The sequence below is a fragment of the Phalacrocorax aristotelis genome, chromosome 5, assembly GCF_949628215.1.
Source record: "Phalacrocorax aristotelis chromosome 5, bGulAri2.1, whole genome shotgun sequence".
In the NCBI taxonomy this organism is placed as follows: Eukaryota; Metazoa; Chordata; class Aves; order Suliformes; family Phalacrocoracidae; genus Phalacrocorax; species Phalacrocorax aristotelis.
The window spans coordinates 68689597-68759779 of NC_134280.1; the positions used below are offsets into that span (position 1 = coordinate 68689597).

General features: G+C 41.7%; 2 protein-coding genes across 6 annotated transcripts in view; both read left to right on the forward strand.

Annotated features, from left to right (window-relative positions):
- Nucleotides 1-6950: 6950 nt before the first annotated feature.
- Nucleotides 6951-43286, forward strand: CAPRIN1 (cell cycle associated protein 1). Of its 4 annotated transcripts, XM_075095021.1 has the most exons (19): nucleotides 6993-7165; nucleotides 7473-7663; nucleotides 16609-16671; nucleotides 18476-18562; nucleotides 21014-21252; nucleotides 21363-21445; nucleotides 23407-23544; nucleotides 24903-24955; nucleotides 25042-25128; nucleotides 30142-30297; nucleotides 31091-31199; nucleotides 31680-31741; nucleotides 33680-33790; nucleotides 34345-34494; nucleotides 34691-34841; nucleotides 38021-38215; nucleotides 39405-39505; nucleotides 40412-40475; nucleotides 42021-43286. In XM_075095021.1, exons 2-19 carry the CDS (start codon nucleotides 7475-7477, stop codon nucleotides 42083-42085), a joined length of 2103 nt encoding a protein of 700 aa, XP_074951122.1. In that variant the 5' UTR covers nucleotides 6993-7165; nucleotides 7473-7474; the 3' UTR covers nucleotides 42086-43286. The 4 variants fall into 4 exon arrangements, with proteins under 4 accessions (XP_074951124.1, XP_074951125.1, XP_074951123.1 ...); XM_075095023.1 differs by lacking the exon at nucleotides 33680-33790 and having other exon boundaries at nucleotides 6951-7165; XM_075095022.1 differs by lacking the exon at nucleotides 25042-25128 and having other exon boundaries at nucleotides 6991-7165.
- A 6418-nt stretch (nucleotides 43287-49704) lies between these two features.
- The window catches only part of NAT10 (N-acetyltransferase 10), a 26114-nt gene continuing 5635 nt past the window's right edge, over nucleotides 49705-70183 (forward strand). For both annotated transcript variants that reach the window (XM_075095031.1, XM_075095030.1), the window contains exons 1-24: nucleotides 49705-49949; nucleotides 51222-51313; nucleotides 51971-52142; nucleotides 52326-52448; nucleotides 53212-53273; nucleotides 54125-54239; nucleotides 55586-55693; nucleotides 56566-56699; nucleotides 57070-57163; nucleotides 58339-58437; nucleotides 59000-59136; nucleotides 59658-59782; nucleotides 60086-60236; nucleotides 60689-60785; nucleotides 61565-61681; nucleotides 63775-63876; nucleotides 63984-64058; nucleotides 64634-64750; nucleotides 64931-65064; nucleotides 66615-66663; nucleotides 67299-67392; nucleotides 67487-67597; nucleotides 68697-68869; nucleotides 69895-70014. In XM_075095031.1, the coding sequence (XP_074951132.1) occupies nucleotides 49842-49949; nucleotides 51222-51313; nucleotides 51971-52142; nucleotides 52326-52448; nucleotides 53212-53273; nucleotides 54125-54239; nucleotides 55586-55693; nucleotides 56566-56699; nucleotides 57070-57163; nucleotides 58339-58437; nucleotides 59000-59136; nucleotides 59658-59782; nucleotides 60086-60236; nucleotides 60689-60785; nucleotides 61565-61681; nucleotides 63775-63876; nucleotides 63984-64058; nucleotides 64634-64750; nucleotides 64931-65064; nucleotides 66615-66663; nucleotides 67299-67392; nucleotides 67487-67597; nucleotides 68697-68869; nucleotides 69895-70014 (2709 nt within the window). In that variant the 5' untranslated portion in view covers nucleotides 49705-49841. The remainder of the gene's footprint in view (nucleotides 49950-51221; nucleotides 51314-51970; nucleotides 52143-52325; nucleotides 52449-53211; nucleotides 53274-54124; nucleotides 54240-55585; nucleotides 55694-56565; nucleotides 56700-57069; nucleotides 57164-58338; nucleotides 58438-58999; nucleotides 59137-59657; nucleotides 59783-60085; nucleotides 60237-60688; nucleotides 60786-61564; nucleotides 61682-63774; nucleotides 63877-63983; nucleotides 64059-64633; nucleotides 64751-64930; nucleotides 65065-66614; nucleotides 66664-67298; nucleotides 67393-67486; nucleotides 67598-68696; nucleotides 68870-69894; nucleotides 70015-70183) is intronic.

The window sequence follows — 70183 nt, forward strand, 5'->3', positions numbered from 1 at the left end:
AATATGTCAAAACCAAACTATGTCCAACTATTTAATTTCCTTCCATGAAGAATATCACATGGACGGAGGAGAAGCAGATGATATATTCTGACTTTAATAAGGCTTCTAATACTTTCTCACACAACTCATAAGCAAGCTAAGAAAACATGACCTAAATGAAACTACTGTAAAGTGGGTGCAAAGCTAGTCTACTCAAAGAGTAATTGCCAGCGATTCCCTGCCAAAATGCAAGGTGGTATGAAGCAAGGTATTGCTGGTATTTGTCCATGTGTCCCTGCTAGTCAATATTTTCATTATGACTTAGACGGTAGACCAGAGGGTATGATCGCTGTGAAAAAAAAAAAGTCAAATACTTTGGAGACAAAATGTGAAATGGTCAGAAAAAGAGATGAAACTTAATGTGGACGAGTCCACTTAGGCAGCAATAGCAACTGCATAAACTCATGCTGGGGGATAATATATTTCTGCAAAGAAAGATCTGGAGGTGATCATGAATTATAAGCTGAACCTCAGTGTACAGAGGGTTTTGTTGCAGAAAAAGCAAACTTCATACCTGGGTGCATGCAACCTGTGAGAGACATAATGTAACTCTATCACCATACCATCAATTATAAGGACTTGGCTGAAGTAAAGTTTCCAGGTTTAAGCACTACATGTGAAGGTACGTACAGACCAGCTGGAGACAGCATTGAGGGAAAGAGCAAGCAAGAACAGAGGTCGAACAAGCTTCAGCTCTATGGAAAGGTTGAAAGAAGTGGGGTTGCCTGACCTAGCAAAGAACACTGTGAAGAAATACAGCTATGTTCCCATATTGTGTTAGAAAGACACCTTAGAAGAGAAAGAAAAAACTCTAGTATTTGTGTCCAGAATATTTAGGATGACGAGTAGCAGCGTCAGCACTGGAGTAACAGAGATTCAGATTAACTGCAAAGCCAATTTTCTATCAGTAAGAATCATGAAGCATTAAAAGAACCTGCCTGGGAGGCTGACGTTAGCAGTCCATCCTGGGACTAAACTGCAACCTGTGTCCAGCATGTCCTATATTAGCATTATGGATTCCTTAAAATACCCAGTCATCCTTCACCTTCAAGTTACTTTCAAATTTACTCCTCCTCTATTTTTCTTATGAATGTGATATGCAGGAAGATTTTGATGTGCCAGTTGGAGAGCATGAGGTTTGATTAGCAATCTTCAGGTTCACTTGGAAACTATGTGTCATGACCATGGATAGATTATTAATATCTTCAGAAAAAACATTGTTTTTCTAATGACTATGCACGACCAAATCAGCTGAAGAGTTGAAGAGCTTTGGCACATAATACTGGGGGCTAAGTGGGCAGGCGGTAGCTGGATCTGGCCATTTGACTGTGAAGAACCATTTGGACTCCTCCATCCATGCATTCATGGAAATAAAGATAAAATGTTGGTATTAGACACATCACAAGCCCCATGCTACCCACTCCATCTACAGTAAAATTTGGCCTCCCTCAGGGAGCAGCTGGCCCTTGCTGCTCCCTGACAGTATCTTTGCCCTCCAACTGTTGATTTTTATGATACTCTTCAGCACTGGATTTAATATCCTTCCAGTAGCGCCATTTAATCTCCACTGTTATAGAGAATAGCTTTTTGAAACAAAAAGGATTTTTTTTTTGAGGTGATTACAAGTTTTGGATAACACCACTCTAGATGTTCTCCAGAAGTAGAGGCCTAAGATTCTTAGACTGTGATAAGCCTAAGTTTGACTTACAGCCTTGCGATACTCTCATTTAAACTGGTGTGACATAGTAACGTGGCTGACAGGTGCAAAAAACCCCCCCAAAACTGAATAGAAAAATGACTGTTTAGGAGGATGCTTTGGTTGGAGCTGCAGCATTTGTCTTAATGCTACCCCATATCTTCCATAACAGTAAGGAAGTAAATACAAAATTACTTGATATAATTTACAGATACAAAAAGATGACCGAAAGAGTAAATTAGAGGGAGGACAGGCATAGCACAGTCTGGATAGTGTGCTAAGCGGGGCCCATTCATTAGCTAATTCATGCAAATATAAAGCCCCAAGCGGTTCTGAGCTGCTTTTCAGTGTTGAGACTTCTTTGCTCTGTATGACCAGCCTACTCCCTTCCTAAGTTGGGACTTGGTACATGAAAATGAATGCTTGATCTACTTTGCATACAGTTTATGTAGCAAAGTAGTGTCCCAACTTGCTTATTTACTTCTGTAAGCTAAAGACTTTTGGGAACAATTGCTTCATGAAAGGGCCAAGTGTGACATCAGTACAAACAGAAATGTGTTTTGTAATGATTCCCCATCAATGACTATGTAGGGAAGTCTATCATTTAGTGGCATTCAATCCATTCTTTTCTGTATTGCATTGGAATTATGCTAGTTTTGACTAAACATACCATTAGGCATGATTTAATCTCCTTTGAACCGAAATACCATGTGAATTTTTTCTTGATCCTGCTGCTAACACATCGATGTTTAACATTTGTGATAAAAAAACTTGTAATTAATTTTATTCAGACAAAAACATATACTGAGCTTTCAATCCTTATTCAGAGAGGTTTATTGTGTCTGGGTTTAATTTTATTGTGAAAGTTAGCCAGCCTGTGGATTTAGATAGAATGGGAATTTCTCTCCTCTGAGCAAATTCCTTTGGGAAAAGGGAACCTAACTAAAGGGAACGTTCTAAAACTGACTGATAAGCAGGAGGAACCACAGCTTTTGGAATCTGCAGCGTAGGGCCCTCTTAAGACAGTAAAACTGAGTGAAAGTTCAGATTCTCCCAGGCTCCTGTTCCCAGACAGGACTCCTGCTCTGGGTTGGTATTGCTGCAGGTACAGTTCTTCTCTCCAAAGTAAGTTCACAACCTCAAAGGCAAATAAAAGATATTGTTGTCTCCTCTTCATTACTCTAGTTTAAATGTTGCTATTTTATAAGTTAAAGTATTTTGGTTTGTTTCTTTTTCTAACCATAATCCTTGTATCCTGGGAACTGGAAATAGAGGTTGGTACTCCTCATTTTCTGTGCACCACCAGTGGAATGGGATCTGCTTTTCAACTGAAGCTATGGTTACCTCTGTCCCTCTTCTTACTGTCATGTTCTCGGTGGCATTTGAAGCCTCATAACATTCAATAAGATCAGTTGGGGAAGTGATTGATTAATAGATCTGTGACAATGTGCAAGAAGGGAAATTTCATTTTAGTCTTATGGATCCTACCAAAAAAAGAACCCAACCCAACACAGAACAAATAGAAGTTATTCATTATATTATTTCATTATATTTTTTAGAATAATTCTGAGTATGAAAAGGGAGCAAATGAGGCAATTAAGGAGAGGACACTGCACACCGTGGGTCAGAGGTCCTGGTTTGGGGAAGCAGAGAGCATATCCGCAGGGTGGGAAAGCTGGCGAGGCGTAAGACCAATTGCTGTTTCGGAGAAGTGGGTAACACAGGGCTGGGGTACCAGGCTTGGGGAGGCAGGAGCACGTCTCCACTTGTCTGCTTCAATTGCCTGCGTAGGAATGGTCAGAACAAGGCAGAGCTGCAGGGAGACACAGCTCGTCCTTGAAGCTCGCAAGGAACCAACACGAGGCCTCACTCTTGCGTAGAAGTAGCTGTCAGGGCACTGGTGAAAAGCAATCTTCTTTCTCTCTCTCTCTCTCTCTTTCTTTCTTTCTTTCTTTCTCTCTTTCTCACTTTCTTTCTCACTTTCTCTCTCTTGTTCTCTCTATTGTTCTCTTTCTCTTTTCCTCCCTCCCTCCCTCCCTCCCTCCCTCCCTCCCTCCCTTCCTTCCTTCCTTCCTTCCTTCCTTCCTTCCTTCCTTCCTTCCTTCCTTCCTTCCTTCCTTCCTTCCTTCCTTCCTTCCTTCCTTCCTTCCTTCCTTCCTTCCTTCCTTCCTTCCTTCCTTCCTTCCTTCCTTCCTTCCTTCCTTCCTTCCTTCCTTCCTCCCTCCCTCCCTCCCTCCCTCCCTCTTGCTTGCTTTCTCTCTTTCTTGCTTTCTTTCTTTTTTACGTGGAGACAGAACAACAGGGCAGGCGACCAGTGATACTTCCCTGTAGGATTTTCCCCAGAGGGCGTGGCAAGGCTTGGCTTGGTCAAAAGTCCAGGAGCAACTGGGCAAAAGAAGGAAATCTGAAATGAGAAGGGTTGGGAAGGCGTGTCGGGGTACAGAAGTGATATAAAGGAGGGTCAGAAAAACCCGGCCGGGGGCAGGACTTCAGTGAGGCTCTGTGTCCCCACAACAGTTGAGCCCTGATCACACCAATAAGCTTAAGACTTTCTTCCCCTAGAGATATTGTAGGAGTTGAGATTGTCTGTGCAGTAGTTTGTTTGTGTAAAAGTTATTTTTGAGTGAATGTTGGAAGTACGGAAGTTTTACTTCTGAAGTTGACACAGGCTAGGGAAGCACGCGTACTTCAGCTGTTCCCAGGCTGCTCCAAGAGACCGAAGGGTCTGGAGATATGGTATGGAGCCCACGCAGAGCGACTGCAGTGCAGTACTGACAGGGAATTATGCTGTAATACACCAGTATTTTTGTAATACTTAAGATATTTTTGGTACAAAGTTGCCGTGTTACAGTGAGAATCTGTTAAATGAATTTAGTAAGGCTTATCCCATGCTAAATTAACAAGTCTTTTTTTTAAAGTGTAATATGAAAGTCCTCCTTTTTGCAGTCCCTGGGTATGGTAAGTACTTAACGCTTTGCTTAGAGTTCCTTATCCTTTAGCATGTAAGCCTAGCAGTAGTCTCAACTCCATCTTCGGCTAACCAAAAAGGCATCCAGTGTAATTATGAAGAGCTTTGATGCAGTAATTGTCACGTAATTATTGCTCATGTAATGTCATGTAATAACTGCTCTCAGGAGCAGTATTTTTAACTCCCACGAAGAACAAATATCTCATGTTGGGGGACAAGATGGGGCCTTTATTCTGGTCCAACATGTATTCTTAATTTACTGTCACCAATTCTCCCATCAGCTCTGTTTTTCCTTTTATTGCAGATTTTTTTTTTAGTTCCTCAACAATACAGGTTTTGAGTACAAACTACATTAGGATCCTTTGAATTGGCTGAAAAACTCGCCTGAGCTGTTGAGTGCCCAGAGCTTATGCAGAATTGCAATGGCAATGTAAGAAAAAGAAGAAATGAATAGGAATGGATAAAAATCCTATATTATTTTAAAGCATTACATTTTGTGGTCAAAAAGCCTCAATGTGCTTCACCTGTTCACAAAGAAACTGCATTTAAGTTGGGAAAAAGATGATTTCAACCCCTGTGTGAGGGGCTCGGAGAAGTAAGTGCATAAAAATTAAATATTGTAAATATAATGGTATTAAGAAAATCTTGGCAAATAGTGAAAAGAAATGGACTTTCAATATTTGGAGATATTTCTTTCATACTTCATTTATTCAACGGAAATAACTGGGTTGAGTGATTTATTACACTTGTCTTATAACCTGTTATGCAAAAAGAGGTGATTTGGAAAGCAAATAATCTGATCTGAAATGACAAGGTATTGAGCTGGTAGGGAAAATGCAGGCAGACACGAAAAGTAGAAGCATAAGAAGCAATATTTACAGGTGGACTGAAGAAAAAAAAATCTGACCGTTCAAAATTAACTTCTATAGCATGAGATCGAAGCAAGCCGTTTCTTGCTGGATTATCAACTTGAATTAACCCACGAGAGGCAAGAATCAGAATGGAAACAAGGGCAAGGACTGTGTGATTTTGTGCAGGGATCTGATGAGGAAGAGTAATGAGACACCTCTGTTTTGGTGGTGGAGACCATTAGGTTGGCCCAGTTGTTTAAGAAACAGCACTTTTCTTGTGTTAACATAATTGGTTGTGTGGATCCGTGACTAAACAGATCAAAGGAAAAATCAGCTTTAAAAAACAATGGTACAAATATGAACTTAAACTGGCATTAAAATAAAAAACTCCATGTCAGATTTGCAGTTACTAGGAACTGCATTTTCAGGGCCTCATATTTCCAGTCTTCCACCCATTAATTCCAGGAAGACAAGTGAATAAATACTAAAACGCTTTCCAGTGTTATTTAGCTCCCCAGCATGCTGAAGGCAGTGGTGTTTGATTTTCAAGCTGTACGTCACTAAGAAAGCATAGCATTCATTCAAAAATTGCCTTTATTTCACAGAAAACCCGATGCTATTTCTGTATAATGTCTTTGAATTAATATTGAATAATTATTGTCAGCATAGAAGTAAAGGTTCAGCAAGTGCTAGCGAGACATGGTGCAGCTTTGGGTCACAGAGACATGTAAAACTAGAATCAAGCGTATAATGTAGCGTTCAGGGATGGTGTTTGGAGAGAGATGCAGGTACGTCTAACGCAAATACCCATATGAGAGACAAATGAGGCAACTGTTTCCAGTGACTAAAATAAGGTTATTAAAACCCAGTTACACCTGTGGCACGCCGCTCTCCGGAGCCCTCCCACAGCTTTAGGGACGTGCCTTAAAGGCATGAATATGCAGACAACGTGTTTTGGAATTAAAGGCCGGGAACAGCGTCCCTCCCGGGAAGGCGGGCGCCACTCGGGGCAGACACCCCGCCACCTCAGAGCCATCGCCTCAGCTGGGCCGGGCCCGGCAGCGCCCTCACGGCGGGCGGGGGGACGCAAGCTGCCCAACGCCGCCGGTTGTTCCACAGGCGGCACAGCCCGGGGAGGAGGGGGGGGGGGGTCCAGTCCCACCCTCTCACAGCGGGTCCCGGCTCGGGGAGGCGGGCACTGAGGAACAGCCACAGCCACCGCCACCGAACGAGTCCCCAGGGCACGCCGCCCCGCCTGCCTATTGTGTCTGCCGCTTAGGCGCCCGCCGCGCGCCTGAAGGACCCGCCAAAACCGAATCGAGGGCGCCGCTGCTGGGAAGCGCCTCCTCCACCCGGCTAAGGCCGAGCGGGTTCAGGCGTTCTCCGCGGGCACTCCGGAGCGGCGAGGACCCCGCGCCGCTCGCTCCCGCGCCGCCCTTGCCTTACGCGCTGGCGTGCGCGGCCCCGCTCTCTCCCCGCGTAGCGCGGTGCGGCGGTCGCAAGAGCGGTGGGGCCGGAGGCGGCTGAGGCGGCCATTCCTAGAGCGAGAGCGCGGCGCACTGAGTTTCCACCCCCCGCCCCCGTTATTCCCCCGGGTGACTCACGCGCAGGGTGAGGCGGGTGGCGAGACCCTCCGGACACCGGCGCGGGGGGAGGTGGGGAACGACCGTTGGCTCCGGTGGAGCGGCGCGAGGCAGACCGGTCACGTGGACGGCCCGCCGCGCGCGCCCGCCTCGAGTCCATTCGTTGAGTTGGGCGCGCGCCGGCAGGTGCGGCTGGGCGGGCGCGCGCGCGCGGCCTGGGCGTGGGGAAGCGGCCGCATGCGCGCGCGCCCGCCCGCCCTCCCGCGTGTCCGGCGGCCCGCTCCCCCGTAACGCGCCCTCGCTCTCTCCTGTCTGTCTCTCTCTCTCTCACACAGAGATGCCCTCGGCTACCAACAGCACTATGGCGAGCAACAGCGGGAAGGCGGGCCCGGGCGGCGAGGCTGCCCCGGCAGCGGCGGCCGCCCCGCAAGCATCGGGCGGCAGCATCACCTCGGTGCAAACCGAGGCCATGAAGCAGATCCTGGGAGTGATCGACAAAAAACTGCGCAACCTGGAGAAGAAAAAGGTGCTCTCCTGTGTGTCCATCCCCTCCCCCCCCCCCCCGGCCGCGGGCTGAGCGCCCAACCCCGCTCCCCTGCCCCCAGGGTCGCCCGCGGTCGCCCCCCGCCCCTCACCCCGGCAGGGCCCCGCTTTCTGGCGAGCCTGGCTCCGGCCGAAGGGAGGTTGAGCCGCCCCATTCTATTTCCCTTCCTCTGCCTTGTGCCGGCCAGGCGGCGGCCGGTCCTCCTGAGCCGTGCCCTGCTGCTCCCTGGCCGAGGGAACCCGCGGCCTGCGCGGGTTGTTCCCGCCGTCGCCCCCAGGGGCCGCCCGCTGGAAGGTTCCAGAAGGGCGAGCGCCTCTTTCCCGGCCTTTCCCCCTTACCCTTTCGGGGGTCCCCCGGCCCCCTTCTGCCGGCCGCCCCCTCCCGCCGCCCCGTATCGCCCCCCGGAGCCAGCCGGCCTCGTGTGCCCCCCCCGCGTGTGGCAGCGGAGGGGTCGCGGCCGCCGCCCCCCTCCAGCCCCGCCGCGGACACCCCCCTCGCTGCCGGCCAGACCCCCGCGGCGGCGCGGCTCCCTTCCCCCTCCCTTCCGCCTTTTGTTTCCCTCGGCGGGGCCTTGCCCAGCCTTCCCGCTGGGAACGGCCGCCCGTTTCCCTCCTTTCCCCGCCACCACCTCGTCCCTTCTTGCCCCCGGCTGCCGCCGCGGGAGCGCTCCCCCCTTCCCCGCCCCGGAGAGGCGAGCTGCGGGCAGAGACTGCGGCGTGGCGGGCTCCCCTCAGAGCCCGGGCACATGGAAGCCGGAGCTAACATGGCGGCGGCGGAGGCAGCCCCAGCCTCTCCCACGGAACTGCATTGTGCTGCTCGGCTGCACAAAGCCGGGGGCCGCCGGCCACCCCACCCAGGGATTTTTCATCTCTCGTTTTTCATCGCTCACCCCTTTGGGAGTCTTAGGTCAGCTGGAAGCGGCCTTTAAGGAGTTATTTTTAGAAATAGCAGCTACTAAATCCATGGTCCTTGAATGGTCGGGTTGTGACAGAAGAGAAAAAAGGGTGTCGTGGTTACTTATGGTTTGTGGCACCCACTCGGTGCTCAGTGTTGCTAGATTAAATGAGCTTCAGAGGGCTTTGCAACCTGCAGAGCGTGAGGCATCCATCAGAAAAATACTGACCTACGTGTGGCCTAAAGACTTGCTTCAAAACACTACATTACCAAGCTAAAATTAGGGAATACTAAAAAATAATTTTATGTCTGTATTGAAGCTAAAATCTGGTTTTGCTCTTAAAAGTAAATAAGCACAATTACTCTCCTATTAATTTCTAACCAGCACTTAAGATCGTAGTATAGTAGTCTATATTTGTGGAAGGTGAAAGTACTAGCAGTAAATTAGTCTGTACAGGTGAGTTGCAAATGAAACAAGCTGTGCTTTGCCTGTAAATACGTGCAAAGTGTGGTTTCCCACTTAAAATGGGTGTTGAATTTTCCTGTTTTTCAAAAACAAAGCAACAAAAAGGAGCAAACTGGGAGCTTTTAGATAGGTTTTAGAATCAGCGGATCTTTTTTTGATCCTTGTCCGAATGCTCTTGTGTACAGATAGGACAAGATATCTGTCTTAAATCTGTAATTAATACATATGAATGTGGGTGCACATAAGAACACTGGTCCTCGAGAAAGAACGCAGATCTTTCTGTACGCCTCCAGTGGTTTCAACAAAATAGAATGGTTTGAAACAGTTGTTGTAACGTACAGAGAAATCCTCTAAAAATATTTTTCTGTGATGTTCCAAATGAGTATTTTAAAAACTAAAATTAGGTGAACATTCTGCTGATCTAGTCTGCAGTTTGAAGTAATAAAGAGGAGAAGCCCACTCTTAGTGGTGTGTGGGTCAGTTTTCCTTTTTAGTAGCATTTTCATTTACCTTTAAAACTAAGTAATTTACACCTAATTTACACTTGGCTTAGCCATTCCATTCTATGTGAATGGACTTTTGGTCAACTTTCATAGTATCTTAAATGAGGCTGTATGGGAGGCTATTATTCCAGCTGAAGAGAGTGAAAATCGGTGATACTGGTCTCTTGAGGACCTTAGTGTTTTGGTTTTGGGGGGTTTTTTGTGTCTCTGTGGCTGCTGTTGCAACTTTTTATAACTATGATGTCATAGCATGTGAATACAGGGGACGAAGTCTCTTTTTTTCTGGAAACGGCTTCTGTTGAAAGATCTGCCGCTAAAATTACTTAGAGCAGCTCTTTTTGGGGTACTAGGTGCTAGGCAGTGTGGAGTTAAAGAAAAGGCTTTTCTTGAAAAAAGGAAAGCTAGGTGTGCTCTCACACCGATTGAATTAAAGTTCAAAGATCTCTGTAAGTCTTAACAGGCTGAAGAAGTTCTGAAACTTACTGAAGTAGGACTCTCATATAAACAGTATATAACTTGAGATATTGTTCTTGGTGTGTTAGAGCACAGTTACTGATTTGTGGGCTTGAGCCTCTCCCTTGGTGGGGAATCAACAGCTCTGTAGTAAATCAGCATTCTTTAATGAAGAGAACATTGTGTGCTTAGGGTCCTGACAGCAAAGCTTATTGTACACACAGGCATCAGTATTTTTGTTACTTTTGAAGTTTACTTAAGTACACAAATTAATTGATTTTTCTTTATTTTGAGTCTTTCAATTAGATTTTTTTTTTAACCATCCAGAAAGTATGGAGACATGAGTGAGTGAAAAATAGGTAAATCTCACTGAAAACTTCTACTTAGTTGACCATTTAATCCTTTCTTTGTCAGCAGCTGATAACGAAGGCCAGTAGAGATGATTCTGAGAGCTTTGTATGTGAGAACGAATATGAAATATACTTGACTTAGACACATGCTTTTGAAGGATGAAAAATAACTGCTCTGTAAGAGGTACCGTCTTAGCTTTTAAATGGTATGTGCAGCTTTTGGTTGAGGAAAGGTCACTCTTCATGAAGAATAGGAATGTTGAAGTAAATTGTTTACTGTCACATTTCCTTCTAAACTCTGAGGATAAAATGTGACCATGAAAATACAGTACACAATTTCAAATCATAGTATTTCTAACTTAGTTGTGTACTATTTTGACTGTTTCTGTATAAACGCGAAATACTAGATTATTCATTGTGCTTCAGTTTTGTCTTCCTAAAAGTGACCTCATTATTTGAAAGAATGAGTATTGCTTGTGTTAACAGGGACTGGGATAAACTGAACTGCTGTTCATAAATGTATGGGAAACCATGGCCTGAAAACATCTGTTCTCTCTTTATATTTGGAAATGATAGGAATGCTATCCTGTTTCCTTCCTCTGTTCTTAGATGACTGGATATTTGTGTGTGCATGGGAGGGGGTAATCGAAGGGGCATTTTCTCTACAAGACACGAAGCTTTAGTGTATGCTGACAAGCTTAATGTACTTACTTACTTAATGTAAAAGTTTCATGAACTGTACGTTTTTGTTAGAGGTTAGAATCCTACTAGCTCTCCCACTTCCCTAGGAGAAAATACTTCAGTAAGACCTGATTTTTATTATTCTCCCTGCCTTTCCTGCTTTTTGTTTCCTAGAGGGAAAAACCTTGCAAAATTAAGCTGAGATCAAGCTTGTGTCTTGATACAATGACAAGTGAAAGAAACAAAGTTACTTTTGCTTTCAGCTTGTGTAATATAGCATAAGCTGTGTAAAAGTGGTTTCCAAAACCAAATGATCTGTAAGAGGGACAAAACCTCATTTGCGAACACATGGTTTAAGGTATCGGCAGGCGATCACAAAGATTATTATTCTTGGGCAACTGTAAATATGAAGTAACTATGTTAGCTTAAACTACTTGACATGACATGAGCTTGGTGTATACAGTTAAAAAAATGGCATGTTTTAACTGTAGCTGCTACCTTAAGATGCAGTTGCTTTATCAGCCTGTCTCTGGGTTTCCAAATAAGCATCATCCTGACTGGGTTGAAAAATGAGTCCTTTAAAGATGCCTCTGTCAATATTGCACAAGAATTTTCACTGGAACAGTAGATGGGTATTTCAAGTTGATCTGACTTGGTTCAATAAAATGTTGGATTTCCCAGAGGAAACAGTTACGAACCTATAGTAAAAGCCGAGATTGGTCGTCTTTTCTTGTAGGTGCAGCTAACGATAGCAGGGAAGCGCTACGCTTCAAGTTGCCCATCAGTAGCAGCACTCTTAAGTGCTTTTGCACCGTTATTTGGGCCACTTGGATGTTCAAGGCTTGTGAGTGTCTCTCCAGAAGCTCTCATTGCAAAGCTTGGTTTCAAATTTGGAGATTAAATGTGATTCTGAAACAAAAAAAAAGTAAAATTTGTTCAAAACTGTATACTGGAAGCCTGAATCTTTCTTTGAAACCTCTTTTGATAGCGATTTTGGATAACCAAGCTTCTCTTAAAACCCAAGTAGGTTTGTCTGAAATTATTTGGTGGTTGGTACTTTCTGGTTTCAGCTTGCTCTGTTTTAACTGTATGCAGCCACCAGAACTTCTAGGAGTTTCACTTTGTGGCTTAACTTAGTTCAGGTTTTACCGCAGAAGCGGTTTCTTTCTCTCTGTAGTCAAATTCTTTGAGTTTAAAGGGTTTACATTTTGAAGATTGTATGTATCTATCAGTTCTGCATTTCTTTGGGAAGGAGTGGGTCCTGCCCCTAGCCTTTCTCGTGTCTCTGACGTATTTGGTTGGATAAGGCTCCTGACTCAGCTGTCAGTGTGGCCATGGGCTGTCCTTGGTGGTGTGTGTGGAAGGGTCAAGGACATGTGGTGAGCAGAATACCCCTTTTGTGGTCAGTGTCCTCTGGGGTAAGCTGGTCATCAGACTGCAGTCTCAGAATTGGTTTGTCACTTGCTTAAAAACCAATACCAATATCTTTTTCGAAATTGTCAAAATTGACAGACTTTTGGGGAAAAACTGACAAGAATGTTTACAACTGTTATTCCAAAAATTAATTCTGTTTAAACAGAAGACCTGTCGGTATTTTGTGTTCTGGAGTATTGATGTTAATGTTTCATTACATCTTGGTTATAACTCAGAACTGAAACAGCTTCCTGGGACTTCTGTTGGGGGTGTGGGGGTGTGTGTGTGTGTGTATAATAAGAAGCGTACCCAGATAGTGAACATGAGGACTGTGGGGTTTTTTGAGAGGTTTTGAACTTCCGTGTTTCATTCCTGATACAGTTTGTGTCTTACCTTTTTGATCTTTTTCTGCCTATTTTCCTAAGGAAATAGGAAGACTGGATTTTTTAGTCATTTCCAGGCAGTGTTTGCTGACCAGCAAAACTGATGAATGAGTGGGGAGGTGATGGTGGAGGGCAAATAAATGACAATGTACAAATGTAAAACAAGTTAATAAACTTCTGTTGCATAGCTTGGCTCTTCTTTTGCTTCAGTGGGAAATGTATAAAGCAGCTATTTTAAATTTTGGCTTATCTTAATTGCTTAATGCTGTTAAAAAATACATTCAGTTTTTTAGATATCTCAGAAAACAGACTTAGAGTAGTTCCCTCCATCCTTTCTTTGCTTACAGTGAAATGTGCGTTACAAAATGTTTACTTCAGCTGGTTGAAGAGGTTACCTTCTCCCCTTCCACCTTGCAGCTTGTCATATACACTTCTGCTGCTCTAAGTGGTATAAACCATACCATTGGAACTATCTGGTTAAATATAGCACCACCCTCCTGCTCCTGGCCCCCTTTTTTAAGGGTTATTTTTAATCAGATCATTCCAGTGATCCAGTTTATAGCATAGCACTGTAAATCACTGTAACAGCACAGCTGAGTGGTCATGCATTTTTAAAACCAGTATTATTTTTTAAGCTAATGTCACGTAACTGGTGTTTTTTGTATACTTTAGGATGATATTTTTGAGGCAATTCAGAGAAGGTAATGAGAACTTCAGTGTGGGAAAGGTATCTGTTACCATAATGAAGTAACTCAATCTTGGCTTCCTGTTAAAATAAAATCCAGGGCATACTTCAGCAATGAACACCACCACCTTCCCCCTGTGCCCCCGGTAGCCTGTATGTAGTGCTTTTCTCCTAGGGAGCTCCAGAATACTTTGGGTATCTTAGTGGCAAGAAAGCTTGGTATCTGCAGAACTGGGGTCTGCTGACTCATGAGCTGTTTAAGAGACAATTTATGTGCTCGCTTTGCCGCTTGATTTTTTTTTTTCTTCCTACTGGTTTAGCTTTTAAACTTAAAGATGTATATCCATGGTGAGTGAGGCTCAAGTGGTGTAAGGCGGGGTAAAATTAACAAAATCTTTACTTCTTGCAGACACTGCAGTAGGTTGCTAAGCAGGAATTTTACTGCAGTTATTTTACAGCACTAATGCTGCTCTTAGGTTGCTGTTAGTTGACAGTACAGATTAAAAAGAAAGCATTTTGCTTCCTTAATATTTTTGTGTAATGCAGCATTTGGATTTCACAGTTCAGGATGATTTTTATGTTTTGGGATGAAAGAAAAAAGCTTACTTGGCATTTGAAATCTTGGTGATAACATGTAACTAAATACACATTTGCTTGTCCTCTGCCTTGCAGCTGAAAGGGCTTTCCTTGTTTTGCTTTTACCTCTCTGATATGGGTGTTTTTAAGGCGGAAAAGTGAAGAGAAGTAACTTCTAATGGTTAGAAACAGACATATTACCCGTTGTTTTTTAGTTGAAACATTGCTGAATGGAAATGAACAAAGCATTCACATAACACCTTAAGAATATTTGACCACTGAAGAAAAACTTATGGACTCTTTGAATATGTTCTTGCAATATGCTTAATCTGGAGATGCCAACCGTGCTGAAGTAAGGCTGCATGGAAAAATGAGGCAGAAACGATTGCAGGTAGTTAGGGTATTTTTGTCTCTTCCCTCCCATATGCCCTTAGCCACCAAAATGGATTATGTGAGTGTTTGCAGCATAATTCTGCACTGTATGTTTTCTTCAACAAAGTTGATCTAAGTAGTGTTCTCCTAGAATTTGATGTTCTGTCCTGTTTGTTTTACTGTTGTTGTTTATGGGTTTGTGTTGGGAACTGCATCACAGAAATTAGGGGTTCTTTAATCCATTTTTGTAGACACTGTTTAAACTGGCTTTGGCTCATATTTAAACTGGCTCAGTCGTTTTACTGTGCAGCCTCACAAACAATTGCATCAGTGCGACCAAGGGCATTGTGAATCTGCAGCACGGGAGTAAGTGGCTCGAGCAAGCAGGAACTTTTAAAAATTTCTTTGCAAAGCCAGTTTGTTGTAGGATTTAAGCTACCTTAAGCAGCAGAGGTGTCGGTCAACCTGGCTGGCTTTTCACTGGGGCATTGTAATGTTTGAGCTCTTTACCCTCCATTTTGACTCCACAGCTCAGCTACAATCTCTTAAATCATAAAAACTACTTTTGTAATTGTCCAACCATGTCATTGTCTATTCTGAAAGTAGTATGTATAGGAGTAAAATGACTTTGCTTCCTGTTATGGTAGATTTCTAATATGCCAAAAGCTTTTCAGGGCTATTTCTTCTGATAGATTACCAACTGTGGCTGCTGCATTTGACAGCTATTACTCTGCTAGCGTCTGTCCCCAGCATGAAATTCCCAGTGATATATTTTTGGAGCTCAGGAAGTTTTTCTTTGATTTTGCCTAGGGCATTACTGGGTCTGATGCATTGGAAGATGTAGTATTTCAGTGTTAAATCTAACCTATAGGATTTCCAAAGAAATAAACTGTTGGCACTAGGTGACGTCAAAAGGACCAAGTCTCATAAGGGTGGCTCTGTGTTTCAGTAAGTGATGCTAGGCATCCAGTACTGTGTAAGAAGAACTTTCTCGTTAGAATGTTTCATGTTTGATGTTTCCAGAGGGCTGGAGGTTGAGCATAGAAGTTGAATTAGCTAGAAAAACTTGAGTGAACTATTTTAACTGAAATGGCCTGCAGCAAAATTAGTGAAAAAACGGAAGACCACTACCACCAAAAAAACTGTCACTCTGGCAAGTATAAATTCTGAAACAGTGGTTGCATCAGGGTTTTAATAATTTTACATTCAAAATGAAGTGTTTCTGTTGGCTTTCCTTCTCATGTTGTTGCTATTCTAGATTGGGAAGATAATTGTTAAGGATTCATTTTAATGGCTTTCTTTTAATAAGACCAAGACAAGTGCCATAAGTACAAGCATATATGATAACACAGAAATGGTGAAAACTTAGAGCTTAATAATGATGTTATTCTTACAGACATTGCTTCCTTTCTAAGAAACTTTCTACTTAACCTTTAGGTTTTTTGTCATTTCCAGCATATATAAGTTTTACCTGCTAATGTCAGTGTTTTCCATGGTTTTGTATTTAGGCAGATTAGAGAACTGATCCTGCTGAAAAATAACCTAATGATTCCTTTTTCAGTTTCTTCCCATGAAAAAGAAATCTTAATGCTCTTGAACAAAAATATTTTAGAGCTATTAATATGAATTGTGTTGGTGGGCATTCTCGCACAAAGGATTAGAAACTGTTTTACATTCTGTAAAACTACCTTAACTGATGCAAGTACAAAGAATTACCACTCTAAATCTTATTAGCATTGACAGTGGGTTTTTTTGCAGTCATGTTTCTGGTACTGTAGTGATACAGTGGTAATAAGCTCTGATGCAGAACTGAGTTGAGCTCTTCTTTGGACTGAAGGAAATGCGCATTGAGAGTGCTCTCCCCATTAGGAGGAACGTGTGTTTCCTCAGAAATTAAGACTAGTTGTGAAGATGTATTGTGATAGCCAAAGAACATCAAAATATTTATCTCTCGGGAAGTATTTACATTTTTTTAACCCAGAAGATAAAGTTTTCTTTGGTACTATTTCTGCGTAACAGTGGCATACTTGTGTAATGTGTTAATGATCTGTGTTTACTGCAGTGTTACAGCACCTAATTTTGTTAGCACAAGCAGAAAAAAGCAGTAACCTGATTTTGGCTCCTCATGACAGCATTTTTCTTTCTTTTCAGAGCAAACTTGATGATTACCAGGAACGAATGAACAAGGGAGAACGCCTGAATCAAGATCAACTGGTAAAAAGAAAAAAAAAAATTACTAACCAGATCTCTGTTAAATTGTTTTGTGATCTTGGGGGGGAAAGGAAGAGATGAATTTCACTTCCCCTTTCCCCTTATTAAAAGATAGATTCTTCTGAGTTCTGACTTGGCCTCAGTTTTTTATTGGCTGGACCATCTCCATTTTTCTGTTCATCAGAAACTGAAAGGATAGGTAGAGGAACGTGTTGTAATGCTTTGCACTTTTGAGGTTAGGTTGTAAAGAAGCTGTGGTGAAAATTGGTATACGTTATAACCTAGGACTGTTGAAAGAGCTAAACGACACCTTTGAGGTTCTCTGGACATCATCCTTTTCTTTGCATAAAACGTGCCCAGGGACAACTTAAGGAGCTTAGCCACTTGGTAGCTTGTAAATATTGTGCGGTCTAGTTAGAGTTGTAGCTTAAACCAAGTTCTGAAGGGCTCTGAAAATAAGCAATGTCCATGTGTATATCGCAGCTGTGACTAGCTAAGTCTCTAAATAAGCTAAGCTCTGGATAAGCTAGCCTTACTGGATGTATGCTGCTTCTCCTTGTTTGGGCTGGTTCTTGAAGTAGGTTGATGTAGAGCTTGACTCAACAGCAGTTTTCCAGTTGTAATAAATAGCAAGTATCAAATTAAATGCAGTTGTAGATGCAAACAGGCATATTGATACTTAGAGATTACCAGGTGCTCAGTAATCAACAATATTTTGTTGATTATTTTTAACATTGAGAAGAGGGAAGGAAAAAAATAAAATTAACTCTGCAACTCTTGCAGCTGTTAACAACTAAAAGGCTTAGCTGCTTCCCTTGGTCCATGTGATCTTCTCATCTGTCTAGGCTTCACTTTGGTTCTGTGCCAACTGAAAACTGAAATATCATTGATCTGCATATTTTTAGTTTTTTAATGGAGTATTGTGAAAATAAACCATGAGAAGTTTTCTGTTTGAGCAGGGAAGATAACTGAAATTTCAGATCAAGGAGGGAAGCTCATGAATTAAGTTTTATGAAGACCACAGCCTGGCTACCACACTTCATAAAGATAAAATCTATTTTGGCTGGATAAATACAGAAAGCATTTGTTACTTTTACTTACGTCTTCTGCTTCTACAAATTGGCTAAGAATGATGAATTTTGTAAATCACCTAATGTGTATGTGTAAGATGTAAAATATGTGTAAATGAGTAAGTTTCTTAGTTAGCTATATTACAAATGGAAATCATTAAGAAAAAAAAATTTTAAAAACACTGTTCATGTTCCTTCCTTTTCAAAGAAAGTAGGACCATACCTTTTTGGCTCAGTTGTTCTTACGAAGAGCATACCCATTATTAATTTTGTCACAGCAGGAGTGTAAATGTCTCGGCCATTTTTTTTTTCCCCGAGTTGACTCTCTGTAATTTCTCAGTACTGCCAAGTGGGTTAAGGAGTTCGGTTTGCTTTGGTGTAAAACAGAATATTAGATTTAAGAAAATAGCAAATAATACAGATTTCTGGAGAAGGGAACATTATGCTATGTATAACGTTTCTGTCAAACTGGCTAAAGCATATATATGCACATACTTTAGCATATTTATCTAGGAACCAGAGGCCCTAAAGACATACACAAGTCTTTTCAATATTTTGGCCAGTGAAAATCAAAATATGGCTTAATGTTGTTGCAGGCATTCAGGGATGTCAGGGCAGTCCCATTCAGAGAACCCGTGTCTCACTGAGGAACTAAAAATGTGAGGATTTTTTTACTGGAAGTATGTCTTTTGTTCTATTTGTGATGGTTTACTTTTGTGTTTTCTTTTTTTTTTTAGGATGCAGTGTCAAAATACCAGGAAGTGACAAATAATCTGGAATTTGCTAAAGAACTGCAGAGGAGTTTTATGGCTCTGAGCCAAGACGTAAGTAAAGAGCAAGTGGTGCAATGTTGGGCTGTTAGCTGCAATACCGGACACTTAGGCTTTCAACTCTCTTTCACTAATACTAGATGCAGAAGTCGCCTCTATTTGCAGAGATGAAATGCTCAGCACTTCTTGTATGTTTGGCTGGGTTTTTTTTACTCTGTGTACTAGTTGGTGTCAGGTTTTCTGAAGGCTATTCCTAAAAGATCTTTCTGATTGACCACATAAATGTATGAGAACAAAAATAATGTCATTTTCTGACGAAATGTAGCTGTTGAAATTTGTGATTGCAAAAGGCGCCTGTCATGCAACATTATAGACAGTCACTTACTGCCAAGAGTAACATTTTCCTAAAAGAACACAGATGTTGCAGGCCTGCTTCTCTCTGGCAAGTGGCTGAGGGTTTTAATTTCCCTGTATTACCGTAGGATGTTAAATCTCAGCAACGGAAAACATTGCGCTTCCTTCTTCAAGATTCTTGCAGTCTTGTTAATTAAAAACAGCCTGAAACTGCAGTGTGGGACAAGATTAATACTATTTTCATAAAGGATAAGTTAACTGCATAATAGTAAAACCAGGTAATCTTTTGGGCTGGTGTTTTATCAAGGGTGTTAAATAACAGTGTAATCAAGAATAAGTTCTAAAGCTAATAGACAACTCTAGTTGTATGAACGGCTTTTCTTTATTTCTCTTGTGCCAAGAGCTGCAAACAAAAAGACACACTTCAGACCTCTGGTATCGTTGCAAGGAAGAATTAATTCTGGGGCCAGCTGAAAGTGTAACCCATTCTACAGGACTGGAAGATTCTAAATGCAATAAGAGAGTTAGCATAAATGAGTTACGGAAAGAGCAGCAGCATTGGTAGAATTCATTGCGTAGTCGATGTTAAGTGCAGCAGACTGGTCTAACAAGCGTATTTAGTTTGTGAACAGACTATGTGATAATTTGAAGGGCATCAGCATCCTCGCACTGTAAACTGCTTTCTATGTTTGGTGTGGTTTTAAATTTATAGGCCTCTAAGCCAAGCCTTTTCTTTGCTTTTCTTGCATCAGGGTTCCATGTATGTTTATGGAATGTTGGTAATGAAGAACTTCCTTCTTCTGACAAGTTTGTCCTGAAATATTTCCCTGGTCAGCTGACCGCTAAAAGAAGCAAGGGAATCCAGGAGTAGTAAATTGGTGCTCTGCTTTCACATTCAGTTGCAGTTTTTCCTGATTGGAGTTAGTTCTCTTAGAGTTGATTTTAGGATAAGTCTTTGATTTTAAAAAAGAAACATAGATGCTTCAGAAGGAGAAATTCACTGCCATAAGTTAGATTTTTTTTTTTGTAGAAGATAAAAGCTTTTTATAGTTACAAAGTGAGCAAGCTGAATTTTGGGTGCTGGATGGTTGGATTAAGGATAGGAATGGAAGAAACATGCTCTGAGTTCAGACCAGTGATGGATTTAGACCATAATATGACAGCAGTTGTTGAAGGTATGATGTAGAGCACAGGGCTGATTATTATCTGTCATTCATTCCCTTACGGCATCTGTGGTCTTTAGGCTGAGAATGTTGGAGAATAGATGCGTTCCTGTTGCTTTTAGTATCTGTCTGTGGACCTCATGTCCAAGAATTTGTTCAAATCCTTTTTGAACTTGCTGATACTTTCTATCTCCCCAGCTTTTGGTGGCACAACATTCCATGAGTTACCTCCCATGGTGTGTACAAAAGAGTATTTCTGTTTATCTGTTTTAAGCTGATCTCCTAGGAGTTTCAACGAATGCCTCCTACTATCATGGGGCATGGTGAATAACTGCTTTGTTCACGTTATCTGCTGGCCTGTGTGGCCTTTATGAAAAATCTGGATCACCCTTACTCCCCAAATTGAAGAACCTGAGTCTTAGGCTCTGCTCATAAGGCAACTGCTCTGTCCCCTTAATCATTTGAGTTTGCTTTCTCAGTACCTTTTTCTAATGGCTGTAAGTCCTCCTTGAGTTATGGAAGCCAGAAGTTGTAAATAGCCACAATGTTTATCTAAAAGATAGTTCATTTTGTACATTTTTGCCACTTTCATCTAGATCAGAATAACTTAGTGTTTACAGGATGTTTCATAATGGATAATAGTAAGTTGGGCTTGTTTGAAATAACATTAATGTCTGAAGCTTTAGATGTAACTGCAGAAGTACAGACTTCAGGTAAGAATATGATAAAGATCTGATATGATTCAAGGTTTTTGGCATTGATTTTGAAGTTTGTCCTAATTTGCAGGGTTTTGACTCTGCTTAAAAAATATTCCTCAAATTTCTCAGGTTATTTTGCTGTAATATTTATTGTAATATTGTAAAATCAGTTCAGCACCAACATCCATCTCTACTTACCAATAAAAGACATTGCAAATCTAATTTTTCCCCTATGTTCACTACAGAATCTAGGTTTAAGCTATTTTAAATCTCTTTTTCTTTTGAAACAGATCCAGAAAACAATAAAAAAGACAGCTCGCAGGGAGCAACTGATGCGAGAAGAAGCTGAGCAGAAGCGTTTAAAGACTGTACTAGAGCTACAGTTTATTTTGGACAAGTTGGGTGATGATGAAGTGCGCAATGACTTGAAACAAGGGTCAAACGGAGTACCGGTACTGACAGAGGAGGAACTGACAATGCTGGATGAGTTTTACAAGCTAGTTTACCCCGAACGAGACATGAATGTGAGGTAGGCTTACAGTGAAGTACTTTTTCTTTATGATTGTCAGTCAGTTAATGACACATTTGTGCTGTAGTAATTTGAACACTTGGTAAGAAATGAACTCTTGTTTTTTTAAGGTTGAATGAGCAGTATGAGCAAGCATCTGTTCACCTGTGGGACCTACTGGAAGGGAAGGAAAAAACAGTTTGTGGAACAACCTGTAAGTGTATTCTCTGCATTAAGAGAGAGCACACTGAATTGGTGCTTGAACTAAAATACAGTGTCTGATATAAGAGAACTTTGGCCGCTAATTATCTTACTGAGTTTTTAGAGTAGCTGGTTTTTTTTTTTTTTTCAGACCTTAGCTGGACTGTAACAGAATCACTTACTGAAGTGTGAACTTAGTGTGTGGTGTATTTTTTTTTTTACTGATGCAGCATTACTCGGTATTTAAGCTTAGTTCATTCCTGCTATTTCAGCAGTATTCTGCTGCTGGCGGTGCTTAGTAGCAATTCTTTTTTTTTCTGGAAATGTGTCTGTGAGCTTTGTCAATAGCATGAGCTAATATAGAAACTGGCATAGCCTTATTTAGTGTGATGTTCTGCTCCCCCTTGTCTCCTGCAAAAAGCATTCTAGTTTTGCCCTGTTTTGACTGATTTACTCTGTAAATCAGGGTGTGATCCTTTGTATGGACTGCTTCATTGCAGAAATGTACATTTTCACAAATGTGTAGCTTCTAACATCAGACCTTAAGAAAATGGCCCTGCTAGGCAGGCAGTTGGCTGTTCCTTGTACCATGGAGAATTTTTGAAGTCTGTTTATTGAAAATCAGTAGGAAAGTTTTAGGGAAGAGTATCCTTCTTTTCAGGTAAAATGGCTAACAATTTTCCCCCTTCTAAAAAAAATTTTCAATTACCCTTATTTTATTAGAGTAATATTGAGCTGTTGAAAGTGTTTTGTGTTATGTTCATAGAAAGTGGAATGATAGTGTTGCAGTTACCTAACCTGCTTTATTGAGGAGTGATACACAGGAGATTGTAAGATATTATGGCCTTAATGGTAATAATATTTTCCTTGTTTGTGGCAGAATAGGAAATTTCAAATTGTTTATATTGTTGAAATGAAATTTTGTGAGGAGATACCAGCCTAGTATTTTGTTTAATTAATATTTGTTCTGCAGAAATCAAATCTGAAATGTTAGATTGTGGTTGTGACGTTAGGTCTTTGAGAGAGCCCAAAGATATGTAACAATTTTTTAAGAGGTAGAGGAGGGGAAGGTGGGGGGATAGTTTTCAGGAGAGAGCTGATGTACACTCATTGGAGACGTAGTCATTCTCTTAACTGGATGAAGTCGTGCTGGGTATTGTATCTGGATCTCAGGATCAGCCTTTAGCGATGTCATTGGCAGCTGTTGCTGGTTTGCTTTGTCTTATAATGGGGTGAATGATCATTTATTTCGGTGGTCTTCTCTGTATGTATTGATTCATACAGTGATTGTCACTTGCCAGATGTGCATTGTGAATCTTCCATTTTGAGCCTGTTTTGGTTTTAGTTGGCCGAGACAGTCAGTAATGCTGCCTTGCCAATGTGGCTGATCTATTTTGGGTTAAGACACCACAGCATTCAGCTGAGGCACTGAGTGCAAGCTTGTGCTTGTTTCACTTACAAAGGCTGTTCTGAGCCACTTCCCCTCAGGGGAAGAACCTTCATGAAGGTGGTACCTGTGGAAATTTGTACTGACAGTTGTTTTGTAAGAAATTGACTTACAGTAAGGTGTTCTTAATTAGGAAATGACAAATAAATTGGTCATGGTTGAAACTTCAGTGACTTCTAAAACTGAAAACTAAGCAACCAAGATTTTTGAAACAGCAGGAATAAAAGTATGGTAATTAAACTCAAACTTTACCTCGCTTTGGAGTGTTTCACCAATCTTCTGAAGGGCATTAAATACTCTTAAGATTCTTCTTGGCCCTCAGATTTTTTCTGAATGCAACTTGAAGTATTTAATATGATGTAGTAAGACAGAAGTAATTCTGTAACAGTAGTGTCTGTGGGGTAGCTTGGGGCAGCAACATCTTCCCAGCAAGAGGGTAATAAAATTTATGTGGGATCTTTGGGAAAGAAGGAAAGCATGATTAGGACTGAGTTACTGTTAATCTTCAAATTCTTCCATTTCCCTAGACAAAGCGCTAAAGGAGATCGTTGAACGTATTCTTCAAACTAGTTACTTTGATAGCACCCATAACCATCAGAATGGATTATGTGAGGAAGAAGAGGCAACACCTGCACCTGCAGTAGAAGACACTGTAGCAGAAGCTGGTAAGAATATGAAGATCCCTTGTGACTAGCGTATTCATTTGTGCTGTCTTGTCTCTTTGGATTCATCAGAATGATTAGATTGCAAATGTAGTTTTAAGCACAGAAAGCATCTGTCTCAGAACTCTTCAGGTGTACTGCTGTTTTGAATAGAAATGTCATGTCTTGATGATCAGGTATACATCTAGCCAGGCAACATATACGGGGCATCAGCCGTTCATTTAGCCCTGCTCTGAGCCATAAGAAAAGAAGAACAGAGCTGTGTTCCAGAAGAGTTGTGCAAGGCTGATTCTTGCCAGTTTCTTCGGAGGGACCGTAATCCTTTCTCATGATCACATCGTAAATGTCTTGGGTCACGTGCAAGGAAAGGCTTACTGTTCTAACTGTGGAGTGTCACTTAGTAGTACTTGTTTTTGAACACATTGTTCAGCATTTGTCTGTCCAATATGTCACTTGCTGAAAAAAGAACCCAGGCTAAAAATGAAGTTATTTAGGAGCAGGTTTATCCAAACAAATTGTTGCTGACATCTCTTTCCTGTTTTATTCTCCTGTAGAACTTCTTACTATGATTTATAAACAAAATTTTGTTTGTCTGTAGTGTTAAGAGGGTCAAAGATCAAAGTTCTGGTTGCCTGAAGCTTTTTGATTTTTCAGTGGTTCCCACCAGTTAAATCTTCTGTTAGAAGGGAAGAGTTCTTGAAGTATGCTGCATACTTAGGAAACTTGAGAGTATGGTACCAAACTTGAAAAAAGTTCATGACCATTTTTCTCTTTTTGAATATGTTGTGGAGAAAATGGAAATTTGGGGTAACTGAACATAACTCTTCATAGCAAGAATTTAATGTGATTTTTTTCTTTTTAATTCAAAACTCTGAGAATCTGTGTTATTGTTTAATTCTCTGTTGATGTCCTGTTGTGTCTCAGAATGAAGAAAATAAAAATGAGTTCCCTCTTTATCTTACCTTGCAACAGTGGGTTTGTTTCTGAACCCAGCAGGTACTGAACTGTGCAAGTCAGCAATGTTGAGGATCTAATTTCAGATCTAATCAAAATCCCATCCCCTTGAAGATGTCTGACAAGACGCCTTCCTTAATGCATAGCAAGCTTATAATATTAGGTATTAATGTCACTCAGGAATAAATGTGTGTCCCTTCATTCTTACTACACAGAAGTACAGCTAGGTGTAAGTCTGTAACACTTATTTGAAATAGTTTTGATAAATGACTGCAAAAATGCATTATACTTCAAAATTCCACTTGGCACGGGGGTGGTGTGTGTCATCTAACTTTGTATCTCCTAGGTCTAACATGGGTTTTGGTTTAGGTATCTTTTTTCACATAAATGGTATGTTTTTCTTGCAGAACCTGATCCAGCGGAAGAATTCACTGAACCAACCGAAGTCGAATCAACTGAGGTATTATTCACTGGAAAGATTGTCATTTTGTATAGCTTTAATGCCACTTACTTTTACTTTCATACCCTTTCTTATTTTTATTTTAGTATGTAAACAGACAATTCATGGCAGAGGCTCAGTTCAGCAGTAGTGAGAAGGAACAGGTAGATGAGTGGACAGTTGAAACGGTTGAGGTAAGATCTTGTGTACTGCAGGTAAAATTGCAATCCCTGTTTCTGCTGACTCACAATTCATGATAGGTTTTAGTATTGCTCCCCTTCTCCCCTGATATATATAAAAATATATATTTAAGTAGGCTTGGACTCACTCCTCATTCTTCAACTACCTATTTAGCTCAGGAGTACCTCAAGTAAAAACTACATGGTTTGGCTAAGTTTGTGGAGAACTTGCTTTTGTTTGTTAGCGGCTTGTTTGGGAAAATGGGACTTAAAAGATTTAGGCTTAAAAAGGCTTAAAAGATTTTTTTGAAGACTTTTTTTTTAAGAGAGCTTTGCTGGAAATGTAGTACTTAAGTTCATCTACACAGCTGCTGACGGCATGGCATAGTTGTGCGCCTCATTGAGCGAGCAGTTCCATGGAAAGGGAGCTGAAAACTAATATCTCAACTAATATCTACTCTGGATAGTGTATGCACATAATTTGCTGTTAAAATTTGCTTGTATGTACAGCTCTGCTTTCAGCAACTATAGTTCTTCAAGTGTTTAACTTGTTACTACTTTGCAGTTGAGTGGTTGTTCACTTGTGATGTTGTGGTACGTTGCTATTGGGATCCATTCTCTGTTGAGTAATTCAGGCTCGAGACTTAACTATGTGGTCAAGTCCATTTTATTATACTGGAATTTGTGTTCTTCACACCCTGGAAAGGACAAGTCACATGGAGTCGTTCACATGTTTGGTATGTTGGAACTTGGGTTGTATCCCTCTGTTAGGAACAGCAGCATCTTTCACATGCTGGAGACTTAATTTTTGATTCAACTTAGCGTTCTGCAGCAGAAAATTACAGATGGTCAATTTTTTGGACTCTCTTCCTTGGTGTCTTCAGGCTTTTTTAAGTGTAGGAGTGGAGTAAATGTTCATCATTTCTTCAAGTAGTGAAAAAGAGAGCAGCCATTTTGATCTGATTATCTAATCTGCCTGGTTTTACATTCAGACTGGCTGAGATTTCATATCATATGGTGTTGAAGACCACCAAGAGATTTAATAATACTTAGGTTGGGTATGAGGCTTCTTGAACTAACTAGACAACTTTGCCATGTATCTGAATGATTTTGGTAGTATCCTGTGATAGTATTCCATTCCCTTACTTAAAAACCCCTAAAATATCATTGCTGTTGAATGTGATTAAAGAAATCTCTTAAAAAGGCAAAGAAACCCTCCAAAACCACACATGAAAAACATGTTTTATTGGGGTATTCTTACAAGACACAGTATTTTAAAGTTAATGCTTGATTGGCTTCAGTCTATCTTGAATTACACCCAAATTACATCTGTGTTTCTAGCAAGTGTCCAGAGTAGCTTAGAGATTCATTTCTCTGTAGTTCTTAATGTAAGTAGTGTGGATGAAGACAGGAGGGTATAGGAAATGTCTTTGTGATTGAAGCCTGTTGTGCTTCCCTCTGCTCTTAAACCATAGGACTGTGTAGTGCACAGTTGAAAACTCAGCTGCTTCCTTGTGGGAATAATAATATGCAGTAATTTTACTAGTATGGTAAAATAATCCAGGTTGTGGTTTTGTATCAGACAGACTTCAGAAACTCCTAGCTTTTCAAGACATCTTCACTAGTCAGCTAAACCTGGATTTTGTCAGCTTTGTATTCACAGAACAATACAAAGAATGTACAATTCAGTTCTCCTTTCTGTCCCAATTTCTTGGACTGTGTACAAATGACCAATTTAGTAACATTGAAGACTGCTTCTTCATAATTAAGAACTTTATTTTCTCAGATTTAACACAACGAGGGGAAATTGAGAATAGCTGTCTTTGAAATGACTCTTGCTCTTCTTGCTGGCTCCAAAATCCCATTCCTCATGAGAATGGAACTGAATTGTCCTTAGCGAAGATGATACGCATTTTGTAGAACCTTTGTGCTCTTCAGCTCAAGGTAGCTGTGACGTTAGTATCTTAAGAGCTGTGAATGATAGCTGTGAATGGAAGGTGATAGTATACGCAGAAGACTTCCGTCATTGTTTATGAAGAGGAAGGCTATCACAAATTCGTCTCTTTCAACAACCCTCTACCATGTAGATGTGATAAATTCAATATTTCTGTGGTATATGTTTATAGTTTGAGAAGTGACGGTGTCTCACAATGACATTTCTGTATGGGCCTTCCCTAAGCTTCAAACTGAAGAACTGGCTTGTGAATTCTCAAAGTGTTTTTGCATTTGGTTATATGATGTTTTCATTTTGGTGAAGAGGTCCTGTATTGGTAATAGTGGGGGTTGTTGGTGGTGGGGTTTTTTGTTTGATTGATTTTAACTTTTTTAATCGCTTCCTTTGTAATAAGCACCTGAATCTGCTTGTATACAAAGCTCTCTGTGCCTTAGATTATGGAACTTGAGTTGGATGGATGCTTGTACATTTTGCGTAGATTGGAAACTCTGTTCTCTGACTGTCAGAATACAAGTTCTCTCTGGTTGGTTTGTGGTCTTATTAAACTTCTGTTTTCACCTCTCCTTTGCCCCCTGGCCTTCTCTACCCTATAATTCTCTGATTGTGTCTGGGCAGCTCTGCCTACTGAGAAGGTCAAGGTGCAAGGTGTCGGGAGGCAGGGTGTCAGAGGGTGAGCGGCTATTTGAGTCAAATACTGTTCTGGAGGGAGGTTCGGCTCTCCTAAAAGAAAAGTTTCACCTTGCTGCTGTGCCCGCAGGATGAATGGAGATGTATGGTTGAGTAATAATCTGATCTTTTTTGAGTAATAATCTGCTTTTTTGACTAATGATTCTTATGTTTTAGTAGACTCGGTACCTTTTTCATGCAGCAGACTGTTAGAAAGCTGTTACCTTCAGAACTACAGCCTGTCCGTTGGCAACTTCATATGCAAAACTTGATATTTTTTTAGTTGGTTCATTGTACTATGATTCTAATAGGTCAAAGTGCCTGGTGTAGTGATAATAAGACTTAAGGCAATAGACCCTGAAGAGTTCCTTTTGACATTAAAAAAGAGGTTTGAAAAAGACAATGTAAAATCTTAAACACCATCTGAGGTTAGTACTGTACTACTTGTGGAAAGGGGAAACATTTGATAAAATTTTGTCCCTGTTCTGTGGTCTTGATTCCATCAACTTCTTTTCTCTTAAAGATACTGCACTTGTTATGAATGACTTGGACTTTGTAAGTTGAGTGGTAGTACTGAAATAATTAAGAACATTTTTGAAAATAATTATGTAGGAGATGAGTAGCTGCTGGTTTTACCTCTCAAGTTTCACCTAGTCATCTGGCTTGCTTTTTTCTTTACTTTCATTTTAAAGCTTTATAATGTGAGAGAGGTCTATATATGTGCTCTAAATAACATTTTTTAAAAAATTTTTTCCACTTACAGGGCTTAATTCTTAATTTGGAAACAGTCCGTAATTTGAAGTTTGGGGACTGTGTAATGCAGCAGAGCAGTTGTGCTTGTTTTCCAGTGTGGACAGTCTTGGGGTATACTTCCATGGGAATTGTCATGTTGCTTCCCTTTGGATGGCTAATAGTGGCGATCTGGATCTGAGGGAATCTTGAAGAGAAATGTGGGTTGTGGTTGTTTTTTAGTTTTACTTAGAGTTGTTTTTAATGTGGCTTGTTTTTTTTTCTAACTTCCTATTACAGATGGACAGGGGTTTGGTCAAGGAAAGTGTCCTTGAAGTTTGTGAGGCAATTGCACCTGCAGAATGTCACATAGAAATAATGTTTGTGAATCTGAGCAAGGGGTAGGCATGCAAGAAGATGCTGTAGGTTTCTTTGAGAAGCGTAAACAAAATTTACAGGCTTTGACGGTGGATGGAGGGAGCTGAAGTTTAAAGTTCAGACCTGTGATTATAGAACCGGTCTAAAAAAATAGGACTGCTTTGTCACTTGTCATGACTGCTGTACAAAAAATCTGTCTTCTGCAGTTCTAACAAGAAACCAGCTATTCTACATAAATATTTTGAACTTTCAGGTGCACGTGTGGTGCTTTATATCCTCTGCAGCTGTAAGTTGAAGGCTTACCTGTTTGTGTGGAAGGTTCTTAATAATGAAAAGCTCATGGGAGTAGAGAAGCAATAGACAAGTTATTGACAATTATCTTCTTAAAGGACAGTTGTTGACTTGAATGCAAATTGCAAATGGGACTTCTGAGTTATGAGAGTTGCCTGAAGAGCAAAACTGGTTAGGAATGCAGAAGTGCTACTTTGTGCAGCTCAGCTGTCCTTGTAACTATCTTGTTTTCAAGCTATTTGATGATGGTTTTTCTTAGACGGTCACGCTCAGCTTTTGTGGTTGCTCTGCTGTCTTTGATAAGGTGGTATTTGAAAGCATGTTGCTGTTTGTCATACCTTTGTTTATGTGCGCCATAGTGGAATACGTCTAGTAAATCTGAGCTTTCTTGCCCGCTGTAAGTTGTGCTTCTGCTTCTGGTGTCTCTTCACGGTGCTGTCTTGCAATCTTGCCATCACTTAATGCTGCCTGCTGGTCTCAGAGACCATAAATCAGCGAGCTAGGACACCACTTGAGAATTTGGGTCTAGACGTGGCTATGAACATTTAAAATTTCTCAAGTCTTAAAGGCCAAAAAATTCTGCCTCTACTTATATTTACCAAAGAGGTATGAGAATTGTTCCATGTGAGCATATTTTTGAAACTTAGTTTTCCCTGACTTTCTTCAAATTTCCAAATGTTGATAAATTGCTGTCTCAAATCCTGCTCTAAAAACAATCCCTGTAATACTGCACACATTTTTTGTTAGCACTGTTCTTAATGGGCAACAGAGTAGGTGGAAAGCAAATAGAGCACGGTCTCCAAACTCTTATCCTGTGAAGTGCTCAGATCAGTAGCTGGCCGCCAGTATTGGCCTTGACTGTAGGAGGATGTGGTATTTTTCTTCATGAACACTAGTAATTACGACCATAGAGAATTGAAATGTACAGCTATTGCCTAAGAGCTATGGAGTCGCTTCTGTGCAGTGTTATCTTAAGCTGAAATCTCACTTGGTTGCTTGTTTCTCGTTAGGTTGTAAATTCGCTGCAGCAACAGACACAAGCTACATCTCCTCCAGTTCCTGAACCTCACACGCTCACTACTGTGGCTCAAGCAGATCCTCTTGTTAGAAGACAGCGAGTACAGGACCTCATGGCACAGATGCAGGGTCCATATAACTTCATGCAGGTATGATGAACCCACCATGGTACTGTGAGGGTAGAAAAAAGGAACAAAACAGCATTTTCTGGCTGTTAGTCATGATTTAGAGAGTCTGATGTAGTTAATTTGAAAAACACAGTGGTTTTGCAAACTGCATAGTGCTGTATGGCAAGATCTCATCCAAAGCCCACAAACGTGTATTGCTGTCAAAGTACAATTGGGATGTTATTTAGCTTTTCAGTCCTTGTTTGTACTAAATCTACAGAGAACACAGAAAGCTGTGCATCATGGGGTGTCAGTGTATTCTGCGTAAGCAAGACTAGCTCTAAAATATCCCTTCTATAAGCTAGTTCTAAATTTCATGTTATGAAAAACTTCTACACACATGAAGAGAATACTCTTCCAGTTGCTTCTTGAAGGCTCTCCTTTAGCCTCTAAAGTTAGAACAACTAGAAGTGCATTGGGAGATAATGGAGTACGTCAGAAAAAGCCTCTCCTCCTCCTCCACAAAGGAGAGAGTAAGACACCTTGGTAACAAAAGAGGTGTGCACTTCTTATATTCCTTTTCTTCTTTCTTCCTACAAAGCGCTAATTTAGGACAAAGAATAGATCAACGCCTATTCTGGCTGGCTATTAAAATCTCCCTCCAGTAATCTTTCTGTGAGATAAGCTCTAATTTGTATACGTAAAGTGAATTTTTATTGTGGTAAATAGATTTTGGAATCTTTGGTATCTTAATTGATTTAAAATGGGTGGTAAAACCAGCAATAAAGTACAGTAAATTGGATTTGATTTTATTATTTTAAATTTTTTCCCCCAGGACTCTATGCTGGAGTTTGAGAACCAAACACTTGATCCTGCAATTGTATCTGCACAGCCCATGAATCCAGCACAGAACTTGGACATGCCACAAATGGTTTGCCCTCCAGGTTTGTAATGGTAAATCCTAAACATAAATATTGGGAAAGCCTGCAAATCATCTACTAGAAATGCTTCGGTTACTGCTACATAGCGAAGGGGTCATCAAAAGTAATAATACAGTACTGTTAAAGTGTGTTTTTTCTCAGAAATGTGGTGGTAGTTTTGAAGCATGCTATTGGCAGACTTCCAATTCTCACTAGCTTCTAGATTTTGCTTGGAAGTGTGAAACATTTTAAGCTTTTTTTAAAATGGATAAACTGTAGTTTTGCTTAGCCTTTTGGAAATTGTTGGATTATTTTGGGCAACTGGAAAAAAACATATTTTGCATGGAGATGGTAATTGGTGTTTTGAGTAGAGCTTTGCCATGCCAAAGGCGTAATCATCTTTATGATGGTGAGCTCTCAGATAACTGAATTGGATAAGATGGTAATGCTGTTCTGTGAAAAGTTTGATTGTACTGTGTAATAAATGACATTATTTTACTTCAGTTCATGCCGAGTCAAGACTTGCCCAGCCTAATCAAGTTCCTGTGCAACCAGAAGCTACACAGGTAACATGTTTAGTAAATTACATTTTGGATTTTAAATTTATTTTAGTCTTGATTTATGTCATAATAGGATTTTAATTCCTAGCTGAGAAACTCAAAGAAAACCAACTTCCCAAAATGAAAACCTAAGCTTTATCTCCGTTATCTATTTCAGCATTGTCACTTACAAGCATTACTAGGTACAGTTTTTATGCTGTGCAGACATTGCATATTTCCTGTAATGGGGTCTTTATCAGGCTTTACCCCGTTTGGAAAACTGTAAGGTTCAAGGTTCAAGTATGAGTTTATTGAGGAAACTGTATTTAGAGTTGAGAGACCTCTTAACCTGAGGGGCATGAGCACGGGAGCAGTTGCAGTTTGCACTGCTCGTTCTAATGGCCCGATGTGGACTTTGCAGCAGGTGCTGGTTCTTTTAATCTGTGCAGCTCACCTTGGTCTTCAAATTTGGTGTGTGGGCGTGATTTTCATTTCACAAACTGACTTCCACGTGCCTGTGTGTTAGGCCGCCGTTGCTTGAAATCTGTATCCCATGTGATGGTGAATTTTAAGTGCTGTTTTCATTGTTGAGAGGAAGGAGTTTGTTTGGAATGCTGCTCTGTGTAGTCCTGCTCTGATAAAGCAGTTTAACTTGATGTTTCTCCGTGCATTCTGTTCAAGAGGGACTAGTGATTTGACATGTCAGTCTTCGCCTAGTGGTGTTCTCTTTCACGTTAAGCCATGTGTAATATTATTTTTAATTTCAATAGAAGCTACTTGTCTTTTGTTTGCTTATTTGTGACAGAAATGCCAAAACTGAAATAACTTGGTTAAAGGGCAGTCTGTGTCTGTTCAAGTGGGTGTCAAACCACAAGTAGATGAAATAGATTAACTATATAGTTTGTGGTGGTGTTTTTGACTTGCTCTGTTAAGGATGAGTCCCAGTTGCTTGTTTGAATAATATTTTAATACTGGCATTGTAGAGCAGTCAGAACAAGTCTGAATGCTGTAGGTGTTTGAAAACAAAAAGAAAAACCTGGATAGATTGTGTGTATCAGAGTGACGGAAGTACAAATTGCGTGCTTCATGTTGTCCAGGTTGGGTCCCCAGGTTTTGTCACTCATTTGTATAGAAAGAGGAATGTGTGGGGTTTTCTGTTTCCTGTGTACGTACCTGCTGTAGTGCTAGTGAGTACTCTCAGCAGTTCTGTTGTTTTGCAGGCATTCAATAACTTTTTTGTTAGAGAGCGCTCTCTGCAGTAGCTTTTATTTTACTGTTAAATGATGTTTGTGACTTACTCCAATGAATTTTTTTCTTATTTTCCTTACCTCAACCAGTGCTGCTAATGATTCCCTTGGGGATCTTGCAAGCAGTAGCTAAACTCACCTCTTCCGTTCTTAATGTTCAGCAAAGTGATGTGAACACACCCATCGGTCGTTATCAGTTGCCTCTTGAAGTCCCTAATGGCCTTAAATGCAAAGTCCTCTGCTTTGTTGGCCAGAGTTTTCACTGTGCATTGTGGAGGGGAGCAAAGGCTGTAAAATGAGCAAATTGAGTCCCCTGGAAATGAGTATTTCTATATGAGCTTGGAGTTCTCTCATTTAAACTTCTTTATATTTCTCTCTGTCTTTTCCCACCTTCGTTGTAATGGTAGTTGGGGTTGTGTAAGGAAATGAGGAGGAGGATGTTCAGTAAAAGCAAATACATGTCCAGCTGATTCAGAAAGACCCACAGAATACAACGTGGCGGGGGCTGGGTGGTGTGGCTTGTTAGCGTTTATGTCAAGATGAGGTGGTTAAACCTCTACTTGTTAAAAAGTTCTTAATTTTTAATGGTGGTAAAGATTTGCCAGAATACGTACTTGTACTAGAGAGTACTATTCATTCCAGAGTTCTCTGATACTTTTTATAAAACTGTGTGTGAGCATCAGCTGACTTTTGGGGGCTTTGGGGTTTATTTTGTCAGGTTCCCTTGGTTTCTTCTACAAGTGAGGGTTATACAGCCTCCCAACCCATGTATCAGCCTTCTCACACAACAGAGCAACGGCCACAGAAAGAATCAATTGACCAGATTCAGGCAAGTCAGATTTCACAGGGGTGGGAAGGACTCTGCTTGCAGGTGCGACCAATGTTAGTCTATGTTTCTTTGTAAAGTTCTGTAATTTTTAGTTACCTATTGATAGGGCTGCTTCAGTTCCATTGAATTTCAGAATTCTGAGCCTGTCTGTGACCAGTAAGTCCTTCATAGTAGGACTTTTAACTTAATAGATTGTCTGTTTAGTTAGAAGTAACATGCCAGCATCAGCATGTGAGCGTCAAGTGTTGTTGGTTTAGGAAATGTGATTTATTTTTTTACATTGGGTAGCAGCTAGCCCTGAAACCTGTTCATTTCCCCCTGTAGTTCCTTCTAGTTGTGGTTCAAGTTAATGAGGGAGAAGACTGCTAGGTTTTTCCTCTCCTGTTACGGTTTGTGAACGAGGCTGTTCAGCTGTAGTAGAAAATACTCATTTGTTGAGGCGAACCTGAGGTGTTGTCACTTCTTTTTCTTTTTTTTTTTGAAAGTGAAGTTTAAAAGTTAAATTTTTGTATTATTCAAAAGCTGCTAAAATGTTGTTTGTTTTTAATTATTAGGCTTCAATGTCACTGAATGCAGACCAGACGCCATCATCATCATCGCTTCCCACTGCATCCCAGCCGCAGGTGTTCCAGGCTGGATCTAGCAAACCTTTGCATAGCAGCGGAATCAATGTTAATGCAGCTCCATTCCAATCCATGCAAACAGTAAGTAATAAATTAATGTTGAATCCCTTTGTTTTGGTAGTCATTCCTTGTTTCGTTACACAAGCACTGGAATCGGTCATGTAATTATATAAAATAGTTTTGGTTATTCGCATTCCTGATTTGCATACTTCTTTACATGATGCAATGAGGAATTGTAAAAAAAGAATTGGACCAGAGAGCTGTTTTTCTAACATAGGTATTCAACATGAATGCACCTGTTCCTCCTGTTAATGAGCCAGAAACCCTTAAGCAACAAAATCAGTACCAGGCCAGTTACAACCAGAGCTTCTCCAATCAGCCTCACCAAGTAGAACAATCAGATCTTCAGCAAGAACAACTCCAGACAGGTAAACTTATTTTAGCAAAAACTAGTCTTGCGAAGCTTCCCCTGAACAATACCTGGTTTTTATTACTCTGTCTCAGTTTGAATATCCAGCAGGGTATGAAATTCAGTATGTATATTTCCAGCTGTTACAAGAATTTTGCCACTTGATTCAGTTTTCTGTGGGTTTAAAAAACATGAACAGGATTAAGGACTATTCTAAAGATGAAAGCTGTATAGTGGAGTACTTGCTCTGCTGCTGTTAAGGTTGGTTGATCCTTAAATTCGCATTGAAATACCCCAGGTGGTACTATTTGAGATGACATTTTGAAAAGGAAATAGTAAGCTAGAATTGAGAGCAAATATGGACTGCTTCTCTTATGTAAGGTTTATAAAGATCTGGAACCTTTTGGTTCTAGGTGGCTTGAATACAGCAGGCAAAATCCTTTCAAAGTTAGTAACTTCAAAAAATAAATGGTAAAATAAAGTCTATGTACAAAGCTATTCTTCTCCCAGCACTTCTCACTTTCCACTGAGATAAAATTTGCAGATGCAAAGAGGGCTTTTGAGTGAAGGACACAGGACACAGGTGACAAGGCTGAAGTGTTAACAGCTACTGGAGGTGGAGTAAGGAAAAAGAGCCTGATCCTTTTTCTCGATAACTGATGATCTTGAATTTGGTCTTCCTAGCAAGCTGGGATACTGGGGCGGGTGGGTGAGAAGAGGGAGAATGAAGTTTTCATTTTGTCTATGTTTTTTGAGCTGTATATAGCATGAGGCAGAAAGACAATCTGGGGAGTGCTGGTGTTTAGGGTGGGTCGTGCAATATTAAACACTTAATATTTAATGGCAAAGCAAATCTAGCTGTTGATACACAGAAAATGCAGTGGCCTTAGAACAAAACCTGCACACTGATTAAAAGCTCAAAATCATGACCGCTTTGTGCATTCCATGAGAACTGATGGGAAGTTGAGGAGGAGGGAAGATCTGTGCAAAAGTTCCGTAGTGCTCTGTGGCTGAGTGAAGTAGACACAAAGTTTGTGCTCCCTGGTGGGTGATGCAGAAATCTTCCTTTCCTGCTGTTGCGGTTCAGCCCCAGTTGGCAACTAAACACCACGCAGCTGCTTGCTCAGAAGTGCAAAAGCAAAAAAAATAAAAAACAAACAAACAAACCCCCCCCCAAAAAAAACCCAAAAAACAACCCACAACAAAACACACACACACCCCCCCCCCCCACCCCCTGCAAACTTGTGGGTTCAGGTAAGAACGGTTTAATAATTAAAATGAAATAATAATTATGATAATAATAACAATAATGATATAATGAAAAGGAAACCAAAACCACAAACGATAAACTGTTCACCACCCACGGACAGATACTGTCGGTCCCTGAGCCACGATTGCTGCCTGCCTCCCGCAGCCATCTCCTCCCAATTAACACACTGGGCATGACGTTACATGATATGGAATATCCCTTTGGCCAGTTTGGATCCGCTCTCTTGGCTGTGCCCCCTCCCCTCCTGGCTTCTTGTGCACCCGGCAGAGCCTGGGAAGCTGGAAAAGTCCTTGACTAGTACAAGCACCGCCCAGCAACAGCTAAAACATTGGTGTGTTATCAGCATTATTCTCACACTAAGTCCAAAGCACAGCACTCTGCCAGCTGCAGTGAAGAAAATTAACTCTATCCCAGCTAAAACCATGACCGTACCCCACCCCTTATTCCATACCATTTACATCATGCTCAAGTCCTGTGCCACCTAATATGACTTAAATAACCCCAACACTCCTTCTCATCCTTTAATAGACCATACAGATTCCATTTATCATTCCCCACTCTATGGACCACCCCTGTAAAATGTCTGGGGAGTGTCCATTGAGTTCATTTAGTCCATGACTTTGGGTTCCATCTATTGTACGATTCTTTCAGGGCTGGAGAGATGGTGTGTGTGGTGTTTGATTGTTGTGTGCTGAAGTCAGTCCTTGTTCCATCACTGCTGCACTTTCCTTGGTTCAATGAAAGTTCATTTTTTTTATTAATTTGGGAGATTCCCACCATGATACCATTGATATGGCATATAGCAACCATAGTAGTGATGACATACAACAGTACATAGCAATTAACAGCATACCATTGAGTTCATTGGCTGTTTTCACCGAAAACCAAATCCCCTTGAGGCACACACCGGACTCCTCCATCCTCCTGCATCACCCACCAAGTGCACCCAGGTCCTTGAGCAAAAGCCATCCCATGAATGGGTTTGCCTTTTTGCCTGAGGCAGGAATAACCCAGACTGTCTTCCCCAGCATATTTTTTACGTGCGCTACATGGACTTTATCCCCTTCCACAGTACATAAGGGTTCTGATTGGGCAGGAGCAGCACTATGCCAGCTACAGTGGAAAAAGTTAACTCTATCCCAGGTAAAACCATGATACCTGCTTACAAGAGGGGCTTTACCACTTAAATATTTTCTGTGAGATCGTGCTTAAGCATTTGGTATCAGGCTAAATTTTACAGCTATTTTGCTCTTAGATACAGAACCTGTAGCCCTTGGATTGCTGTTGTAATCCACTTCATTTCTGACAATTCCTTTGAAGACGATGCAGCATACCTTACTTCAAAGATGCAGATAGTCTCAAGCTATCCATCCTGCTCTTGCCTTTTGATTTACGTATCCTGTATGTGTAAGAAAGGATCCCCCAGCCTGTAGAGCCAAATGGCAGGTCTGTTAAAATGTTCCCGTCAGTCTCACCTTAGTTAGCACAGCTACTGCAAGCAGAGAGAATTTAGTTAGTGAGAGCAAAGATTTCCTAGTGGCTTTCTGCCAGTTCAGAGAGGAGGAGGTTACAGAAGGGGTTAGCTTACTCACATAGTTTTTTCCAGAGTGCGTATTGCTGATTTTTAAAGGATTTGAAATAGCACGGGAAAATTGTACCTGCATTAGGAATACTCATTGCTGAGCTTAGACTAGATACTTCTTGACACTGACTTAAATCAACTCTACTGTTTCTGGGTTGCTCTAATATTGTGGGATATCTGACTAGTAAACTTAAATCTGCAGATTACTTTTCTTTGAATGTGTGAGTACTTACTGAGTTGTTCAATGGTATTTTAAATCGTTGAATGTTGAGTTTGAAGAGAGTATATGTGGGAACCTAAACACAGACTTTTATACTTTGTTTTTTTCTCCCCACTTCCAATATAGTGGTTGGTACTTACCATGGTTCCCCGGACCAGACTCACCAAGTGGCGGGTAACCACCAGCAACCTCCCCAGCAGAATACTGGATTTCCACGTAACAGTCAGCCTTATTACAACAGTCGAGGAGTGTCTCGTGGTGGATCGCGTGGGGCTCGTGGCTTAATGAACGGTTACAGGGGACCGGCAAATGGATTTAGAGGTAAACAGCTTTATTAAACTCTCTCATTTGACTTTTACTTACTTCTTTCTAGAAAACTGTCAAGATACCAAGTGTTAAACTTACCTACTGTTGTTTTTGTACTGTACTGGTATCTCTGCAAGATATTTGAACTTGCAGTAAAAATTCTGTCTGCTTTAGCTAACTTAACTGAAATTTTAGGTGTTTGGTTAGGCTTCCTACTAGAAAGTAAACAAAGCAGCATTTTTTCCTTTTCTGTGCTGAAGGCTTAGTGTTAGTTGTATTAGGCATCTACTGCAGGTATAAGCAAACAGGGAAACACCCAACAGAATTTCACAACCATCAAGTGAGGAATTCAGATGCCAATTGGTATTTCAAAAATGCTTTTCTATTTCTAGTTAAGGTAGCAGCAGTGTATTTTAGAGTTCCATGTTTCATCATATTGAGAATAAGCTGGATAATATAGAAATAAAATAATAAAGTCCCAAAGTCCTTACTCTGAGAGAATTAATGGGAGTGAAGGAATGATACTATAGTTCTGGATAAATAACAGAACGTTGATTCCTGGAGATTGTTTTACATGGCTGTCAATGCTATGAAGATGTGTATGTTAGAGTTGGGGAGAGAGATGGTTTCTGTGTCAGGTGTTGCGGGATTAGACTAGTGGGTACAGTGCTGTGTTCTTTTCTCTTCCCCTCATTTGGATTGGAGGGTAGAGGAGAAACTGTATAATAAAAATAAAACTGATGTAGTAGGGAATGCAGTGGTCACTTCTTGTCTGCTTAAAATTGATCTGGATCCCAAGTGTTAGACCCTGGGACTGGAGCCATCCTTCGACACAGTTCCCAGCACTCAGGAGAGTCTTGGCTCAGGAGCAGCCTCTTGCTTGAGTTGGCTGTTGTGTCCTGTGGGTCACAGCTGTTACATTTAGATCCTACTATTATGTTCAGCTATGTTATGTAAATCAAACCTCAAATTACTGGAGAAATGCATTGATTTGCTATCTCCTCCCAGTTCTTACTAGGTCTTCATTCTTGTAATATTAGCCCTGATGTTGCAGATGTTTGCTTCGTTTGCAGGTAAACAGTATTTACTAAAGGGGTATTTTTCCTCAGGTTTAGGTAAAATGCCGTTACTGCTTTTCTTCTTATGATAGCATAAAGTAATAGGCTGTCATTTCCAAGTGAAAGATTTGTCCCCTGTTCCTTAGGAGGATATGATGGCTACCGTCCGTCCTTTTCCAACACTCCAAACAGTGGTTACACGCAGCCCCAGTTTAATGCTCCTCGGGATTATTCAAACTACCAGCGGGTAAGCTACTGTTTTGTTGTGACAGTCTAGAAGTAGAAGGAGAAAGTGCCTGTCAATGAAAGCACTCAAACAAATCTAATAGTGAAAACTTCTCTGAGGAGATTTTTAATTGCCAATGATGACAAAAGTTTCAGGAACTAACCAGATATTTAGAAAGAGCAGAATATTAAAGGGCTGGTTGTAATTGGGAAACGTGTTGTCTTTGGCCGATTGATCTCTAAAGGAATTAGTCTAGTAACTAGAGCAAGGTTGAGTGAATTATAAAGAACTCTTTCTTAAATATAATTATTTTCAAAGCTTTTTCAGAAAGAAACTTAAAGAAGAACTTAAATCCATTGAAATTAAATTCAAAACTTGTTTGGGTTTGCCTGTCTTCTGCAATGCTGATCTGTTACTCTGAAATTTGCATAGAATTTAACTGTTCTGAAGGAAGTATCCTCAGTTCGCTCAAAGCATAGACTGACTGGAAATGTCTACCTCTGCATATCCCCAAATAAGTATTCATAAGCAAATGAGATGACAGATTTTGATCTGCTGCTAAAATGTTGCTTCATTTGTTGACGGGTCATTCAGCAAATTAGTCTGTTTGACCTCTGTGTAGTTTGAAAAATTAGAATGCTAAATACATCTCTCTACCTTTCTTATTTATATTGAACAACGTACACTGTAACCAGAGAGAGAATTTGTCATTGTATGTTTTAATTTACCTGCTAGGTACTAGTAAGAGTAAGAATTTATTTTCTAAGATTAACTTAAACTAATAAAATGCTATATGTTGAAGTCACAGGTGTTTGTCATTGTATATTGTTTTAAAAGCTCCTTATTTTATTGGCAATTAATAGCTCCCTGAAGCATAACAAAATGCCCAGGTTTTATGTTGTAACTTTTCTAATTTCTTTGCTTCAGGATGGATATCAACAGAATTTCAAACGTGGCTCTGGACAAAGTGGACCTCGGGGAGCTCCTAGAGGTAATTCCTGAGTAGGGAATAATTGATTTGGGCTGAATGGAAGTTTTTGGTCCAACTTCTGGATTTAAAAAGCAACCTCACTCCTTGTTCAGCAGGTCACAACTGAAGAGTAAGCTTACTTTCCTCGGACCTCATAGTTGACCCTGCTTTTGAACAAGGGGGTGGACTTGGAGGGCCTCTTGAGGACCCTTCTGACTTGAATGATATATACTGTGATCCTTTGAACTTGTGGTGGAAGTTTAGTTGGTTGTTGAATGAGGAATTCTCTGGAAAAAAGATAAAACAACAATTGCTATGGGTACTTTAAATGTAGCAGTACTATTTAGTTGGCTTTTATTAATGAAACCCTTAGGAAAGTGATCTTTTTGATGTTTTGGGTTTTTTTGTGAGATTTATCATGACTTTAAATGTGCTTACTAGCTGCATTAGTAGTTTGCAAGTAAGACTTGCTTATAAAGCAGACACTGAGCTTGAGCTGGCTGTCAGCCTTAATTTTGTGTGCTCTGTTGCACTAAAAGGTGTCCTACTGTATCTGTTGTGGAGGTCTCTTTTCATCTAAGGATACAAAACTTTCCTCTGTGCTCATCTGTTCCTTGATCCTATAGAGTCGTTGCTTTTACCTTATGGAGGTGTGGTGTCCTGCAGCTTCATATGAGCATAGGCCATGTGTTCATCTGAGAAAACAAACCAAAAAACCCCACATATATAACAGGGCTGTAGTTGAATTTCTAAATTTTATTTTCAACATTATTTCCACAGTTCTTTTATTAGTAGATTTTTGGTGATGAGACTGTCTTCTGTCTCAATACAGCCATTTCCATGAGCATCTTGAGTTCTCACCAGGGCACCTTGCCAGTGAGGACAGCTCGAGGCTGTACGTTGCACTGTCTGAAACCACAGTTCCATGTGGTCGTTGGGTTTTGAAGAGTTCCGTCCTCAACTGTCTTGGTACTGAAAGCCCTGTAGTGTGGAGCTGTGGCCTGAAGTTCAACATAGTATTGGGCTGTGGTGAAACTAGGAGTTAGGGAGCACAACTAGATAATGAAGAACAGTCTTGAGGTTTGTTGTCAGGGATATGCAAGTAAACACGAGAGGAATTCACTGTGAGCTACAATTCTGATATACTGATAGTGTGAGCTACAGGCAGTCTCTTTCTTAATGAGGGAAGAAAAGAATGGATGTTAGAATGTGATTAGTTAGCTCACAGTATTTACATTTAAAATAGATTAAACCAGTTATTCCTTACCTTACTGCAAAACTTCTAATTTTAGTCTTATGTTCATATCTTCATTGCTTGATTTTATTTTAATTTTTTTTTACTTGAAGTGATCAGTTTTGTAGTTCCAGGGAAAAAATAAGTATTAGGATAAAGCTGGAAATTGAAAAAGACAGGTTACATGCTGCTATGTTTTGATTTGAAGGAGCTTTTAGAACCATATATAAACACCTGGGAATTCTGACCCAGTTTAGATCAGGGCTTATAGGAATTTTTTCCAGAAACTTGACTTCATGTATAACTCAAGTGCCTTTTTATATGTTTTCTAGGTCGTGGAGGGCCCCCAAGACCAAACAGAGGGATGCCTCAAATGAATGCTCAGCAAGTGAATTAAACAAATTCACAGGATTACGTTAAACGCCAAAAACACACTGGCCAGTGTACTATACATGTTACCAGAAGAGTTATTATATATTTGTTCTCCCTTACAGGAAGTTTGTTGTAAAGGGACTATTTTCATTACCCATAATGACAGGACTACAGTTGCCAGCTTTATATTACCTGGATATGGAAAGGAACGAAACGACGTTTACTCTGCATGTTCTGTCCTAAGCATCATCTTGAGCCTTGCACATGAGATTCAGATTCCTCACCCTTGCTAAGAGTAAAGCAAAAAAGGCAATTTTCAGGGTGATCCAATCTCCATGGTTAACTGAAGAGGCAGGAAAAAGCAAAGACTCACTTCTGACATTTAAGTGATGTAACAAATTTGGATAAAATCTGCAAATTCGTAAAGATTTACTGTGGTGGCAGTTGACAACTTAATGTTCCCATGAAAGGATGGAAAAGGTGAAGTGTGGCTTGGTAGAGCAACTACATTTCAGCTTTTTCTTATTAAATTGAAGCACTGAACAGTTAAAGATGCGTAGTGATGCATATTTCCCTAAATAGACAAATAGGCTTATAGCCAGTTTTTGACAAAGAAGCAGCACCCTTAGCTACAGCACTCCTCGTCACCAGGGCCCTCTTTACTGTGGCTAAGGATTTAAGATCGCTTGCATAACTGCTAATGTAATGGTGTAATTTTTAAAAAAAAAAAAAAAAAAAAAAAAGAAAAGAAAAAAGCTTTGATTTGGCACTTCAGCAAAATTTTGCAACAGATGTGAGATATAATCTGGATGGCCACTGTATATTTGATGTGAAGTATTTAGATATCTCTTCGAAACACTTTTTAAGTTTCTTTGATAGCAATGACTTTTGTAAGGATTGGTACTCTCTATCATTCCTTATGACTTGCACATTGTCTGTCACTAATACTTGACCTTGCTGTATTATCACCTAAATAACTGATGCCGGTACTGATGGAAATCTCTAATGGATAATCATAACACTTTTGGTCACATGTCCGTTTGTCTTTCCTGCAGCCTTGAAGGTTTTAAGAAATCTCAAATGCCCGCTGCTGCTGCCCTTTTAATTGCTCTCTTTTGAAAAGCACCAGTATGTGTTTGAATTGATTTCCCCTTTTAAGGGAAATGACAGCCAGCAGTTACAGTTCTAATGGTATAAGTAAGACAAATAAAACATGTTTATAAAAATTGTATCCTGGAACACTGGTTTTCAACGACTGAAACAAATTTAATGTAATGGGGTGATATTTCATAAGGTTGGTTTGGTGTCTCCCCCGTGTCCCGCCCGGTAGCTTCTCTTTTTGCCTGAATAGATGCAAATCCTCCTCCTGTTTTTCTAATTTTATTTTAATAGCTGTGACTTCTTCTGGGGAACTTTTTCTTTTTATGGACTTTTCATCAAGGCAGCAATGTATAAAAGAAATGGCATAAGACTAGGAGCTGGAAAAAACCAAGTCTTATTCAAGTTTTACTGCATACTTGCGGTATGGTCTTCGGAAAAATCACTTGTGCCTACCTTTTGCGCACATGCACTCTCTCTGCAGTGGGGAGAATATATCGATAGCTGCCTCCATAGAGGTGTTGGTAGTTCTGTTGCATTCAATAGCACGTGCAAGAAGAAAAGTGCTATATATGTTAAGTATTGCTCATCAAAAAATTCCTACCCATGGAAGGGTGAAATTAAGGAACAGCTGCGTGTTGGTTAACTGATCTATAAAACCGAAGGTTATTTTCACTCAGAGGGTCATTTCTACTTTGTATCACAACTGAACTTTCAGAACTTGTCGGATATTTTGACTTCGTTGTGAAATAATCTGAAACTCCATACGAATAGGTGGTAATATCCCTTTTTCATGTTCCGTGTGAAGAGCACAAATGAGAATTGTTTTTACTGCGAGAAGCGATAAGCTTGTGAAGAAGATATTACGCACCAGACATCTTGAAATGATGCTGATGGCTAGAAGCAGCAGTTTTAGTCAAGGCTTAGAAACATTCCGTACCAGTATAAGAATATAAACTGCAGTCTGGTGAGAAGTTGCTGTTCTGTGTCTTTTTTAGGAAGCTATTACCGAGATAATAGTCCCAACTGTTTTTTAACTGGAAATAAGAAAAAGACAAACCTTTTAATGTTGAACTGATGTAGGAAAACAGTAAATTCTCTCTCTTTTTAATTATTTTATTGTTTTGTGCATCGGCTTTTTCAATGGTTGGTAGAACACGAGCTGTTCAGCTTTTTCCATTGCACACCAAATGCTTCTTAAATAGCTAATTGTAGTTTGACGGTAAACTTGCAGCATACTGAATTAGACCGTTGAATGGATCAGAACATTCCACTTAAGGGTTTTTTCTCTTTGTTTTGGGTTTTTTTTTAACTTAAATTTATTAATAAAACGTTGGGTAGTTGAGAGGCCTCTTAATTGAGATACGACTTTGTAAGCCTTTTAATGTATGCAAATGGTCTTTAGAGTAGCTGCTCTACTGTATGCTGATAGAGGGAGATGTGTTATCATAATAACAACCGTAAAACAAGTACGTAAAATGTGTTTAATCTGGGATTTTGCACTGACTCCTCTAATCTCAATACATGTGTCTAATAAACAGTATACTGAAAAATTGGCTTGAGTCCCAGTATGGCACATAGATCCACTAACTGGGTTTTCTGGCCCATTCAGGGGAGCTTTTAAGTATCTTCACTGCGTAAGAGCTCTAGATCTGAGTTACGTCCAGATCACAAGCACTCCTAGATGGGTCTTTTCAAAAAGATCATATTTTGACCAAAGACCCTTACAAGGAGTGATCACATTGAGGCGAAACGGTGGCAGTTTGGGGCTGGTTCTGTTGTGGAGCCCCTCCTGGATGCCAGAGGGTGAGCTGCGTTCATTCTAGCTGGGTGTTGCTTTAGGATAGCTCAGGCCTGACGCCTGTGGTGGGGAAGTGCGAGTGAGCATCACCAAGTGCTGCTTCTGAGCCTGGGTGTGGGCATGTTGGTTGTGCTCTTGGGTGGTTTTCCTTGATTCTTCTGTGAATCGGTCTTTTGGGGTCGTACCAGTAGCGATGACGGCCTTGTGAATGCAGCTACTATGAGTAGATAATGGTTTTTATTTTGGCGGGGGCTTCATAATCTCGTATTGCTAGGCTGCGATAATGTACAGCGGTACGTGTCCGAGAACAAACTCCTAGCCTCAGCCTCTTACTTCCTCTTGGCTCTAATATGAAGATTCTTGAGTAAATTTTTAAATCACTTGAGTTTCTGGATGTTTCTACCTAATCTTGCAGTGTCTGGGAAGCTTGGATCCTTCCTAGACATTCAGCAACTTAAATGTCAGTTCAGTATGAGCTGTTGTCTCATACCTAAGGTTAATCTTGTCCTACATTTTACTGTTGTGTTCTCCCTGTGTACAGGCTTTTTAAGAACAGTTCACCAATACGACTTCCAGATTTTGCTGTGGAGGGAGTTCTAGACTTCACTTAACCCCTATTTTCTTTCCAAGATACTCTCATTTGTGTATAGCAATCTTGAAAGCATAAACGCAATCAGAGTAGTTGGGAGACTTGTTAATAGCCCGTTAATGTATTTTGCTGGAACTTTATAACTCTGAGTACTCCGTGACTTCAAAAATGCATCTTCTCGAAATGTTCTGCTGACTTTTTTTGTTAGACAGGCAGATTCCTTGATTGGCTTACGGGTTACCTTCATACGTGTCGTTAGAGAATGGATCAAGCTTCTTTCTTTTCCCCAAATGGCACTTGAGTAACTACTTTGGAGAGAGAAAAGTTACTGAAAAGGCCTTAACAAATAATGAACAGTTATGATAAATGTTACTGAAACAGTGGTTAAACTTTGCTTAAAACCAAATAGGGTAAAACCTTTGTGGTCCAGCAGAATAAGACACAAAACCAATTGGTCAGAAAAATCTGGATCTTCCTGTTCTTTTTCTGATATTGCCTAAGCTGAGTAATTGACTCTTCTTACCTCTTCTTTGCAAGTACCGTTTATTATAAACACACATCTGAGATGCAAGCGTTTGGGCTCAGTGGACAAAACTGCTGGATTCCTCACTTGTCTCCCCTCCCAAGTCCCCTGTGGATACAAGAGGGCATGAGAGCGCTGCTCATGAGCCAGCCCTGCTAATGAGGCTGCCAGTCACGCCTTGAAAAGATCATCCCTCTCGCTTGTGCAAAACTGTTCTTGGTTCAAGTGTGTGCAAAGCATCCAGAGAGATACTTCAGGATACAGATTTCTAGCTGGAGTTGAGGTGTGCGACTATACAAAGTAGACTGTATATTTTAGTCTTTCAAATCTATGCACCTGTTTTTTACAGTATTCCGTCTGCATTGAATAGGGACGGGACTAGAAGGGTTTTTAATTGCTTGAGCTGGCACCAGCCAAGTTCTACAGGTGGGGTGGGTAGGTGTTCTTCACTGCTGATTGACATTGGTGCCTCATCCAAAGAGCAAGCGGGAAATGATCCCAAACAATAAAACTTTCAGCTTGGGAAGAAAATGATTTCCTTATTTAAATCTGGGCTTAAAAATAGTTGCGATTATTGTGTGGAACTTCACTGGAAACTCAAACATTGCCAAATTGTGTAGTTTCCTTCTAACTCTGGTTTTCTCCAAATGACAAAATCTGTTAAAATGTCTTTGTTCCATCAGCATCTGAGCGTTCGATTGGCCTCACACTGATCTCGGCTGTCTTAGAGTCGGGGGCAGAACTCAACAGAAGGAGCTTTGATGTGAACTTTGGGAAAACTCCCTTCTGTGGCATGAGATAAGCATACCTGAGAGTCATGGAGAAGGCTAATGCTTAAACTGTGATGTGTTTCTGTTTGGCCAGTTGGTTTTCCCAGAGGGAGGTAGGAAAGGTCCTTCAGACTTCCTGGTTTGCAAATACTGCTTGCTTTCACAGTCAAATGTTCTTCATCCCTGTCAGTACGTACTATTTTCCAAGAGGAAAGGCTCCATGCGCTTCTGAGAACCGCTGCACCTGGCTGCTTGGGATTTGATGGTGCACTCAAATGATCTAACATTAAAAGGAAAGAAGCCACCTATGCTCTAGTAGACTGTTAAAGAAACTTAATGTCTCTTCCTCTATGTGACAGCAGGACCCTGATCTGCATATGCTTCCACGAAAACTTGAAGCGTCTTGGATTTCTGCCTCTCATCCTACAGAAACTGGGCGTTGTGGAATTTTTGGTGTATTATGGCAGAGTCTGATGAGAAACTGATTTTCTAAATGTTTTATCTAAGGGAAGACGTGCTATTCGCTCAACCACTTTCTTAGGTTTGTTTTTTTTTAATATAATGCAACTAAAATTATTTGTGGCTCTGTAGATCTAGCCTTAATGGAGGGAAGGAACTCTTGTTTTCCAAAATCCACATCCTAAAGCCAGTTTGAGCGGTGCTTTAGAGAACTGTGTTAGGAAAACTTCAGCCTAACTTTACATTTTGTTCTGAATTAAACTTGTCGTTAGCGCTTGCTGCAGTTATTAACCCTTCAATTTCAAAAGCTAGGTTCTGTGTGTCCCCGTGCTTTTTAATGTTCATAAAATAATCGGGTGTAACTAGCTCAGTTCCAACGCTGGTGGCCGCTTTCTTCTTTCTATAAAATGTGCTCAAATACCCAAGAGTGGATCGAGAGTACACCTGAAATTTTGGTATCGAGATAAATTTTAGTAATTAGCCATTAGACTTCTATTTAAAAATGTATTTCTTTTTTTTTTTTGAAGCTATTCAATTCTAGAACAAATTTTAGTAATGCATCTACCATATAAAATAAGTCTTCACAATTACATTTTAGTTAATTGACCGGTTTAAATTTTCTGATGGCCTTAAATGTACCTGTATATTTGTCTTTGCAGTTCTTTAACTCAACGTCTAAAACAAACTGGTCCATGGCTTATGTAAACACTTGAAAAAATAAATCTATTTAAATGTTTTATGTCCTTCCCTTTTAAGCAAGTATTTCATACCTACACCTTAAGGGATTGTCTTGCTACACTTCTGTTGCGTTGGTGGTTTTGTCTCAGTAACTGGGTTTACCTGGGTTCACCTCAAAAGATACTGTCTACGGCCTTTAGGATTATTAATTCAGTAGTTTTATCATATTTTTGCTATATTTTAGAACTTAAATCTATTTTATCCCAAAATACACATGCTTTTCCTACAATGTTACCTGGTTTTAAATACTTCATTGTTCGAATGTTTTAAGTTCAAAACACTTGGCAGTATTAAAAGCTAAGAATAAATCTATCTATGCAAATAGCTTGGCTCAACTTTGGTATCAAAAGGTTAATGTTACAGATTTTAGGTTATTAGGAATAGTTTTGCCGTCAGCGTGGGAATAAATTTAGTGTTTCTGATAGCTCTTACTAGAATTTAAGCCAGTCAGATTGATAAATGGTTTTCCTCTTGCAGCTCCACAGTTGTGCAGCTTGGGAAGTGGTATAGAAAACTCCTGAACAGCTGGGGTTTTATTAAACAGCACAGCTTAAATCTTATAAGCTAACTGGTTTTATTGCAAAGCAGGGTTACTAATGTTTCTTGGGATTTGATAATTCAGTATTGGATAATAACGTGTCCTAAAGATTTGTTATTTTTCTGTATATGTGCTTTTATTTGGTGTCTGCAGTCTTGTTTCCATGGGAATACTGCGTATCCAAAAGCCTGGGTTTTTTTTCCCCTCAAGGGTACCAAAGGACACCTAGTGACACAGAGTGTAATGCTGATGTAGAACTGCAGTACGTGGAAATGGCGTATCTTTATAAAATCAGTAGGGATATGGTGTTTACTCCAACAGGGCTGGGTTTTGTGAGCAAGATTTACTTAGAACCAAGGATTTAAAAAAATAAAATCAGTGTTGCCATTGCAATTGCAGCTTGTTTTATCCCGTTTTTATGGTCAGGTACCCAAAAAGTCACCCAACTAAACAAACAGGATAGATATGAAAGTCCATAGCTCCTGTCCCTGAACAGCTCTGTGTCCCTGTGGGCTTTTGAGTACCAGCTGGTCGCAGGAACCCTGATTATTTCCACATGCTCACTTGTTTTGGTGTATGTGATTAAGGATACATAAGTAATTTAGAAAGTAGCTTCCAAAATACCTCTATTTCTCCTGCCTGGAGCATCCTTGTTATTTAAGCAATTACTTTCTATAGGTTCTTCCAGTAATACGCGCAAGCCGAGCCCTTGGCCCTGCTGGTGACGGTTTCGGGTGAGTCAGGCCCAAAACGTGGCTTCTCTCCCCCTTCTCCAAAGGACTGCGGGTGCCTGCGCAGCGATAGCACCGCTGCCCGCCAGCTCCCGCCCGCCACAGCCGCCTCCCTTTGGAGACACACCGCCATGGGCGGCTCGGGGCGGCTCCTCACGGAGCGCGGGCCCGGCAATGGCGGCCGCGCACCCCGAGGGCATAACGCAGCTAAAACGGTGAAGTAATAAAATGCACCGGCGCTGTGTGTTTCCTCAACTCCACTGCGGCTTTCCCATATGGAAAACTAGCTTAAATGAGCCTGCTTTTTAAATAAATAGAGATATAGGTATTCTCAACGTGCAGGCGAACGGCGGGGGCAGCCTCGGGGTCCTGCCGGGCTGTGCGGCGCGCGCGACCTGGGCCGCGCCGCTCCCACGTGGTGTGCCGCGAGCCGGCTGGACCGCCGCGGCCGCCTGAGGGGGCGGCCTTCCTCCTCCTCCTCCTCCTCCTCCTCCTCCTCAGCGGCGGCGGGAAAGGTGCCGGCGCCCCGCAGCCATGCAGCGCCGGAAGGTGGACAACCGCATTCGGGTGCTCATCGAGAACGGGGTGGCGGAGCGGCAGCGGAGCCTCTTCGTGGTGGTCGGCGACCGCGGCAAGGACCAGGTAAAACACCCCCCCCCCCTTTGCGGGTGGGGGGCTCGCCCCGCTTCGAGGCGGGGGGTGGGTGTCCGTGCCGGAGTCGAACCGAGCCTTTGAAGGGCGGCTGACCTGTAATCCTCCGGTTCCCCCTTCTTCCTCTGTAAAGCAAGGGTTAAACCCGCCCCGAGTGAGGCAGAGGCATGGCGTGCTACGTGTGGCCCGGGCCGGGTAACTCACCGCGGGGCAGGAACGCAGGAAGGTGTTAGACATGGTTTAGGAGACTTTGTCCTTCAGCATCTGCTGTTTGAGAAGCTCGTGAACATCAGATAAAGCAAGTGCAGGCAAATCAGGATATATTTTTACACCGAGGCAAAATATATTTAATTTTCTGGCGAGTAGGAGCTTCTTTCCTATCTCGGTTCTGTTGTAAGATGTTGTGGTTTTGCCCTCGAGCTGTGTTTTACGTACCGAGCCATCTTGCAGATGTCACCGCACCAGAACTTGGACTGGACCTACCTCGTGACGTAGTATGGAAGAAATTAACCACCAAACTTATTTCTCTTCAGGGACTCTAGACTTGTGTTTCTTGAGTGGGAAGGGAAAGAACGGCACAGCAAAACTGTAACGTTTTAGGATAAGTCAATTCTGTTAGCTCTGGTTCCTGGGGAAGTAAAATAAACTTAGCTGTAAAAAAGCCTTGGAAAATAATGAGTTGATCAGGTGGCAGTACAAGAAAGTTATCGTTTATTTACTGCCAAAGCAGACAGGTGAATTCTGGTGGGGCATATCCTGAGTCTGGTTGCGTTCAGTATTCACTGGTGAGCTGGATTGCAAAGCAGCAAGCGTGCTCACTGAATGTGCAGGCTACATAGCAGCGAGGTGGGTTGTCAAGCCTGCCAGAGGATTAAAGTTCAAGATTAAATCTTGTTAAAGTGTAGAAGAAGTCTGAAATACGTTGTGCAAAATCTATAGTAAGAGACAAATACTAGGAACTGTATTTCGCTTGGAATAATAACCTCCTGTTTGTGCAGTTGTTAGCAGTTCTGGCAAAGAATGCAAAGCAAACGGTAGGTATAATTCAGTGTCTTCAGTGCCATTCAGCCCTGGAGAAGGCACAGACACGCATGTTTCTGTAAAAAGGAACGTAAACTTCACAAAATGTCAAGGGATCCTTCTGTTTTGCACAGGGTTTGTTGGTAGAAAACACAGCTGTAAAATCAAGAATAGCAAAATAATTTGTTCTTCCGTGTTAGCTTGAGAGTACAGTTGTTCAGGAACATTTCTGTGTCTTGGCAGGTGGTTATACTTCATCACATGTTGTCTAAAGCAACTGTAAAGGCCAGGCCCTCTGTCCTATGGTGTTACAAAAAGGAGCTGGGCTTCAGCAGGTAAGATATCTCTCATGCTGCGGTCGCTGCTCTGTGTGAAGCAAAGCTCTGGAACTGGTCTGCAGAGAATGTAGGCTGTGTGATTTGGTTGTAAGGAGAAACAAGATTAGTTCTTGGAGGAGCTATAGGAAGTTTGGTCTTCCAGAACCAAAATTTGGCTTCCGTAATAGAGTTGACATCAGCACTAGGTCCTTCTGGTTTCTTTCTGTAGCTCTAATGCTTACTCTGTTTTCCTGGACCGATCTCTCCCTCACTTTTTTAATCTCAAAAGGCCAAAACTTTAATTCCTCAGCAATAGTTAGGAGTGAACGCAGATTAAGTATTAGAGTGCCTTCATTTTGAAAAAAAGCATTTAAAATTTTAATTCTGAGATTAGTGTGCGTACTTACAGCCCTCACACAAAGTCAGGAAGGAAGCGTTACCTGTAACTGCGTGATTCCAACTAAGCTGTTTCTTGCAAAAACAGCCGTTTCTGTGCGATATCCACTGCTTTGGACTGAAGGGACGTGGGAACATATTGTGAAAGCAGCAAGTGTGATCCAAGATTTTTTTCCTTGGAGGCTGTGCTCTGACTTCCAATTAGACTCACACATAGGCATGAATGCACTTTTCCCAAACCATTTTCCAAGTAAACCTCTGTATAATTTTGTTCTCCAGCCACCGGAAGAAAAGGATGAGACAACTACAGAAGAAGATTAAAAGTGGAACTTTAAACATAAAGGATGATGATCCTTTTGAGTTATTTATAGCAGCCACAAACATTCGCTACTGCTATTACAATGAAACTCATAAGATCCTTGGTAACACTTTTGGCATGTGTGTACTTCAGGTAAGGAGTTAAACTTTTGACTTAAGGGCATTATTCTAGTATCAGTCGCTTGTGGGTTAATGCAAATGTTAAGTGTGAATTAAACTTTTAAGAAATAGTGTTTCCAGATTTTCTGTTCCTTTTAGTAGGTGCTAGTTGCCCTTGAGAGCTCTAGGCAACTTTGAAGTTTTATTAATTTCCTAGGATTTTGAAGCCTTGACTCCAAACCTGCTAGCTAGAACTGTCGAAACAGTAGAAGGGGGTGGAATCGTGGTGATTCTCCTGAGAACGATGAACTCACTGAAGCAGCTTTATACAATGACCATGGTATGTTCAACGTAACGTGTCTGTTTTACGTAAGCAGGTACATCGTGGTGATGCTAAGTTCTGCTTTTGTTATGGGCTGCGGTCTTCCTTCCATCATCTTTCCTGCTCCTTCATTCATCTGTGATTGAATGTCTTATGCAGTTCTGCCAACCTCTGTGTCTTGAAACGCTCCTGGGTTACAAAGAAGAAACACTTGTCGTTCACAAATGTAACTGTGTTCTTTTGTTTCACCATAGTTTTGGAAAGTATTTATGCTGTCTGCCCGTGTAACAGAAAGTTAAGTGAAAAATAGGCCTTTTGAGTGTTTTGTGACCTGTTGCTAGGTGAGATCAGCTTCACAACTACTATATATTTCTAGATACAAACTATTTACACTGAGCATACTTAGACCTAGAGCAGGAACTGTTTCCATTAGTAATAATGCCAGTAGGTGAATTAAATGATAGATTGTTTTCTCTTAGCATCCCTGAGGTGTTTGATATGTTCTGTACCTGGCAGAGTTGACCTTTAAGTCAGGCAAGAATAAGTAAGACCCTTGTGAAAAGTATTGGCAGGAAAATACATTTTTAACAGGTATTTGGAAAGTGTGAATGTTTCACAACAAACAAAATCAGAATCCTGTCTGGGATGCGGTGTTGATGGAAGGGGAGGCTGTAATCCACAAGAGTGGAAGAGCAGTTGGATTGTCCCATGAGTAACGATCTTGTAAGTAGCACTGTTACTGCTCTTCCTTCTCCAGGTAGACTTTTTCTCTTTCTTTCAGGATGTGCACTCTCGATACAGAACAGAGGCGCACCAGGACGTGGTGGGACGGTTTAACGAGAGGTAAGCTATTACGTGTGTAAAGGATCTAGGCTGTATGCCTAAGAGAAGCATCTGGAACAACGTCATGTATTCATGTTAGGAAAGCATCCTAATAACTTTGCATTACAATAGGGCTTCTTGGCTGCTTCAGTTTTGAACAATATACTGTTCTCAGAATGAATGGTTTGTTGCTGGAGGAATTGTATACAAAATTACAAGGGATATATGCAAATAGGCCCAAATTTGTAAACTGTTCTGAGTCCCTTTCTTGAAACGCTCTGTAGAAACACGTGCTCCAGATGCACCAAAGTTCAGACACTTATTGCTCTACTGTGGAACATGAAGCTGTTTAGTGTGGTTTTAGCAGTGTCTTGTAAAGGTGTTTTCTCTGCTTTTGTGGTATAGAATAAGCAGCTGTTATTGAGAAAGTGAGCCTTAGCTCGTAAGAAAATTGCAGAAATTGTTCTTTAACATGCAGGTGGTTATATATCCTATATATATATCCTAATTTTAGGATGAATAAGCCAGTGCTGACTGCAGTTTTTTGGGGTCAGCGCTTCTCACAATGGCTGTGGATTCACATCTTATGCTTTCGTGCAGCTATCTCCCGCTTAAACGCTCTCTTGGTAGATTGTCTTTAGTTAGTGTTCTTCTTTGGAGACATCCTGGTAAGTAAATACCTGTTTTGTGTAGACAATCCTGGTTTTATGGTAAGAGGCATGCTGCCAGCTGCGTGAACTTGTCATAGCTCAGCTGTAAGTAGCTGTAGCTGTGAACACTGTGTCTGCGTTTAGAAAAGAGTTTAACTACCAAAACGCAACTGTGTTGCTAGTGTTTTTCCTAAGCTGCCTTTGCTTTGCTTGACTGCTCAGGTTCATTCTGTCTCTGGCCTCGTGCAAGAATTGCATCGTGATTGATGATCAGCTGAATATCTTGCCCATCTCCAGCCACGTTGCAAACATCACACCGGTTCCGCCACAGTCGCAGGTCAGTAAGCAATGTTAGCGCTTTTCCGTGGGAGAAATTGGTCTGAGTTGACTATGGTGTGTTAAAGATTTAAGAAAGGGAAACTTTCACCCTGATCTATATCAAGTAACAATCTTGCAGAGAGGAAGTGAAATGTTCTGCAAAAATCATACGTGGTATGGGTGAAGCACGGGAAGCTCTCTTTTCTTTCTTCCTTGGTTTTGTTTCTATCACAGCTTTTTTTGTGCTTGCCTTTATTTATTTTGCTGTGTTGATGTTTAGCCTAGTGAGGTGGAGTTAATTGCTGTGGCTGCTGTTTCAGAAGTGCATAGAGAGATTTCAGGCTGATGGATAGTGGGGATGAGACAAATAAAAAGACCTTTCGATGGTTGGAGGGTGGGAAGACACTTTGGAAATAAGTATATTACAAGCTCAGGAGACAACTGATACCTTGAAGCTGTGGTAGTTGTTTCAGTTTCTGGGTTACCCATGCCACATCTCGGGAACCATTCGCTGAATATAAGCCAGGCATATAGCTTGCTCTGTTAGAAATGTATCCTTTTATCACTTTCAGTTATAGAATAAAGTCAGATTGAACCATTTAAAAATAGAAATCTCTTAAGTTTTTGAAGGGGTTTGTGTAGCCTAAGAAATACCAACGTAGGTTCTGTCAGAGGTGGTAAAAACGTTTTAACAGAGCACTGATTGTAAAAAACAAAACAACCCCCATTTAGCATGAGAACAATATTGACAGCAGCACAAATGCTTATCTGTTGGATGGACAGGCTGATGCCTTTGGAATTTTAAGTGACAATAAGAAAAATCAGAATTCATTCCCATTTAAAATTGATTGCTTTTGCATCCAAGTTTATTGTTTGGCTTTGAAAACCTTGGTATTGGTTTGAAAACTGATCTATTGCTGCTGCAGTAGTTTCTCCCCCTACGTGGCAATATGTACACCTTGTACGACAGATATAACAAAGATCATAAAATTTTGGTACAGCCTGAAGACTGAAAAACGATTTAAATTCTTCAGAAAATTGGTCCATGGTCCCTTTTTCCTAGCGATGCCATCCTCTGGTTACCATGTACTGAAAAATTCTTTTCTTTTTAACTCCAAGCTTGGGGAAGCTGGGATACCTGTCTCTTGTGTGACCATTCTCCTGGAGATGCATTAAAATTGAAGTATTAAATACCTGTCTGTCATTTAATTTTTTCTGTTTCTAGGGAGTATATTCAACTCATGGTAATGTTTCCTTTCAGATACCTTTTGTCAGGCAGAGAAAGAGATCAGAAGACACCACAAAGGTATAATTGTGCAGAAGTGTCCTTTACTAACCCTGTTATGGTAAATCCTGTGCTTACAGGAGGATAATCTTCGGCCGCAGGACTTGGAGCTGAAAGAGCTGAAGGAGAGCTTGCAGGACACACAGCCTGTAGGAGTTTTGGTGGATGGCTGTAAAACCCTGGATCAGGTTGGTGTGGTGTTTAAGTATGAGATACTCTGTGCTTGACAGGTCACCTTAGGTACTGATGTCTCTGTGTCTCATCTCGCATGTAATCAAATCTGAGTGTGAACAGTGGTGGGTGTGGATCTAGAGAATTCCCTTGAAAAGTTGATCGGACATGGTAGCACAACAACAGTATCAGTAATTTTCTTCATGAGGTTGAGAATAAGTGGAAGGACTAGAATGGAGACAGGCAGCTGATCTGGAGAAGTCACCATTTAAAAGATGATGAGCTCTCAGGGTTTGAAATAAGCAGGAAACTTAACCTGAAGTTTCTGTTCAGTTTAGTTCTGAATAGAAGTTGGAAAGTTGTATTTTAATATGCCCCTATTCCTGCCTCCCTTACACATTTTTTACTTCAATTTGAGACTGTCTGACTAGTGCAAATGAAGGCCCTATTGCAATTGTCTTTCCTCTTTTGGTGTATCCACTGAGAAGTTGCAGTTCAGCCTGGTGGTGCCCAGAGCTGTGCACTGCTTCAGCCCTTTTATAGTAGGTCATCTCACTGCCCAGGTATGTTCACCTTCCTCCTCTGGGAGCAGTGTGCCTCTTCCCGTCTTGCCGAATACACTCTGTGGTCAGTGGCATGGAGGCAGTAATTGGCAGTTGCTGTTACTGATTGTTAATCTGTGTTTTGACCTGAATAATTTCAAGAACTCATTGGGTCAAGATTACCACTTCTTGTACATTATTGGTCTGGGTTTAATGGTCACCTCTTGTCTTTCTTTTCCTTCTTCCTGTTGTAGGAAAGAAGACATGTACTAGTGGTAAGCGTAGGTAGTGCTGAAAGTAATTTAAACACAACTGATTTTTGTTCTCTGTTTTTTTCTGATCATCAGGCAAAAGCAGTTCTAAAATTTATTGAAGCCATTTCTGAGAAGACTCTGCGGAGCACTGTGGCATTAACAGCAGCCAGGGGACGTGGTAAATCTGCTGCTTTGGGCCTGGCCATTGCTGGAGCAGTAGCTTTTGGGTGAGTGATCCCCCACAGTCTCCCAGACTTTATTTGCATCTATGAGATGGTTATTATTTTTTTTTTAAAGAGATGACAGGATCTGAATATATTTGTAATTTCCAGTCCTACAGCCCTTCTTTTTATTTTTCTTCTATCTTTTGATTACTGCATACACTAATATTCAAGTTTTTCTATTTAATAGTAATAAGGAAACTTCAGTCTTTGAAAACCAAAATAATCCCACATAAATTGACATAAGTGTCTAAAGACATCTGGTGTGTTTTGGTTATTAGGTAAAATCAACCCCTTATATAAACATTCTACTTAACATGTATATGTAAAATTTGCTAGAAAAAGAGTTAAACTCTTGTTTTGTTTTTCTGTGCAGTTACTCCAATATCTTTGTAACATCTCCAAGCCCGGATAACCTTCACACTCTTTTTGAGTTCATATTTAAAGGCTTTGATGCACTGCAGTATCAGGTAAGGACAACAGACTATTTTGCAATACTTTTACAGCGTTCCTGCTTAAGAGTGGTTTTGCATCTCATCTGTGATTTTTGTTTACATATATTAGCTACCAGCCTTTTTAGTAATGTTCTGCAAAAACAAATCATAGTAGTTATAGAATCATAGAATCATTAAGGTTGGAAAAGATGTCTATGATCATCAAGTCCAACCACCAACCCAACACCCCCAGGCCTCCTAAACCATGGCCCCAAGTGCCGCGTCTACACGGTTTTTGAACACCCCCAGGGATGGCGACTCTCCCACCTCTCTGGGCAACCTGTGCCAACGCCTGACTGCTCTTGCAGTGAAGAAGTTTTTCCTAATATCCAACCTAAACCTCCCCTGATGCAGCTTGAGGCTGTTTCCTCTCGTCCTGTCACTGGTGACTTGGGAGCAGAGACCAACCCCCCCCTCACTCCAGCCCCTCTCAGGCAGCTGCAGAGAGCGAGAAGGGCTCCCCTCAGCCCCCTCTTCTCCAGGCTAAACCCCCCCAGCCCCCTCAGCCGCCCCCCAGCACACTTGCTCTCCAGACCCTGCCCCAGCCCCGCTGCCCTTCTCTGGACACGCTCCAGCCCCTCAAGGCCCTTCTTGTCCCGAGGGGCCCAAACCTGAGCCCAGAATTCGAGGTGGGGCCTCCCCAGGGCCGAGCACAGGGGCCCCATCCCTGCCCAGCTCCTGCTGGCCACACCAGTGCTGACACAAGCCCGGGGGCTGGTGGCCTCCTTGGCCACCTGGGCACTGCTGGCTCATGCCCAGCCGGCTGTCAGCCAGCACCCCCAGGGCCTTCTCCGCCGGGCACTTCCCAGCCCCTCTGCCCCAGGCCTGGAGCGTTGCCGGGGGTTGGTGTGACCCAAGGGCAGGACCCAGCACTTGGCCTCATTAAACCTCACACAATTGACCTCGGCCCACTGATTTTTATTTTTATCCTTCTTTATTTTTAGTTTGGGTAAATCAGTTTCTTTGTGAAATAGTTTTTAACATAAGTAAATAATTTCTCAGCTCTGAGGCCTCTGAAGCTTTTATAAGAGTTTTAAACTAGAATCTGAAATAACAGTGTACTCTTAGAGAGCTTATTTTGATGGTAATGATGAACAATATTTTTCTTAGATCTTGGCTTGTTCATGCTGTTTAACAATGTTTTCTTTCAGGAACATCTGGACTATGAGATTGTTCAGTCTTTAAATCCAGAGTTTAATAAGGCTGTTGTCAGAGTGAATGTGTTCAAGGAGCACAGACAGACCATTCAGGTAACTGGCCTCTTTTGCACTCTTGCCTTTCTACGTTTTGTTCCTAACTGTTGGCTTTACCGGTGCTGTAGTTGTTTTGATTTTAAGCATGTTCATTTTACGGGATGTCCTGACTGATTTTGCTTTAAGGCAGACCGTTTTTTTTTTCTGGTGAGCGACTTTCACAAAATATCTTATTTCTTTCTGTGAATAACTTGTAGATTACAAAACTCTCTTGGTAATTGCTTGTGGGTTTCTTCTTGAAACAAAAGCAAACGAAGGTGAACGAAACAGTAAAGGAAGAACATATGTTTCTAGTGATTAGATTTCCTTTATTTTAATTATGTCTGCAGATAAATTTGCATGGAAATGTGCAAAACAAGATGTGTGACCCAGTCCTTGTTAGGTTAACATGAACCCTCTCCTGACTGTTTGTTTTCATGTCTCAGTCTCTGGCTTGATGGTCATGGAGAACAGGAACAACAAACAGCTTTTCAGGGCTCCAGCTTTGCCAACTCTGACATTTCCCTGATTCCCAGACAAGCTATTGTTGACAATGATGGTGTCCTCTCATTCCTTGCAGTACATACACCCTGCTGATTCTGTGAAACTCGGTCAAGCTGAACTTGTTGTGATTGATGAAGCTGCCGCCATTCCTTTACCCCTGGTGAAAAACCTGCTCGGCCCTTATCTTGTTTTCATGGCTTCTACAATCAATGGGTAAGGCTTGGGCAGCAACTGTCTACCTGGGAAAGCAGTTGTGCAAGTGCTTGTGGGCTATTTTTTATCTACAGTACTTTTTTTATTACACACTTCTACACCAGGTTATGCTAATTCTTGATCTGTCGTGGAACTGCTCCTTAAAATAACCAAGAGTCAGTACTTAATTTGCTGCTTTCCTTTGGTTCTGCTGTGGATTCATTAGGTGTTTGACTTGCACCTCTTCTGTTCTGCTACGAGGAGCAAATACATAAGCAGGATTGTGCAGTCTGTTAGGAGAGAGGGAAGGGTGACATCTTCCTTCCAGTATGGTGAGACTAAGAAGGTGGCAGGGTAGGCTGCCCTGTCCTACCTGCTCAAAAACATCAAAAGGCAGGGATTCTCACAGGTGGTTGGGGTGCTCACAGGCCTCTGAACAGCACATAGCTCTGGGTGGCGGCCTGGTTCTGTGCTGGAGCTTCCCTGTGGCTCTGGATTGTTGTTTGGTTATTTGCTTCAGACTTTTGTCCTCTGCTTTTCAGGTATGAGGGTACTGGTCGATCGCTATCTCTGAAGCTCATTCAGCAGCTCCGCCAACAGAGTGCACAAACCCAAGTCACCATGACAGCAGAGAACAAATCCACAGCTACAGCTAAACTCGCCTCAGGTACTCCATTGTGTTCTGGACTGCGGTGTATAACCATGCTCTCCAGTGCTGCTGACTGGTGACCCCTCTGGCCATCCCATGTGGCCACTTACGTTGCAGCTGTAGTGGTGTGGGAAAATGAAGGAGCTCTCCTCTGTTTTTCCCCTCATGCTTTTCAGATGTAAAGGCTTTTAAGGAATGAAGGCTATATGAGTAATGATTTTCTGACCTCCTGGGAGCCCTTCAAAGGACACTGATCCTGTTGGATTCTTTGCTAACTGTAACTTCCAACACTAAATGTTCTTCTCTGAAATCTGTTTGCAGCTCGTACATTGCATGAAGTCTCCCTCCATGAGTCAATCAGATATGCCCCTGGTGACCCAGTTGAAAAGTGGCTAAATGATCTGCTGTGTTTGGACTGCCTCAACATCACCAGAATTATCTCTGGCTGCCCGCTGCCTGAGACTTGTGACCTGTATCCTTACTCAAATGTGCTCTGATCAGCATATATTGCTTCCAGGTGGAGGCTTTTTCAAGCTGATTAATAGTGGGTTCTCTGGCTAACGTGATAACCTCAGCACATGACCTTTTGGTGAAAGTCTCTTAAGACCACACTTCTGGAGTTGAGCTCTTACCACTGCCTCATAAGATTGGTGGTGTGTGTTACCAGGATATTACCAAACTCCAGTTTTACTGCAGAGACAATTCTAAGGAAGGGTTGAATGACAGAAAGTCCTTGTCGGAGTTATAAAAGGTTTGGCTTTAAAGGTGAAGGCTGTGAAAGCTGTGAACACTGCCCAGAGTCATTCATTCTTGTAGCCAGAGCTGTAGAGCCTAAGGGCACAAGCCAGCTTGTAGCCCAAGGCTGTACTGAAAATACTACTCTTAAATCAACAAGGAGGTTGTTTCTTTAACCACTGTGTTTAGATACTACGTAAATAGAGACACACTTTTTTGTTACCACAGAGCATCAGAAGTATTTCTGCAGAGACTGATGGCCCTCTATGTGGCTTCACACTACAAGGTAAAGCTTCTGCTACTTGTATCAACATCTCAGCTAGGAATTTTGTAGAGGGAGCAGTGCTTGTTAAGACAGTGTAATTGAATCGGCCTAATTGAAGTTTCCGAACAGCTTCGGTTGCTTCTTGTTATATACAGATCCATATTCTCCTTTCTCTGAGAAGATCTTTGCCTTCATCTTGGCCGAATATACTGGATTCAGAGATATGTGGAATATTTTTGTCTTGAGAAATTCTGGAGACTAATTTCTAGATGAGCCTACAAGCTTGTTAGAATAGTATTAGTGATGAACCTCTTTTGCAGTTCTCTTTACTGTATTCTAGTAGCCTCAAGTTAACCAAAAGAGCAGTACCGTTGTACTACTGAAAAGAGAAATAATTCATCTCAAGGTTTCAAGAGCGTGGGTGACTTGTAAATGTGAGTGGTGAAGTCTGTAAGTACTGAAGTATTGAGTACCAAAAATCTCTCACTTACAAAAAATGATTTAAGGTTTGGTGGATTAAGAGATAAGTAGCTATATAAAAAGTAGAAAGTTCAGTTCCACGCATATTAGAGCAAGAGGTTTCACTTGAGAAAAACAGATTCTGTCTGGTAGTAGAACAGCCATGAACTGGCCTGTGAACTTCTTCATCCATCATTATTGTACTAGTTCCAAGTTTCTTAATAGCCCTAAACTCTGAAAATGGAGGAGTGTTCAGTAGTCAGCTACTAACATTACACAAGACTTTGAAGCTTTTCTCATGGAATAGTTCTTCACCTTGCTGATATGCCTTTACCCTCCAGAACTCGCCCAATGACCTCCAGATGCTATCTGATGCACCTGCCCACCATCTTTTTTGCCTTTTGCCACCTGTTCCACCTACCCAGAATTCGTTACCAGAAGTACTTGCAGTTGTTCAGGTAAGAGAGCAGCATGTATCTAGGAGGTGAACTGTTCAGTAATGAAGCAGCACCTGCTGTGAGACCATATACTAATAGTGTACTATGGCAGCAGCGTACTCTCTAGGAGTAGATGGTAGCTTAGGGCTGTGTTTTTGTGTGTCTTACAATGGTGTATTAAGGCCGATTTTCCCCCCTCCCCTTCCTTTCGTTAACACTAATTGCTGCATAAGTATATTGTGATGCTGATCCTTTCACATATACCTCCCCGTCTCCACAATGTGTTTGTGCTGAGAAGCCTTCTGAGGAGCTGAACTACTGCTTCAAGGGATGACTTTGTCCTCCTATTTCAACTTCCTGCAAGGACAGCTGGTTCACTGGTTTACTCTGCTTATCCATGTTTCTAGCATTCCTTTTATTTGCAGTAGAACTGCAAAAATACAAGCTCCTCAGGTGTGCGTGCTTAGAGATGTAGAAATATTTCAGCCCTTGACTGTTGGGTGTCTTACTATATGCTTGCTTGCTTCCTTCCTTCTTTAAGAACACAGATTCTTAATTATCTGTGTTCGATGCAGCTAGTTAAATCGAATTTTTAAAAGAAAAGGCCCCATTTACATGAACAATTTATGGCATTTAAAGAGAAATATTGGTGGGACAAGCTTTTATGTTTGCTGTTGATGGACTACAGAAAATGCATAGAGCACTTTCTGTGCTTTAGTCTCATAAGGCTTCTGTTGCGCCGTAGCGTAACACTTACTGCGTCAGATATGCCTGGCTGGCCCACTGATGTGCCTTTTGAGACAGGGCTTTTAGGAGCAGAGCCTCTTTGTTCGCACATTACGTGTTTGCTCATCATGTTGCAGAGCAGGGATGACATGAAATGTCAATACTGCATACTGAACTCAGCAACTGAATTGTGATGGGTTGGCCCTGGCTGGATGCCAGGTGCCCACCAAAGCTGCTCCATCACTCCCCTCCTCCGCCGGACAGGACAGAGAAAATATAATTATAAGGCTCGTGAGTAGAGATAAGCACAGGGAGGGATCGCTCACCAATTACCATCATGGGCAAAACAGCCTTTACTTGGGGAGATTACCTTAATTTATTACCAATCAAATCAGAGTAAGATGAGAAATAAAACCAAATCTTAAAAGCACCTTCAACCCACCCCTCCCTTCTTCCCAGCCTTAACTTCACTCCTAATTTTCTCTACCTCCTCCCCTGGAGCGGCACAGGGGGATGGAGAATGAGGGTTGTGGTGAGTTCATCACACACTGTGTCTGCCGCTCCTTCCTCCTCCAGGGGAGGACTCCTCACACTCTCCCCCTGCTCCAGCGTGGGGTCCCTCCCACGGGAGACAGTCCTCCACAAACCTCTCCAACATGAGTCCTTCCCATGGGCTGCAGTTCTTCACAAACTGCTCCAGTGTGGGTCCCCCACAGGGTCCCAAGTCCTGCCAGCAAACCTGCTCCACCGTGGGCTCCTCTCTCCACGGAGCCACAGCTCCTGCCAGGAGCCTGCTCTAGTGTGGGCTTCCCACAGGGTCACAGCCTCCTTTGGGCATCCGCCTGCTCCGGCGTGGGCCCCTCCATGGGCTGCAGGCGGATATCTGCTCCACCGCTGACCTCCATGGGTGCAGGGGCACAGCCTGCCTTGCCGTGGGCTGCCGGGGCACAGCCTGCCTCACTGTGGGCTTCACCATGGGCTGCAGGGGAATCTCTGCTCTGGTGCCTGGAGCACCTCCTCCCCCTCCTCCTTCACTGACCTTGGTGTTCCCGAGGGTTGTTCCCCTCCCATACTCTCGCTCGTCTCCAGCTGCAATTGCTGTTGCGCAGGTTTTTTTCCCCTTCTTAAATACGTTACCCCAGAGGCGCTGCCGCCATCGCTGATGGGCCCGGCCGTGGCCGGTGGCGGGTCCGTCATGGAGCCGGCTGGCGCTGGCTCTCTCCGACATGGGGGAAGCTTCTAGCAGCTTCTCACAGCAGCTCCCGCTGCTACCAAAGCCTTGCCATGCACACCCAATACATGAGTATAAGTTTTGATTCTGCTGCAGTGGACTGACTGTAGGAGGAAGTGCTTTTTTTCCATTAATGGTCTTTTACCTTTTCTGGCAGGTGTGCATGGAGGGAGAGATCTCTCGCCAGTCTATCATGAACAGTCTGTCTAGGGGAAAGAAAGCTTCTGGTGATCTTATTCCCTGGACCGTTTCAGAGCAGGTGAATAATTTGGCTGGGTACTCACACCCAAGATATATTTCAGCACAATTTCTTATTTCCAGAGTACCCATCTGTGTTCTTTAAATTGACTTTTGTCTCTTATGCAGTTCCAAGATCCGGACTTCGGGGGCCTCTCTGGTGGGCGTGTTGTTCGCATCGCAGTTCATCCGGATTATCAGGGGGTAAAGTATTTTGGAACCCAGTTATTGTGAATAGTCAGTCAGAGGATGGCTGTACGGGCAAACTTCAAGAACAGGGCAAACATTTCAGTTGCTCCAGTTCTCAGAATTTTAAGCCTGGGTTAGGGCCAGCGGTAGTAACAGAGCGGGGTCAGATGCACAGAAATGGTGCGGTGCCACAGCAGGCTGGGGGTGTTCCTCTGGGTGGGGAGCACACCAGTGCTCCTGTCATTACTAGGCAGCATCCCAAGCAGCGTTACACAGTCAAGATCCGGTGATACTTACTGTGAGATTACCAAATGTTCACGCTGGTGTTTGGCATTTTCTTAACGCCAGACTGAAGCACCAAGAATTATTACACAGTCCTGAACTACTGACTGGGCTCTCATTGTGGTTTCGGACATCCGGGATCTGTAGTGTCCTTCTCTGCTGTGTGGCAAAGGAAATGCATTTTTGCAGTGACTGAATGATCTCTGCACTGATGATTGTTAATGGGTTTGTAAGGGGAGAATGTCGTGGCCCTGTCTTAAAAACTAGATACATCTTTTTGCTTATAGTGTATTGTCCCTACTTCACAGATGGGCTATGGCAGCAGAGCTCTGACTTTACTGCAGATGTACTATGAAGGCAAATTTCCATGTTTGGAAGAAAAAACAATTCAAAAGCCAAAAGAAATTGCAACTGTAAGCAGCGAGGTATGGAGCTCAGTGCATTTCTTGTGTTTTCTGTTGTGCTAAGCTGTTTGTCACGGTAAGTCTTGATAATGATTTCTCTGTGTAACGAGGAAATACTCTTATTTTTCTTACAGAATAAGAGACTGAATTTGCAGATTTCTGTGAGGTTTGCTACTAACCCATTTCCACTTTTTCTTTCAGACTGTTAGTTTATTAGAAGAGGTTGTGACACCTCGGAAAGACTTGCCTCCTCTACTTCTCAAACTGAGCGAGAGGCAAGCTGAAAGCCTAGACTATCTAGGGGTATCTTATGGCCTAACACCGAGATTACTCAAGTAAGATGTTCTTTTATTTGCTAGTTACATCCAGTGCAAAAATATCACTGTATAAATTGTATTAATTAAAATAATATATTATAAATAATACAACGTATATAGATACAGATGCAGATATTTTAGCCCTTGGACATTCTCTTTATCTCTGTGTGCTTGACTTGGTTTCTAAAACTGGGACGGGCCCAAGCCCATTTCGGTAAGACCTTTTCTTGACATACAGTAGGGCTGATCCTAAGGACATCTTTCAGGGTAGTTTTTCCTCAAATTCCTCCTGAGGGAAAGCTCATTCCCTTCTTGATCATCTCTGTGACCCTTCTGAACAGTTAATTAGCTTCAATTGCTCAGTTTTCCAGGCTAGAGAAGTAAGAACAGCCTGTAATAGGTAGGGAGAAGTTAAATACTACTTCCTGTGACCTGTAGAAGCTTGAGCTGCAGCTGATCTTATTCCCTAGTTGTTAGTTTCCTGAGTAATGTAAATGCTTTTCACCAGCAACTGCAGCTGCTTCTTGCTTTTCTTACCAGGGAGGAACTGAGTTACTGCAGCTGTAAATAATTTATTAATTTTTCTTACATTTTACCTCCACTTTACAATATAGTTTTAGATAAAAGTATATGATTTTATAATAAATGCAAATTCTAAAGTGAATGGTTCAGGTGTCTAACTTTATTTGAATGATCCCTCTCGGGGCAGAGGGGGAGAATAAGGTGTTTCGCTACTTCTTTTTTGATTAATTGTTAGCCATGGTGGGATGGATAAAAGAAGGATGAATGGTGGGGCAGGGAGAGGCTGGGGTGCACGTGTAGGGCTTCCTGCTGAAATTTTGCAACGTCCTGCTCAGCTGATGAGTAGTCCTCCCATGGCCTGCGGAGGTGGGTTGCCAGTGACAGTTGCTCTGGGGCCTGGCTGCTTTCTGTTGTCTGGGATGCCGTATGTTTGGTCTCAGGAGGCCTTTTTATACTAGTCCTCCTCTTACTGGGCAAAATGAATTGTAGGGTCAGTTCAAAACTAAGATGCAAGAGGGAACCGGAGGATGGAGAAGGGATGTCAGCAGGATTTTACTGATCAGTCTGTGATTCTCTCTGGTCCACAAATGGCTATCTGAAACCTGGAAGTTGCCAGGGAAAAAATCATCATTCATCGAAGAAGAGCAGAGTCTCTGAAGTAAACTGTAAATCCTCAGCCCTTCCCCAGGCTATCCCTTGGGAGTCTGTGATATTATTGGTCAAAACCTGTTCGTTTTTAAAGGAGGTCCTGGAAGCATGTCAAAATTGGTAACTCTTGTATCATGTCTCTCAGTCTTTGGAAGTTTCTTCAGTTTTTGATCTTAGAGCCATAATTCTTCACTCCTCTAAGTTAGAACCTCCGTCAGGTTGATTGCTGTTACTGCTTTCTGTCAGCGTTCGTTTTCATGAGTTGCTGGGGTGGCTTACAGACTTTTTGCCTAGTTTTCAACAGTTGTTCTCATACGGTGGATAGATGGCATTTAATCACAAGTATTGTTGTAGAATCAACAGCTCCATAATTCTCAGTGCTTTTTCCCTTTCCCCAGGTTTTGGAAGCGTGCTGGATTTGTGCCAGTTTATCTAAGGCAGACACCAGTAAGTAGCATACTGTTTCTGAATGAAATCCAGCCCTATTGAAATCACTGGGCATCTTGCCATTAGCTTCTGTGAGATGTCGTTTGGGCAGGAAGGTTTTCTGAGACTACATTTGGGGTTTGTTTTTTGTTCATTTTTGTTCTTTGGGCCTCTAGTTAGCTAAAGGAGTAAAGTTTTAGGGTTGTGAATGTGGTCTTCTAAGTAGTTTGCACTTAAAAATCAGAGCAAAGGTGCAGCTGTTGAGGGTTATTAATGTGGTCATTGGTAAAATATGCAAGTGGCCCTTGAACTGAGTGCTCTTGTTTTTCAAGGTAGTTACAAAAAGTAGCACTTGCAGTTACAGTACTTTGGAGAGAATACTTTGTTTGTCCCGGGTCACTGCATTTTTCTGGCTCTTGAGCTGTACCTGGAATTTGCAATACTGGTGACTACTTGTTACCTCAAGAAGCCCAAATCCCTCAGGGCTGGGATTTACCAAATTATAGAAGTTCATAGGTTTTACATTAGGTAGTGGTGGTCAGTAGCAGTTGATAAATGCATTGTTGTTGTTGATTTAGAAGACCTTTGCCTTCTTCAGTTGAGCATAGAGTGCAAAAGGTTCACAGGGATGATGGGAAATGTATCTTATTTATTAGAATGACCTGACTGGTGAGCATTCGTGCATCATGCTGAAGATGCTGAATGAAGAGGACGCTGAACAAGAGCCTTGGCTTACTGCCTTCTGGAAAGGTACCTTTGATTTTGCCGACACTAGAAGAATCTTCTGGGATATTTATTCTAGAGGTCCACAGGAGTTGTTTATTTTTTTCATCTCACCCTATAGATTTTAGGAGGCGGTTCCTTTCCCTGCTTTCCTACCAGTTCAGCACGTTCTCTCCCTCATTGGCATTGAATATTCTACAGAACAAAAACATCAAACAGCAGCCACAAGCACGTGAGTACCCTGGCTCACAATGGCCAGTTAGATTGCAGTTTAAGGTCTATGTATATGTTTATCAGAGTTCTAAAATACATGCATTATGTGATGTCTTTTGTGAGGTGCTATGAATTGCCCTCGGTCAGTTATGGTGTTTTGTTCCTATTATGCAGAAAAATGCTCGTATTTCTAAAATACTGTATTACTAAATAGTAGAAGCCAAGAGGGCATTTTCTGCCACTGAAAATGGGTAGTGGTGGTTTTTTGGTGTGTTTTTTCTTCCTGCTTTTTTTGATCAAAGATTTAAGTAACCCAAAATTAGAGGGCTCTTGACTGTAACAGCTAAATGTGTGACAAAACATGGATGGTTACTGACACCTGCCAAATCCAGTATGGAATTAAAAGGGAAGTCTTGGACAGCAAGGGTCAATAGGCAGAGCAGCTTGCTTAGGATATTAGCGAGAATATTGTTGTCAGAAATTTGGAACTTGGAATGTGATGTCATTCTAAGAGAGGCTTTAGTTCAACTGCATGTCATTGGGCTCAGCGCAGCACATGTTGGGGGAAACACACAGGCAGTATTAAAAAAGGGGCCAGACAAGACAGGTCTAACAGTCACTTCTGGTTTAAAAGCAAATTGCTGTTTTCTGTTTGCCTAAGAGAGGGGAGTTCTCTTGAGAGAACTTGGTAAACTGTGTCTTGGGGGTGTTTAGTATCTGCCTTGGTGAAAGAGTTTTGGTTGCTGCTACAAGGGAACAAAGGTCTTTAACAGCAAAACCAGCGTAAGATAGTTAAAGACCGGGCAAACTGTGTTTCTCAGCCCTCACTGTTTTCAGTCTCTCTGGCGTCTTTGAGTTGACATGCTGGTCTGTTTTGACAGTTGCATTGTTTTTCATAGGAACTTATGTCTGTCTGAAAAGACTTTGAATAACCAAGCCAGTCTGAATAGCAGCGTTGTACCTAGTGTGTTGAATTCTGAAGCATGTTGGGAAGTGAACCTATGGGATAGCAGCTGGCCTTTACTCAATGATGTGAAAAGGAACTTGTTAAATTCTGAGATCCTGGATAATTATGAAGAACAGCCTTGACATTGTTGTCCTTTTATTGTACCCATCAGCCATCAGCCGTGCTGAATTAGAATCAGTTTTCATCCCATATGACCTGAAGAGATTAGAGATGTACTCTCGCAACATGGTGGACTATCACCTCATCATGGACATGGTACCTACCATTGCCAGGATGTTTTTTCTCAACCAGATGGGTGACATCTCCCTCTCTGCTGCGCAGTCGGTATGTATCACTGTGAAGCCATGCTTCACCTCTCTTTATATATGTTTTTGGAATAGTTTCCTGTTTCATGTCATCTTCACAAAAATAATTTGCTTCAGTTAATTGCTTCTTTTGTAGCCCTCTTCATGATTTCTCCTGCTTGTAGTGTTCTTCCACCTTTGGCATTTGCTTTCATAGAATCACAGAATGGTTTGGGTTGGAAGGGACCTTTAGAGGCCATCTAGTCCAACCCCCCTGCAGTGAGCAGGGGCATCTTTAACTAGGTCAGGTTGCTCAGAGCCCCGTCCAGCCTGACATTGAGTGTTTCCAGAGATGGGGCCTCCACAACCCCTCTGGGCAACCCATTCCAGTGCTTCACCACCCTCACAGTAAAAAATTTTTTCCTTATATCGAGTCTAAATCTCCCTTCCTTTAGTTTAAAACCATTAACCCTTGTCCTGTCACAACCGGCCTTGCTGAAGAGACTGTCCCCATCCTTCCTACAGCCCCCCTTTAAGCACAGGAAGGCCGCAATAAGGTCTCCCCGCAGCCTTCTCCTCCCCAGGCTGAACAACCCCAGCTCTCCCAGCCCGGCCTCGCAGCAGAGGGGCTCCAGCCCTTGGAGCGTTCTCATGGCCTTCCTCTGGACCCACTCCAGGAGATCCATGTCCCTCCTGTGCTGAGGGCCCCAGAGCTGGACGCAGCTTTGGGTAACAACTGTAGGGATCATATTCTGTTGTGTGTTCAGTGCAGTGCCCCATGCATTGTATGCTGTGAACTGTTGTTTAAAACCCCCTCCAAAACTTCTGGCTCTTGAACTGCACTTCAGGAGAAAGGTAGTCATCTGTGCTAAGTATGGAATGGCACCTGCCATCTGCAGAATAATTTAGGGGTTTTCCAGCAAAGCTTCATCTTGTGCCAGAGAAGCCTTGTACTACTAGAGCAGAGCAAGGACTTGGTAAAATGTAGGGAGTGTAGAGGGTATTATTATTTATTTGTATTTGCTCTAAAAGCCTCCGTAACTGAAATACATGTAATTTTCACAGGCCCTTTTTCTGGGGATTGGCCTACAGCATAAATCTCTGGACCAACTGGAAAAGGAGGTGGAACTGCCCAGCAGTCAGTTGATGGGCCTTTTCAACAGAATCATCCGCAAAGTAGTTCAGGTAATAGTGTCATGACAAGCTTTGCCTTGGTTATATCGGACCAAAGCGTGATTCCAGTACCGAGCCTGGCCCTTAACAGAAAGCTGAACCAGAACTGTGTATCTTTAACATGTCCCAGATAATTGACTGTGAGCTTCTTTGTAAGACGGGAAAATCCCAGTGGGAAAAG

Excerpts from the sequence above, each read along its gene's own strand:
- CAPRIN1 (XM_075095021.1), top strand. The coding sequence starts at position 7,475 with ATGCCCTCGGCTACCAACAGCACTATGGCGAGCAACAGCGGGAAGGCG. Across the intron at positions 25,129-30,141 it reads GGACAGTTGAAACGGTTGAG|GTTGTAAATTCGCTGCAGCA; the intron begins GTAAGATCTTGT and ends GTTTCTCGTTAG. Across the intron at positions 30,298-31,090 it reads GTCCATATAACTTCATGCAG|GACTCTATGCTGGAGTTTGA; the intron begins GTATGATGAACC and ends TTTTTCCCCCAG.